Source organism: Bufo bufo, chromosome 7, assembly GCF_905171765.1.
Source record: "Bufo bufo chromosome 7, aBufBuf1.1, whole genome shotgun sequence".
NCBI lineage: Eukaryota > Metazoa > Chordata > Amphibia > Anura > Bufonidae > Bufo > Bufo bufo.
In genome coordinates, this window is record NC_053395.1 from 103,683,777 (window position 1) to 103,755,865 (window position 72,089).

The window sequence follows — 72,089 nt, forward strand, 5'->3', positions numbered from 1 at the left end:
TCTCCAGAAGGATATAGATACTCTAGAGAGAGTTCAGAGAAGAGCTACTAAACTAGTACATGGATTGCAGGATAAAACTTACTAGGAAAGGTTAAAGGACCTTAATATGTATAGCTTGGAAGAAAGAAGAGACAGAGGGGATATGATAGAAACTTTTAAATACATAAAGGGAATCAACTCGGTAAAGGAGGAGAGCATATTTAAAAGAAGAAAAACTACCACAAGAGGACACAGTTTTAAATTAGAGGGGCAAAGGTTTAAAAGTAATATAAGGAAGTATTACTTTACTGAGAGAGTAGTGGATGCATGGAATAGCCTTCCTGCAGAAGTGGTAGCTGCAAATACAGTGAAGGGGTTTAAGCATGCATGGGATAGGCATAAGGCTATCCTTCATATAAGATAGGGCCAGGGGCTATCCATGGTACTCAGTATATTGGGCAGACTAGATGGGCCAAATGGTTCTTATCTGCCGACACATTCTATGTTTCTATGTTTCTAAATTCAACACTGGCGGAGAATTAGCCGTCTGGCTATTAATCGCCTGCACTACACCCATGTTGTCACAGTAGAAACGAACCCGCCGATTTTTGAGCCACTCCCCCCACAACTCCGTAGCCAAAACAATGGGAAAAAGTTCCAACAAAACCAAATTACTAAGGAAACCAGCCTGTTCCCACTCCACCGGCCACGCACCCGCGCTCCATTGGCCCTGGCAAAAAACACCGTACCCACACGAACCCGCGGCATCAGAAAACAACTCCAAATCCACGCTACTAATCGCTTCCTCTATCCACATAGACCGCCCATTATACTCTCTCAGAAAATTCTCCCACACCGCCAAATCCTCCTTTACCGCAACAGGTAAACGCAAATAATGATAAGGGGCGACAACCCCCGCCGTAGCTAACGCTAAACGCCGGCAAAAAACCCTCCCCATCGGCAAAATACGGCAAGCGAAATTCAATTTTCCTAATACAGACTGGACCCGCCTGAGCTGAACCTTCTTAGCTCTCCGCAAAAAGGCAACCTCCTCTAACAGATCCGACACCTTGTTGTCCGGTAACCGACATTCCATGGCCATGCTGTCAATTTCTATCCCCAAAAACGTCATCACCGTGGAAGGCCCCTCCGTTTTTTCCCCCGCTAACGGAATGCCAAACCTCGCCGTCACTCGCTCCATCGTATGCAACAACACAGGACACACCCTGGATCCAGCCGGACCTAAGAACAAGAAATCGTCCAAATAATGCAGTACAGAATTCCATCCAGCCTCCTGCTTCACTACCCACTCCAAAAAAGAACTAAACGCCTCAAACAGTGAACAAGAAATTGCGCAGCCCATAGGCAAACAACAATCAACATAAAAACAACCCTCCCATTGAAAACCCAGTAAATGCAAACTATCCGGGTGAATGGGCAACAACCTAAAGGCAGCCTCAATATCTGTCTTAGCAAGCAGAGCGCCTCGCCCGAAACGCCTAACCCACCGCACCGCCGCATCAAACGACGTGTACGACACGGAGCACAACTCATCCGCTATCCCATCATTCACTGACCCCCCTTGTGGATAGGACAAATGATGAATAAGCCTAAACTTATTGGGCTCCTTCTTAGGCACCAAACCCAACGGGGACACCCACAAGTCAGGCAAGGGCCGCTCCTTAAAGGGGCCTACCACCCTGCCAGCCGCCACCTCCTTCTCAATCTTATCCGTTACCACCTCCGGATGACGCAACGGAGAAGACAAATTCCTTGCCGACAAACACGGCACAACTGAACTACACGGGATCACGAAGCCCTCAGTAAACCCCGCCAACAACAACTGCCCAACTTCTCTATTTGGATAATTCTTTAAATAGGGCTCCATCTCTCCCACCCTCACCGGAGTCACCCCTCTTCTGCATAGCCTCGGGTCCCTTACCCCTCCCTCGCTTGAAGCAACGCGACAAACTATGGGAGCCACCACAACCGGAACACTCGTGTTTATACCTGCAATCTGACAAGAACCTACAGTGTCCCTCGTTATATTGCCAACAACAGCCTTTTCTACCTCCTCCCTGGGATTCAGAAGCCGAGGAACCCCCGGCCGATCCCCGAAAGGGCTGAGGGCCACTCCTAGGCGCCGCCATCAACCGCATCCAGAGACCTATGTCCTTATGATCCCACCGTATGCTAGGCCTGACCGCCTTCCGCTGCCGGAACTGCTCATCATACCTAAGCCACGCCACGCCCCCATACGTCCGATGAGCCTCCCCTATCGCATCCATATAGCAGAACAGTGCTGAGCAGTGTTCCGGCGATTTTTCCCCAACCACACTGGCCAAAATCGCAAAGGCCTGAAGCCAATTCTGAAACGTACGTGGGATCAACCTGTACCTCCTCCTTTCTTCCTCCTCTTTCTTACTATCATCCGGCTTCCCCCTGTCCAGATTAAATTTTTCCAAAGGAAGCAATGAAAATATTTCGACATATTCATCCCTCCATATCTTCTCCCTGATTTCCTGCTTCAAATGAGCCCCCAACGGCCCCTCAAAGCACACATAAATCTCGCCTTTCGCCGCGTCCGACAACCGAACGCTATCCACGAAATCACCTCTAACCCCAGCCCCGGCCCCAGAGGCCTGCCCATCACCTGTGACCGCGCCATCCCCCACGCCAACCGAACCTTGCACCGTCCCCTGCTCTAAAGTCCCCACTGCCTGCACAGGCGCCCAGACCGACGCCTGAGATGCAGGGGCCCCTGACCCCAACCGTGACAACAAGGACAACATCCCTGATAGAACCTCCCATGCCAAAACATCAGATCCCCCCACCCCATGCGGAACTGCACCCCCAACTGGCAACTGACACGTCGTCATCTCACCTGGCCGTCCCCGGATGGATCCTCCGGCAGCCGCCGAATCACTCACAGACGTCCGCACCGGCGAGCTCACTCCACATGGCACAGCTTCTTCTGGACTCGCGTCGTCCTTTCCGCCTGCCGCAACCTCCTCTCCAGACTCCACTTCTCCTTCCTCCAACCTCCATGACTCCCCCTCAGGGCACCGACGTGAGGGGAGTGTAACAGTCCGAACCCCAGCCGGGCGGGCCTCATCCTCTGGCCGCAGTTCTAGTCTCTCTCCTGCCTCCAGTGACACCGACTCTGTAGCCATCCGGCCACAAGCCGCCCCACCATGCCGCCGTCCAGGGTGAGTAATCCCAGCATAGTCCCCTGCATCTGTCCGGCTGCCTTGTCGCCGGCCCACCATAAGGGGTCGCGACGCACCAACATCCAAGCCGGCCGCTGCGCACTCATCCTCCTCACTCTGCAGCTGCCGGCCCGGATCCCTCCGCCGCAGCGCCGAAGACACGCTCTTCTCCAAAGCAGGTAGGCCCAGACCTCTGGACAGCCCGGCCGCAACTTGACTGCCAACCCCAGGTGAGGTTCTCCTGGCTCTCCCCCGGCGCGGTACATCTTGCGGGGGCGTCGCCGCCTGTGAACGTTGTCTCCCCCTCGCTGAAAGAGAGACGGGTCTAGGGGAAGCCAGACCCTCTCCCGCCGGCCCGCCACGCGATACAGAATTCCTCCCGCTGCGCCTGGGGGTCCGAGAGGCAACGGACACCTCAGACCGCAGCGGAGGGTCCCTGGCGGGGCTTCGAATGCGTCGGCGGCCCCGAGGGGTGGCCTCTGGGCTCAAGCGCTCAGGGGGGACAGATCGCCTGGCCCTGACAGCGCGAGCTACTGCAACCGGCGGGGCAGGGGGGCAAAGGGCAGCCTGGATAGATTGCTGCATGAAGTCTACACCGTGTACCTGCACCGCGGCCCGCACCGATGCCAACAGCTCATCCAGGGAGTCCATGTCACCGAAATTCACGCTGGTTAAGGCTGAACTGACCCTAAGCTCCACCTCCCAATCTTATATCCTCCCGCCGAAAACCCTGCTCCTCCCCACTTCACTCTACCAACCCCTTAACATACCACCAGGAACTTAACCCTCTCCTAGCCTGCAGTCTTCCCCCTAAGTCAGCTAGCACTGCGCTATGCTGCGCCCCGCTCCGTTGCTTCTATTATGGTGGAGGACAAACTCCAAGAGGCTCACCAGAAATGTGTGGTGTGCCGGATCTCCAGAGGATGATTTTTGGAAGAAGTACTGGGTAGCTTGTAGGCCATCGCTGTGTGAGATGTTTGAGTAAAGAGACTCAACATCACAAGTGAGTATCAGTGTCCCCGGTGGCAATTGCATCTCCTGTAGATGTTGTACCAACTGCATGGAATCTCTAAGATGCGACTGGAGACCTAATACAAAGGGCTGTAAGAAGAAATCAAGGTAAATGCAGGCTTGTTCACATAGGCCCCCTATCCCCGCCACAATTGGACGGCCCAGAGGTACAGCCAAGTCCTTGTGTACCTTGGGGAGCATGTAGAAGGTGGGGATTGTAGGACAATTAACTTCCAAGAACTCCTTCTCTTTTTTAGTAATGATGTTAAATTGAAATGCCGAGGTAAGGAGTCTCTCCAATTTCTTCATAAAGGTTATAGTGGGATCTGAGGGCAATGGGGTATAAAAATGACGGTTGTTTAATTGTCTTCTAGCCTCTGCAGTGTATAGCCCAGTCTCCCACAATACTACATTACTTCCTTTGTCAGCATCTTTGATGACAAAAGCCGCATTATTCTGTAAGTTCTTGATCGCCAACAATTCTGCCTTGGACAGGTTTTTGTCGTAGATTTTGTTCACTTGTAGTATCCTAATTTCCGTTATCATGACCTGAAAGAACAACTGAATATTAGGAAAGAGGTTGAGTGTGGGGGTAATGATGGATGGTTTGCGTGGTGTGAATTGCCGCCTCCCTGTCTCACACTCACTTTCCTTCACTAGATCCATCAGATCCATGAAGACACCCCTTTCGTCCTCCGGTAGCTGTTGTACCAAGGAAGGTTGAGCATATAACGCTCTGAAACACAGCTGTCTGCAGAATAAATAAATATCCTTAATGAATTCAAATTTATTTAACATATTCATAGGGGAGAAAGAGAGGCCTCTTACCAGTACTGATCTTTCCATTTGTGTAAGTGAATATGTTGAGAGGTTGATAATCCTTAGGGCGTCCTCCTCAGTTGGGATGTTCAGAATAGGAACACCCGTTAATATTGGGGTCGTCGTTTGCGGGTCGCATACTGATGGTTGTTGCCCCTCTGCTGTGCAAATGTCCTCTTTCTTGGGTTTACGTAATCCTCGCCTAGTACGCCTTCGTCGCTTGTCTCGGATAAAAAACCATCGCTGGAATTACTGTTGATACCAATTGAGCTAGATGCCACGTTATCGCTACGGTTGTTAGATGTATTGTAATTCGCACGACCCCGACTTATATTACGTGGGTTACCAACATGTTTCCATTTGTACGCTTGTTTGCATTCAAAATCAGATTTATCCCTCTGGAATTTATTTTTCTTCCCAGTCATGACTTCCTTCTCATAGCTCTCTAGATTGGCCTGTAACTTGACCTTAAATGCTGTGACCTTATCCTCATCCATTTTGGACAAACTGTCCTCTAAGATCCTGATTTTACTTCTGACCTCACTCAATAGGGCCTTATCATGGTCAATAAGCATACCCATCATAATCTTGGAGCATTGTAAAAGGCCCAACTCCCAATTGGACTTGAATTCAGGAGTGACCTCCCACGCCGGAAATTTCTGCACTCTGAGTCCCCTAGGGGCAATGGAGCATTTTAAATATTCCTCCAGACTACGGACATTCCACCAGACCCGGGTGAACAGCGTCTGTGCCTCCGTGAGTTCCATAGTTAATTGTCTAAAATCACTGCTGTTATTGCCTGCATCCACATCCGTATCATGAAATACAGCTGTGACCTGCGAATGCCACATGGCTTCCTTGGCCTCCAAGGAGGACGCCATAACAATATAGCTGCACAAACACGCCAGACAAGAAAACAAACTGCACAGGGGGGGGTGCCACTCCCTCAGAAAGGAGAGAAACAATTCTGTCCGAAATAAAGCTGATTAAAGAGACAGGGGGCACACCTAATAATTCAGGGAGTGCAAAGGGTGGTGTAACTGCATATGACAAATGACCTGACTCAAGAGTGAGTCAAAAGAAGCCACCCCATAAATGCACATCCGACCATGAAGACATATTAAAAATATATATAAAGTTTATTAGACACGACAACAAAACACGCATTAAAAAATTGTATACAATATTTGAACAAAGTGCGGTATGCAATAAGATATATATAACCGACACACACAGGTCCACTGAATTACCACAAAATAGGTGTATACGTTATCAACCAGCTTATAAAGAAATATAATAAATACCATGAAGCAAATGCAAGGTAAGGTAAGACCACTAGCAATACAGATAAAAACAGACCAACATGCGGTCAAATGACAAGGGCCAAACCTACGTAGCCAGCTGGTGCAGTGGACCTGGAAAATGACAAGCGCCCAACGCGTATCGCCGGAGCAATCCGGCTTCCTCAGGGGTAAAGAACTGTATGTTGGGGTGTCACATTATAAAGGGTATTAGATAAGATGTAATTTCATTCACCTGTGCAGTGGGAAGAGCTGTGGGCGGTATGTGAGCATATCCAATCAAACCGGAAGTGTGGAAGTCACATGATCGGCTGGTGGAACGCATATGCGTTCCACCAGCCAGAACTCAGCCATATGATAAGCAAGGGAGAAGGGGCACTGGAGTAATACATTGGCATAGATACATATAGCCAATTATAATAACAATAACGATACCAAACAAGCTGGTCAGCAGAGGAGGCGGCATTCCCGAACCGGAAGTGAGTCATCACCTAACCGGAAGTCGGGTGCCGCAGTGGAACGCATGGTGGAACGCATAGTGCGCTCCACTGTGACTGGTGGAGCGCACGATGCGGCCAGCATCCGTTTAGAGGCATCAGAGGCATCTCAGCACACTGGAGGGGATAGAAGGAGCAAGCATATGTAGATGCGGGCAATATGATGATATACTACAATAATCATAGACAGGCAAAACCTAATCTGTGTACCTGTCTCTACATATAGCTGGATTTCCAGTAGTAAAGTGAGCATCTTCTAACCTACATATAGAAAAATTATAGAAACAAAAAATATATATCAAATAGGTGTGAGTGGGACCAGATGTGGTCATACTCTAAGTTTTATAGGAGTATGTCTCTTTAAACAGAGTGGGCGAATTTCCCCTGTAGAATATAAAATATAACAGAGATAACAGTAACAACATCCTCTCAGAATATAATTTTTTTTTGGAATTCCCTATGGAACTAAAAATATTTAATTATCCCCTCATGTCCCCTTTTGTCTCCTTCTCCTTCCTTTCCCTTCCCTTTATCTAGGTAAAACCTGTATTAGTCTCCATCTACATATTGGAGTTTCCCAATTGTGTATGAGAATAAAAGGGAGAACAAGTATAATAAATCTCTAAACCCCTCAAATATTATGTGGAGATGATCATGGGCTGATGAAATCGGTAAGGGAATATATGGGATGGAAAGTATGTACTGGAAATCTCTAAGAAAAGGGACATAAAGCATACCAAAATATGGACTTGGGAGAATTTTGATAATTGAGAGACTAAGTGGCTGAACATGCGCAGAAGGAACAACTCATGAGATACTATTAGAGTATAGACGCATGCGTCCCGACTTTAAATTAACAGAAGAAGCTGAGAGTAGAAAAGGATCTCAAAAAATTTCTAAGTGTGGACGCATGCGCATTGATACCCTGATCATGGATTTTTAGAAACTCATGAACTAAGTGTGTGGGCATGCGCAGTAGGGAGAAACTGTGAGGAAGCGATGTGGAGAGTAGAGCGCATGCGCCCAGACTTAGTATCTGCACGGAGAAATTATTCCAGTGAGACACGCATCGGAACCTGAAAAGGTAGGCGGAACAAAGCTACAAGCTCACACGTAGGCGCATACTCGTCATAAACACTGGTCAGTTGTGACTGATGATTACTCAAATCGATTTTAATTTGCCAAACTATGTGACTATCAATGGATCGCCGGCAACCTATTGGTAATAAGGGAAGGATAAGAACCACCCATACGATATATAAAGGCCGAATCACAGGGCGATCGTGTTGATAGTAGCTCCATTGCCCCTGAAGACGCCACATCCGTGGTGAAACATGTCGGGGGAGCTGCAAGTTTAGGTTTTAGATCAGTGCAGAGTGCTTGGTGATCGGCCCCCGGTGCGCTGCAGACACTGGGCTAACCGATATGAATAGTCAAACTCAGTCCTTTAAGAGGAATTAAGGGATAGAGTTACATATACTCTATTCACTCCGGTGCAGGGCTGACAGAGAGTTCACATCTCGTCACAATCCTATCAGACCGGAGTAGGGAAACATAATAGGATCAATTCCTCAGGACTGATTTAGAGACAAACTTTGGGAAAGACTGCAAACAAAAGCAGTAACTATTAATTAATGAAGTATATACTGCCACCAAGCACAAGAGCACTCTAATTTTTAGACACCGTTTTCTTTTCTATCTTCCCGTAAATTTTAAAGAATATTAAGTTCTAGACTTGACAGCGGCGAATCAATGGATGTCGTATATCTGGACTTCTCCAAAGCATTTGTCACTGTACCACATAAAAAGTTAGTATATAAAATGAGAATGCTCGGACTGGGAGAAAATGTCTGTATGTGGGTAAGTAACTGGCTGAGTGATAGAAAACAGAGGGTGGTTATTAATGGTACACACTCAGATTGGGTCACTGTCACTAGTGGGGTACCTCAGGGGTCAGTATTGGGCCCTATTCTCTTCAATATATTTATTAATGATCTTGTAGAAGGCTTGCATAGTAAAGTATCAATTTTCACAGGTGACACTAAACTGTGTAAAGTAATTAACACTGAAGAGGACAGTATACTGCTACAGAGGTATCTGGATAGACTGGAGGCTTGGGCAGATAAGTGGCAAATGAGGTTTAACACTGACAAATGTAAAGTTATGCACATGGGAAAGAATAATGCAAGTCACCCGTACATACTAAATGGTAAAACACTCGGTAACACTGACATGGAAAAGGATTTAGGAATTTTAATAAACATCAAACTAAGCTGCAAAAACCAGTGTCAGGCAGCTGCTGCCAAGGCTAATAAGATAATGGGTTGCATCAGAAGGGGCATAGATGTCCGTGATAAGAACATAGTCCTACCACTTTACAAATCGCTAGTCAGACCACACATGGAGTACTGTGTACAGTTCTGGGCTCCTGTGAACAAGGCAGACATAGCAGAGCTGGAGAGGGTCCAGAGGAGGGCAACTAAAGTAATAACTGGAATGGGGCAACTACAGTACCCTGAAAGATTATCAAAATTAGGGTTATTCACTTTAGAAAAAAGACGACTGAGGGGAGATATAATTACTATGTATAAATATATCAGGGGTCAGTCCAGAGATCACTCCCATCATCTATTTATCCCCAGGACTGTGACGAGGGGACATCCTCTGCGTCTGGAGGAAAGAAGGTTTGTACACAAACATAGAAGAGGATTATTTACGGTAAAAGCAGTGAGACTATGGAACTCTCTGCCTGAGGAGGTGGTGATGGTGAGTACAATAAAGGAATTCAAGAGGGGCCTGGATGAATGTCTGGAGCGTAATAATATTACAGGCTATAGCTACTATAGAGGGGTCGTTGATCCAGGGAGTTATTCTGATTGCTTGATTGGAGTCGGGAAGGAATTTTTTTATTCCCCTAAAGTGGGGAAAATTGGCTTCTACCTCGCAGTTTTTTTTTTTTTTCCCTTCCTCTGGATCAACTTGCAGGATAACAGGCCGAACTGGATGGACAAATGTCTTTTTTCAGCCTTATGTACTATGTTACTATGGTAATCCGTTATATATTGGTTTAGTTAGGATTAATAATAGTTCTTTTGACTTTAGGGTTATGGACTTAGTAGTTAAGTTAATGCTTTTTATGTAGATTCATTACTTTATAGTGTTCATGTTTTATATTACTGTTGTGTGTTGTACGTTCTTTGTTGCCTGTTTTATAGTTTTTAAACCATTTTTTAGATAAATATTAATATGGTTTTGTGCACTTTATTTTTTAGTCTAAGAAACATTTTATATATTAGATGCTCGTTGCATCTTAATAAAATTGTATGCCTCATTGAGATACTTTACGGAAATCAGTACACCAGTAACATCAGCTTGCTGTAAAAAAAATTTTTTTACGTGGATTTAATTAGGGTCTGGGTTTTTGGACTGAGTGCATAAACAGATATAGTGGCACAGGTCACTCCCGTACTCCATCAAGGGTTTTTATAAAGTGGGGATTAAAAATGCTGTTCTTTTCAAGTGTGGACAGGAGATGTGAAAACTGAACCTGCAGAGAAATGAGCATGGTCTCTGACAGACCCTAAAGAGTGGTGATATACTAATCTTTTTGTTACACTGCTTGGAGTGAACGCAAAGTGTGGGACTTTAGGTTATGCAATATCTGAAGTCTGAATAAAAATTAGAGGTTGAACTTGAACTTGTTTATAATTGTTTGCTTGAATAAAATCTGCCTGTGGTGAAGACTAAACTGACACCTGTGTGTGGGGACATTTTTTAAATTAAAACATGAACAGAATATATTTACCCTCCTGGCGGGGGGTGGTCACCACCTCGTCCTTCTTCCTCCTCAACCTCATCTGCATCAGGTGGGCAATGGGCCTGATGCACTGATGGTCCTGCCTGTTCCTGCTCCTCATCCTCTGTCATCTCCTTCTCTTCCACCACCACCTTCTTTCTAGAACGCTTAGCGCGTACTTTCGGAAGAGGAGCACCTGTAATGACCAAATTTTTCAAAAATACCAAGATAAGCAAGGAAGGAAAAAAAAAAGGTAACGGTACACAAATTAATCTATGGTGGGATCTGGATGGCATAATGATTACTCCTATGTTTGATTTCACTTGATTTCATGTTAGATGAAACTACAAATGAAGTCTTTCAGATGGTTTACAGTTGAGTACGTTAATAGCTAGGATGAAGTAGCGGGGGGTATTGGTTCACAAGGTACTGTTGCAGGGTTATTGAAATATGGTGGACCAAGTCAACTGTTTTGACATTGGATAAGGGTTTACATCATATATCTGTATCTCGCTGTGAGTGTATGTATATATTTTAAAGGAATAATCAGCTACGTGTCCCACCATGTACTAAATCCGTGCTTGAGAATTTTTTTTGAGGCAGAACAGAAAACCAACTAATTTATTTATCTCAAATAGCCAATGCTACCATTGTACCTGAATAGCAGTATAGTCTGTCTTCCACACAATTATCATTTTGCTGTAACAGCCTGCCTACATTCAATATGCTGACTGTCCTGTTAATAGTGTGCCTGCAAAGCTGTATGGTAGGAAATGTCTAAAGCCGATTAGTACACCTTAGACCTTTTCAAGGGTATGCGGCCCACAGAGAGGGCTCTGAGTGCCGCCTCTAGCACCCGTTCCATGGGTTCGACACCACTGAACTAAGTTATAAGTTGTAAAGGGATAGAAATACTTATTTGCATAACTGAACACATAAATAACAATAAGTGGGTGATAGAAAATTAATGTGAGCATCATACCTGGACAATTTTTGTCTCTGACCTCTTTTATCAGATCCATCTTGTGTCGTTTAAGGTCCGACCATTTTTTTTTTATTGCATTTTTGTAATGAATCTTGACATGCAGCTGCCACAGCCTGTATGCTTCTCTCCGTACTATGGCCTGCTTCTCTAAACGGGAATTTAAGTCATCATATCTCTTCTGCAACATAATCTGCAAGATAACAATTAAAGGATGTAATCCCAAAGTTGTAAAATACAATTATTAGTAATTATAGTCATCTCAACCATCAAAAATAAATTTTTATATCAAAACGGTAAAAGAGTAGATATTTATATAGTTCCCTATGGAACTATATGAAAGTAAAATAAAAATAAAAACATTTATATTCAAGGCAAATATAAGAACTAAACTCCACAGTGGACGCCACTTTAACAGTGACTTTCACAGATACCCCCACTTTAACAGTGATTTTCAACAATGGCCTCCCATTTAACAGTGACTTTGACAGAGTCCGCCCCTTTAACAGTGACTTGAACAGTGGCTGCCCCTTTAACAGTGATTTGAACAGTGGCCGCCCCTTTAACAGTGACTTTGACAACGGCCTCCCCTTTAACAGTGACTTTGACAATGGCCTCCCCTTAAACAGTGACTTTGACAACGGCCTCCCCTTTAACAGTGACTTTGACAACGGCCTCCCCTTTAACAGTGACTTTGACAACAGCCTCCCCTTTAACAGTGGTACTTGAACAGTGGCTGCCCCTTTGACAGTGGCCGCCCCTTTAACAGTGACTTTGACAACGGCCTCCCCTTTAACAGTGACTTGAACAGTGGCCGCCCCTTTAAGAGTGACATACTTGTTAGGTAGAATTACTTACAGTGATCAAAAATTCCAGCTCTTCTGGTTTGAAATAGCTTTTTGCCATTTCCGAAGTTAGTTCCAAAATCTGTCTCTGTAGAATCGGTCTCTCTCCACTCTCTTTCCGATCCTAAGACAGGCACGCACGTACAGACACACGCACACGATTATTTAAATGACGTATTATCGAGATAACAAACCAAACATGGTAGACTGTATAGGCAGGAAAATTTCATATTGGTAACTTGCTCTAAGTTGTATTCGCGTACGAATGAAACTTAATTATATTGAGCCAACCAATAGTAAATCAGACTAATAGCTCTAATGTTCCATTCGAACGTGATTACAACTTCTAGTGGGGGACCAATTGTAAAGTTGACTAATGTGAACAATTGACTGTTAGAATTAACAAATAAGAAAATAGAGCAGGATTCTCTTTATTGGTTAGTTAGGTTATATCAGGACAGTTGTAAGTTAAAAGAGCAATGCGAGTAATTTAAGTTCAAATAATCTAATACAACTTAGAATTGCCAGGATTAACGCAGATCTCTCCAACCTATAGAGTGAGTTGACTAAAAGTTGTAATCGCAATGCGAAAAAATACTTACAATTTTTAATCGATTGGCCAGCGCTGCAGCAAGGGACACGCCTTATACAAGAAATCACTCCAGTACAACAGAGGGAGCGCAGACACCGGAGCCTATACCGGGCGAACGGAGCGGCGCCCAGACATACTAGTAAGTGCAGGGGGACCCCTGGGCGCCGCTCTGCCCACTGATATAGTTAGTTTTTAGTTTGTAGAGTAGTGAAAGGTCCTCTTTAAGTGGTGATAACTTTAAAACGCTTTGACTTATCCAGGCCATTCTGAGATTGTTTTTTCGTTACAAATTGTACTTAATTTATAAAAAAAATTGCAAATTTCCAAGTTTCAATTTCTCTACTTCTATAATACATAGTAATACCTCCAAAAATAGTTATTACTTTACATTCCCCATATGTCTACTTCATGTTTGGATCATTTTGGGAATGATATTTTATTTTTTGGGGATGTTACAAGGCTTAGAAGTTTAGAAGCAAATCTTGACATTTTTCAAAAACCCAATTTTTAGGGACCAGTTCAGGTCTGAAGTCACTTTGCAAGGCTTACATAATAGAAACCACCCAAAAATGACCCCATTCTAGAAACTACACTCCTCAAGGTATTCAAAACTGATTTTACAAACATTGTTAACCCTTTAGGTGTTCCACAAGAATCAATGGAAAATAGAGATACAATTTCAAAATTTCACTTTTTGGGCAGATTTTCCATTTTAATAATTTTTTTCCAGTTACAAAGCAAGGGTTAACAGCCAAACCAAACTCAATATTTATGGCCCTGATTCTGTAGTTTACAGAAACACCCCATATGTGGTCGTAAACCGCTGTACGGCCACACGGCAGGGCGCAGAAGGAAAGGAATGCCATACGGTTTTTGGAAGGCAGGTTTTGCTGGACTGTTTTTTTTTACACCATGTCCCATTTGAAGCCCCCCTGAAGCACTCCTAGAGTAGAAACTCCAAAAAGTGATCCCATTTTAGAAACTACGGGATAGGGTGGCAGTATTGTTGGTAATAGTTTAGGGTACATATGATTTTTGGTTGCTCTATATTACACTTTTTGTGAGGCAAGGTAACAAGAAATAGCTGTTTTGGCACCGTTTTTATTTTTTCATTCATCTGATAGGTTAGATCATGTGATATTTTTATAGACTAGGTTGTCACGGATGCGGTGATACCTAATATGTATACTTTTTATTTATTTATATAAGTTTTACACAATGATTTCATTTTTGCAGCAAAATAAAATCATGTTTTAGTGTTTCCATAGTCTGAGAGCTATAATTTTTCCAGTTTTTGGGCGATTACCTTGGGTAGGGTATGATTTTTGCGGGATGAGATGACGGTTTTATTGGCACTATAATTGGCACTATACCTAATATGTATACTTTTTTCCCCCCTATTTTTTACCAATTTTTATTTGCTTTATTTGGGGAAAATGACGTTTTGTTTTACTTGAAACTTTTAATTTTTGGGGGGAAAAACTAAATTTTTTCAACTTTATTTTTCACTTTATTTTTTGTCCCACTTTGGAACTTGAACTTTTGGGGGTCTAATCCTTTACAATGCATTCCAATACTTCTGTATTGGAATGCATTGGCTGTATGAGTAATACTGTGTGTATTACTCATACAGCTTTGTGAGATCCAGGGGGCTGGATCTCACAGGCTCATCACCGGAAGGCAGCGCGATGTCTTCCTTAGGCATCACGCTGCCTTCTATGCCATCGGGTCTCCCCCACAGCCGCATGGCGACCGCCGCCACAAACCGCAGGTAAAGCCACAAACTTAAGTACCAGCACAACATGTCGTCATGTGTCCTGAAGAGGTTAAGTCTACCAATACCTCCTATAGCAAAATAGCCAAAGCTGGAATTGCAATGATAGAATATTGGTCGCATTGTGAATCCAACACTATTGCTTAAAGTTTCCTATTGCTTATATTGTTAGAGTTAACAAGTTACCACTGCATCTTATGGGTGAAATGTCCACCATCAGTATTACTGACGGTCATGGACAAGAGCCGCGGAAGTATAGCTACATCATTGGGTGTGAAGCTGTTAATAATTATGGCACAAATTAAAGTGGTTACATCACACTACAATGTCTGTAACATGTATGTATGGATAGCAGACAAATATCTCTCATATGCACATAGCACCTCTATTTACGTGCTACACACTGTATATCCCACGCTATAAAACCCCCAACAACCACCCCTCCCCCCTTAAACCCTCTACCACCTTAAACCCCCCCTCCTTCAACTCATCCCCCCCACCTCCTCACTCACACACATACACACACAGTTTAGGAGAAGTAATGATTGACCTCCAGTATTTCAGTATTTGCTGGTTCATTTAGCGTAACCCAGGGTGAACCACGTGGAGGCGAACCAGCTGTACACCCCATACCGTACCGTCACTTCACTACACAGGTACACCTCTCCTCAGATGGCCAATACCCCATTGGTCATACACCACACACATACAATTTAAATTCAATGTAATCTTCTAACGGTAACCTAAAATCAAACTTTTTACATTAATAGCACTCATTTTTGGTTTATTTTGGTGACATGATCACATTAATTACTAATACTTGTATTAAAAAAAAAATTGATTACATGTATGCATGTTGGATAAGGTCTATGATCTGAGCTGGTCCCGTCACGCGTGCTGCTAAGAGCGCCACAGTCCACAGTATTTGGTTTGAATTGTGGCACACACATGACCACCGGCACAAGAAAATGGTCAATAGTGAAGAATTGGTACGACTGTATGCTTGACCATGTCAATGCATTCAAGTGACATTCATAGTCAATTGACAATGGATCACGTACATCCGAGACAAAAAAATGTCCAGGTACAATGCTGACATAACATCGCCAACACTCAGTAATGTATATGTTCTCTTATGCAAGTCATTATTTCTATCATTTTACAATTGTTTACTTTGTACATAGTTAGAAACGTAGCAAATCATTCCTTTTACATATATATATATATATATATATATATAGTACAGACCAAAAGTTTGGACACACCTTCTCGTTCAAAGAGTTTTCTTTATTTTCATGACTAAGAAAATTGTAGATTCACACTGAAGGCATCAAAACTATGAATTAACACATGTGGAATTATATACATAACAAACAAGTGTGAAACAACTGAAAATATGTCATATTCTAGGTTCTTCAAAGTAGCCACCTTTTGCTTTGATTACTGCTTTGCACACTCTTGGCATTCTCTTGATGAGCTTCAAGAGGTAGTCCCCTGAAAGGTTTTCACTTCACAGGTGTGCCCTGTCAGGTTTAATAAGTGGGATTTCTTGCCTTATAAATGGGGTTGGGACCATCAGTTGCGTTGAGGAGAAGTCAGGTGGATACACAGCTGATAGTCCTACTGAATAGACTGTTAGAATTTGTATTATGACAAGAAAAAAGCAGCTAACAATCTATTCAGTAGGACTAACAGTCTATTCAGTAGGACTATCAGCTGTGTATCCACCTGACTTCTCCTCAACGCAACTAATGGTCCCAACCCCATTTATAAGGCAAGAAATCCCACTTATTAAACCTGACAGGGAACACCTGTGAAGTGAAAACCATTTCAGGGGACTACCTCTTGAAGCTCATCAAGAGAATGCCAAGAGTGTGCAGAGCAGTAATCAAAGCAAAAGGTGGCTACTTTGAAGAACCTAGAATATGACATATTTTCAGTTGTTTCTCACTTGTTTTTTATGTATATAATTCCACATGTGTTAATTTATAGTTTTGATGCCTTCAGTGTGAATCTACAATTTTCATTGTCATGAAAATAAAGAAAACTCTTTGAATGAGAAGGTGTGTCCAAACTTTTGGTCTGTACTGTATATAAGTATATATATATATATATATACACTCACCTAAAGAATTATTAGGAACACCATACTAATACGGTGTTGGACCCCCTTTTGCCTTCAGAACTGCCTTAATTCTACGTGGCATTGATTCAACAAGGTGCTGATAGCATTCTTTAGAAATGTTGACCCATATTGATAGGATAGCATCTTGCAGTTGATGGAGATTTGAGGGATGCACATCCAGGGCACGAAGCTCCCGTTCCACCACATCCCAAAGATGCTCTATTGGGTTGAGATCTGGTGACTGTGGGGGCCATTTTAGTACAGTGAACTCATTGTCATGTTCAAGAAACCAATTTGAAATGATTCGAGCTTTGTGACATGGTGCATTATCCTGCTGGAAGTAGCCATCAGAGGATGGATACATGTTCTCATTCTTTTTACGCCAAATTCGGACTCTAGCATTTGAATGTCTCAACAGAAATCGAGACTCATCAGACCAGGCAACATTTTTCCAGTCTTCAACAGTCCAATTTTGGTGAGCTCGTGCAAATTGTAGCCTCTTTTTCCTATTTGTAGTGGAGATGAGTGGTACCCAGTGGGGTCTTCTGCTGCTGTAGCCCATCCGCCTCAAGGTTGTGCGTGTTGTGGCTTCACAAATGCTTTGCTGCATACCTCAGTTGTAACGAGTGGTTATTTCAGTCAACGTTGCTCTTCTATCAGCTTGAATCAGTCGGCCCATTCTCCTCTGACCTCTAGCATCCACAAGGCATTTTTGCCCACAGGACTGCCGCATACCGCTACAATTTGCACGAGCTCACCAAAATTGGACTGTTGAAGACTAGAAAAATGTTGCCTGGTCTGATGAGTCTCGATTTCTGTTAAGACATTCAAATGCTAGAGTCCGAATTTGGCGTAAAAAGAATGAGAACATGTATCCATCCTCTGATGGCTACTTCCAGCAGGATAATGCACCATGTCACAAAGCTCGAATCATTTCAAATTGGTTTCTTGAACATGACAATGAGTTCACTGTACTAAAATGGCCCCCACAGTCACCAGATCTCAACCCAATAGAGCATCTTTGGGATGTGGTGGAACGGGAGCTTCGTGCCCTGGATGTGCATCCCTCAAATCTCCATCAACTGCAAGATGCTATCCTATCAATATGGGTCAACATTTCTAAAGAATGCTATCAGCACCTTGTTGAATCAATGCCACGTAGAATTAAGGCAGTTCTGAAGGCAAAAGGGGGTCCAACACCGTATTAGTATGGTGTTCCTAATAATTCTTTAGGTGAGTGTATATATATATATATATACTTATATACAGTACAGACCAAAAGTTTGGACACACCTTCTCATTCAAAGAGTTTTCTTTATTTTCATGACAATGAAAATTGTAGATTCACACTGAAGGCATCAAAACTATGAATTAACACGTGGAATTATATACATAACAAACAAGTGTGAAACAACTGAAAATATGTCATATTCTAGGTTCTTCAAAGTAGCCACCTTTTGCTTTGATTACTGCTCTGCACACTCTTGGCATTCTCTTGATGAGCTTCAAGAGGTAGTCCCCTGAAATGGTTTTCACTTCACAGGTGTGCCCTGTCAGGTTTAATAAGTGGGATTTCTTGCCTTATAAATGGGGTTGGGACCATCAGTGGCGTTGAGTCGAAGTCAGGTGGATACACAGCTGATAGTCCTACTGAATAGACTGTTAGAATTTGTATTATGGCAAGACAAAAGCAGCTAAGTAAAGAAAAATGAGTGGCCATCATTACTTTAAGAAATGAAGGTCAGTCAGTCAGCCGAAAAATTTGGAAAACTTTGAAAGTAAGGGCCATTTGACCATGAAGGAGAGTGATGGGGTGCTGCGCCAGATGACCTGGCCTCCACAGTCACCGGACCTGAACCCAATCAAGATGGTTTGGGGTGAGCTGGACCGCAGAGTGAAGGCAAAAGGGCCAACAAGTGCTAAGCATCTCTGGGAACTCCTTCAAGACTGTTGGAAGACCATTTCAGGAAGACCAATCAAAGGAAAAGGTGGCTACTTTGAAGAACCTAGAATATGACATATTTTCAGTTGTTTCACACTTGTTTGTTATGTAAATAATTCCACATGTGTTAATTCATAGTTTTGATGCCTTCATAGTCATGAAAATAAAGAAAACTCTTTGAATGAGAAGGTGTGTCCAAACTTTTGGTCTGTACTGTATATATATATATATATATATATATATATATATATACACTGCTCAAAAAAATAAAGGGAACACAAAAATAACACATCCTAGATCTGAATTAATTAAATATTCTTCTGAAATACTTTGTTCTTTACATAGTTGAATGTGCTGACAACAAAATCACACAAAAATAAAAAAATGGAAATCAAATTTTTCCACCCATGGAGGTCTGGATTTGGAGTCACACTCAAAATTAAAGTGGAAAAACACACTACAGGCTGATCCAACTTTGATGTAATGTCCTTAAAACAAGTCAAAATGAGGCTCAGTAGTGTGTGTGGCCTCCACGTGCCTGTATGACCTCCCTACAACGCCTGTGCATGCTCCTGATGAGGTGGCGGACGGTCTCCTGAGGGATCTCCTCCCAGACCTGGACTAAAGCATCTGCCAACTCCTGGACAGTCTGTGGTGCAACGTCACGATGGTGGATAGAGCGAGACATGATGTCCCAGATGTGCTCAATTGTAATCAGGTCTGGGGAACGGGCGGGCCGGTCAATAGCATCAATGCCTTCGTCTTGCAGGAACTGCTGAAACACTTCAGCCATATGAGGTCTAGCATTGTCTTGCATTAGGAGGAACCCAAGGCCAATCGCACCAGCATATGGTCTCACAAGGGGTCTGAGGATCTCATCTCGGTACCTAATGGCAGTCAGGCTACCTCTGGCGAGCACATGGAGGGCTGTGCGGCTCTCCAAAGAAATGCCACCCCACACCATTACTGACCCAATGCCAAACCGGTCATGCTGGAGGATGTTGCAGGCAGCAGAACGTTCTCCACGGCGTCTCCAGACTCTGTCACGTCTGTCACATGTGCTCAGTGTGAACCTGCTTTCATCTGTGAAGAGCACAGGGCGCCAGTGGCGAATTTGCCAATCTTGGTGTTCTCTGGCAAATGCCAAACGTCCTGCACGGTGTTGGGCTGTAAGCACAACCCCCACCTGTGGACGTCGGGCCCTCATATCACCCTCATGGAGTCTGTTTCTGACCGTTTGAGCAAACACATGCACATTTGTGGCCTGCTGGAAGTCATTTTGCAGGGCTCTGGCAGTGCTCCTCCTGTTCCTCCTTGCACAAAGGCGGAGGTAGCGGTCCTGCTGCTGGGTTGTTGCCATCCTACGGCCTCCTCCACGTCTCCTGATGTACTGGCCTGTCTCCTGGTAGCGCCTCCATGCTCTGGACACTACGCTGACAGACACAGCAAACCTTCTTGCCACAGCTTGCATTGATGTGCCATCCTGGATAAGCTGCACTACCTGAGCCACTTGTGTGGGTTGTAGACATCCGTCTCATGCTACCACTAGAGTGAAAGCACCGCCAGCATTCAAAAGTGACCAAAAAATCAGCCAGGAAGCATAGGAACTGAGAAGTGGTCTGTGGTTACCACCTGCAGAACCACTCCTTTATTGGGGGGGTCTTGCTAATTGCCTATAATTTCCACCTGTTGTCTATCCCATTTGCACAACAGCATGTGAAATTGATTGTCACTCAGTGTTGCTTCCTAAGTGGACAGTTTGATTTCACAGACGTGTGATTGACTTGGAGTTACATTGTGTTGTTTAAGTGTTCCCTTTATTTTTTTGAGCAGTGTATATATATTTATATTTATTTATTTCTATATATACACTCACATCAAGTTAAAGATATATGATTTAACCTCCTTTTTTTTTTGTATTTCTAAATTTCAATCATCCAGTACCAGCAATAGTACCTTCCAAAAAAATCCCCTATTACCTCATTCGAGATATTAAGTTAGTCAATTTTAAACCATCTTTAACCCTTGTTTTGTAGTTTGTTTTAACTCCAAAACAAGCGAAATAAAACATTGTGATAATAATCATATCCAGAACCCATCATATAATAATTGTTGGACCTCAAACTTTGTTATGCTTTCACATTTTTTTATTTTTTTATATGTTATAATGTAGTAATTTTTTCTTTCTAAGTTCCTCCTCAGGACTCCATTAAAGAAGGTGTTGGAGGAGAATGTCTCTGTGGAGGAGTAAGAGCAGGCCGTACCATTCGGCCATATTTTAGACTCTAGCCCACCAGATGTGGGTAAGAGGTAAAGCTGTACCCTCTCACCAACCACCTTCATTGCCCTCATAGTCACTGGAGGAAGTCGAGGAGTAGGATGATGACAATTTTTTTACCACCCCCATCCTGGAGTCAAAATATTTGCAGTGGATTTCTTAACTTATTCACTGTCCACACACAGGTGTCAGTTTAGTCTTCACCACAGGTAGATTTTCCTCAAGCCAATACTAATAAACCAGTTGCATTTTTAACTTAAAAATTTACAAGGAATTTGGTTGTTTATTGAACATTAAGCATTTTTTTTTCCAAACTATGGCACATCAGTCAAGTAGTGTAAAAACGGAATAGTGCCAAGTACAAATTAAATTATAAAATTATGATTTGCTAAAAAAATATATTACTACGTGTGTGAACAAAATTCCGCTAGATTAGAAATTTCTCAATATATAAAAAAGTATAATAAAAAAAATTGTATTTGCAAATTGAATACATACAGTATAGAGATTAATAACTACTAAAACTGTGCATTTATTTTTTTCATGTCCTTTAAAAATGACATTTATCTACTACACAAATTATCTGATGCAATAAAAAAAAAAATGATTGTTAGAAGAAAAAACCAGCATGGATTAGAAATATTTTTGCGATTACGCATATTTATTTGCTGGAGCATTGCATCCTCATTAACAAAAGAAAACCGGGATGAATTTAGTGGAATCTCTCAAAAAATGGTGACATGACATCTATAATAATGATGTGATAATTTTCATTACATATATTCTAGAATATTCTTTAACAAATTAATAATGTATATAGCTACATCAAAATGTGCCAATAATTCTACTTTCACAAAACCGGATTACCACACGGCTGCGTATGACTCCAGTCACACAAAACCATGTAGAGAGGGGTCAACACGGAGGTCAGCCAGGAGGGATTCCCAGGACGACAGACGACACCATGTTCGAACCTCGATCCTTATATAAAAAAATACATATAAATAATTAAATAATAAACTTTTTTCGTGTTCATCAATCAGTCCTGTACAGTTTTAACTGCACAACAACTGCTGACAATGGAAGGCCAGGTGCAGTCCCCACCTTTAACAGTGACAACCATAACAGGGCTCCCCCAAACACAATTTTTTCAAAATAACAAACTAAAATAATTTTTTTGTAATATTATTTTAATCATTGATTATACATAATGAGCATAGCACATGTCAGAATAGCAAACATGCACACCAATTTCTGAGAATTCCAATACTATATACTAGAGAAACTACTATGGCAAATAAGTGGTCCATGCCGATTGTCGCCAAACAATCTTGACAGACTGCTTCAACACATATTTTGTTGTAATGTAATAAAAGGATCAATCATAATTTAGCAGAATAATGGCAGACTAATTAAATACTAAAGCTAGATTAAATACTAAAGCTACCGATCAAGGGCTACCTATCGATCTGCTTAACCCAGCACTGTCATGACAGGCAGCAGCTTATTATTGATAACTCTTCACTAAAAGGACTACAACATTATTTACACAACTACGTAGGCAGGATCAATAAACACACAATCTTATAAATGTGAACGCTATAGTGTAAGTTCTACACATACATAGGACTAAATATTCAGATTAAATACAAGCAACGGCACCATAAGATTAACTTTGTTGGTCAAAGGCCTACAACTAAGTCACCAGCACCAAGACACACAGCAGCAGCAGTAGGTAGAATTTACGTTGGAGTATAAGGCCTATAAATATCTCGGCCTAACTTTGCAAAACAGGCAGCAGCAGCCAACGGTGCTTTAAAAGTCCTACAGACAAGTCAACGTGATCACGATGACAAACAGCAGCAGCTGCTAGAAGTTACGTTGGAGTATAAGGCCTATAAATATCTCGGCCTAACTCCGCAAGACAGGCAGCAGCAGCCAATAGTGCTTTAAAAGTCCTACAGACAAGTCACTGTGATCATGATAACAAACAGCAGCAGCAGGTAGAAGTTAAGGCCTATAAATATCTCGGCCTAACTCCGCAAGACAGGCAGCAGCAGCCAACGGTGTTTTAAAAGTCCTACAGACAAGTCAACGTGATCACGATGACAAACAGCAGCAGCTGCTAGAAGTTATGTTGGAGTATAAGGCCTATAAATACTCTGCAGCAGGTGACATGTGGGCAGCAGCAATGTGTTCCCAGGAATGGGCCCCCACCAGACCCCGGGCAACACCATACATCAACTGAGACATCTTTGACAGCAGCAGCAATAGCAGGTGACATGTGAGCAGCAGCAGTGTGTTTCCGGGAATGGGCCCCCACCAGACCCGGGCAACACCATACATCAACTGAGACATCTCCGACAGCAGCAGCAACAGCAGTTGACATGTGGGCAGCAGCAGTGTGTTCCCGGGAATGGGCCCCCACCAGACCCAGGCAACACCATACATCAACTGAGACATATTGAGATTAATAATAATAATTATAGATAGCTCAAAATGTAAATATATAAAGGAATTAACATCTAGATATAGAACAAGATCTCTCATTTTACAGATCAGGCACATGTTAGATGCAGCAGAACACTGCGTTTTTGCTTACAACGACATCATGTGTTTTCTCGAAGCCAGACAGCTGTGGAAGTGTCGGTGTTTAGCAGCGGCTCTTTCGTTCCTCCTCATGTCTGTGAGGAGGAATGTGTCCCGACGCTCCACCCACCCATACACGATCAGTATTGCACACACGCTAGTCTACATCCAACTGCTACACCCATCCCTCATGTGCATGTGTGAGCACTGAAGGCAGTGAGGAGCCAAGTTTCATCGGCCGGAGTCTGGAAGCGTTCCGTCATGATCCGACGGGGGCAACGCAAACTCGCTTTGGCAATGAAGCAGCGTTGTTCCAAGGCTGTTGGAAGGGTCCATATTCGGGCTTCCACCAGTGAGCAACCTGCATGATCTCTTGCCGGTCCTAGGGCATAATGATCCATTTTAAGGGCCTATTTTGAACGGGGTATTAGTGACAGGCGCAAAGGGTGCATACTTCAGCATGGCGGGGCTGACAGGCACAGTGGATCGCCAACAATGTCATCCAGCACAGTGCATTTTTGAGTCTGTTAAGAGGGGAACAAGTGTTTTTCAGTTACATAGAACTGACAGTAAATTGTTTGGGCTTTATTAATCACTGTTATGGTTTTATTATGTATTTTATATCCTTAGAAATAATTTTTAATTGAAGTTCTATATCTATGTACAATAATACGGTCCAATAGAATTTGATATCAGCATTAGTAGCAAATTTGATTGCTTCCAGGCTGAAATGGGTGAGATATATTAATATTGCATTATAGACAACATCTATATATTTACCTACCACATCTGATCTATTTAAGTGCTGATTTTTTCTCCTCCTCCATACAACGGCATTTTAGAGGACCGGATTACTGTACATTTATATAATTCCTCAAAGAATACTAATTTATAAAAATAGAAAAAAAAAATCTTCTTTCTCACGGGCGAGTTAAACGCGCGGGAGGAATGCGTGATGTGAACGCATAGCACACACACTGAATCCTGAGCCATTATTTTTTATGGGTCTGTGTACATGAGCTTTTTATTTTTCACACATCAGTTGTGCGTTGCTTCAAAAAATGCAGCTTGTTTTATTTCCTGCGTTTTTAAAGCAACACAGGCCCCATAGAAGTTAATGGGGCTGCGTGAAAAACGCATTGCATCCTGAAGCAGGTGGGGGCACGTTTTTCAATGATGGTTGGTAGGATATGTTGTAAGTAAATCTTAATATTTTTATCTGAGGCGTGAAAAGCGCATCAAAATGCATTGAACCACCGTGGAAAAAGAACTTAACACAATCGCAGATAAAAGTCATTGACTTTGCTCGCAAAATCACAGGATTTTACATGAAAGCACACGCGACGCATTCGGACCTTATCTGCGACGCCCGTGTGAAAGGAGTCAAACTGCTAATCGTTATGCACAAACAGTTTACTGTCAGTTCTATGTAACCGAAGAACACTTGTTCCCCTCTTAACAGACTTAAAAATGCACTGTGCTGGATGACAGTGTTGGTGATCCGCTGTGCCTGTCAGCCCTGCCATGCTGAAGTATGCACCGTTTGTGCCTGACACGAATACCCCGGGTGTTCAAAATAGGCCCTTATAATGGATCATTATGCCCTAGGACCGGCAAGAGATCATGCAGGTTGCTCACTGGTGGAAGCCCTAATGTGGACCCTTCCATCAGCCTTGGAACAACGCTGCTTCATCGCCAAAGGGAGTTTGCGTTGCCCCCGTCGGATCATACCAGAACGCTTCCAGACTCCGGCCGATGAAACTTGGCTCATCACTGCCTTCAGTGCTCACACAGGCACATGAGGGATGGGTGTAACAGTTGGATGTAAACTAGCGTGTGTGCGATACTGATCGTGTATGGGTGGGTGGAGCGTCGGGACACATTCCTCCTCACAGAGATGAGGAGGAACGAAAGAGCCGCTGCTAAACACCAACACTTCCACAGCCCTCTGGCTTCGAGAAAACACATGATGTCGTTGTAAGCGAAAACGCAGTGTTCTGCTGCATCTTCCATGTGCCTGATCGGGAAACCTGGAGCAGACTAGTGAGGTCAGATTGTGTGCTGTGTGGCCATGCACACTAATTACTTTAAAAAATCTATTAAGAAAATAAATAATGTCTATTTAAAAATGGATTAATACTGACATTTATCAATACATAAATATAATTAAAAAACAACTGTACATTTCATATGTTGAATAATCTACATATTATACAGTAAATACATCTAGAAATACAATATATATGTGAATATAACTATAAATATATAAAAAATTATCACAATCAATACTATTATTTATAGAAACATGATCAATACATTACAATAAATAAAATCGGTAATCAATATGTAAATAATTAAAATAATAGATTCTATACAGAGGGTGCAATTATAACACCACAGGGGAATGTATGAAACGGGAAACAAATAAATAAACAGGGAATACCACCTGAACCAAAGTAGGTCCGCAATAATATCATGGAATAACCATAATTGATAAATACATAATAGATGATAAATAGTGCAAAATACTTCATCAAAAGGTCAATGATTAGTAAGTATATCCACTGCCATAATATTATACACACGATCTCGATAAATGCATGTATACAATATATCTTTATAAATCCATTATAAAATTCCCACACATACACCACATTCAGCCTGATTAAAATACCATGTATATATATATGTCCATATGCACTCATATTAATTTGCAATACTCGCAGTCCTAACTAAAAAAGTAAACACAATACAATCCATAGATGCATGGGTGTGCAGCACCTTGTAATTAATATGAACAATATTATTATTATACGATAATGGGAATAAGTCCCCTAAGTAAAGTGCTGAAGTGCCAAAAGTGCAAGTGCTCGGTGCTCATGCAGTGCAAAGTGACAACGAAAAGAAAATTATAAAAGCATAAGTAGCTAAGGAGCTTATATTAATGCCCTACAATGAATACAAAAAGTGTGCATGATCAGACTGGAAACTTATATATAACCAGATAGATGTGTGTATTTGCACAGTAAAATTATGCATAGCAAAATAACTGCAAATAAATACATAGATAGATGAACTTCAATATTACACCATATAAACCAGGTATTAAACACCATATGTGACATATCCACTGTCCTTATGAGGGTACCAGACCAAAAGCCCCCCATTTGGTCCATCTAATTCCAGAGATCTTGAATAACAGGCGAAGCATCAATTGTGACAGGCATCGGATACTCATCTCTCTATCTGCAACATATAAAATCTCATGAGTATATCCTCCCCTTCCCCCGTTCCCCCTTCCTTCCCCCTCCCCACCCTCAATCACATCCCCTTTCTTCCCCCCTTTTCCCCCTCCCCCCTCCCGTCTTGGGGCTCCCCATGATAGCAGTGCTGGTAATGGTGTGTTCCTTTGTGCTCTCAGTTCAGATTAGTAGGCTTCCTGTGTGCCATCTCCTCTGGGTCTGGGTCCAATGCCCAGGACTTATTGTTTTTAACTGTTATTTTAATGGTTCTATAGTTGTATTTTAATAGGTCTTGATTTAGTTTGTGTTGTATTCTGGATATAGGGGAAAAAATAAACGAACCAGCACCTCCACAATAAGTGAATATGAGAACACAGGTGCACGCTACCTTGGCTAAAACACACTTGGATTAGTAGAACTACAGGTAACAAGACTCTGCTAGTCAATTGCACAAAGATATAAGCAAACACTGAAAGAATAAATGCTTGGTGGTCATACTTACTGCAAATGCAGCTAGAAGCTCTTTGCGAATATAATTGATCAAAAATATTTCGGGCCCATCTACCGGTCGTCAAGGTAGCTTCTAATCAGATGGGTCCTACTCTAACATGCCTCTCCTGGGCTTACAGTCTACAATCTGGGCAAAGTAGCACCAAGCTGTATCCTACGCATGCCTCTCCCAGGCTGTGAGCCTGCAGTATGGGCTGGGTAGAGTACAGCTGTACAAGCTATCTGATTAAAAAACAAATGGTAAATGGGCTGGTGGTGCACGGTTCAATCTCAAGCCCAGGAGAAGCATGTTAGAGTAGGACCCATCTGATTAGAAGCTACCTTGACGACCGGTAGATGGGCCCGAAATATTTTTGATCAATTATATTCGCAAAAAGCTCCTAGCTGCATTTGCAGTAAGTATGACCACCAAGCATTTATTCTTTCAGTGTTTGCTTATATCTTTGTGCAATTGACTAGCAGAGTGCTGTTACCTGTAGTTCTACTAATCCAAGTGTGTTTTAGCCAAGGTAGCGTGCACCTGCGTTCTCATATTCACTTATTGTGGAGGTGCTGGTTCGTTTATTTTTTCCCCATTGTCACTGCCACTAGGGGAGTGGCTCCCCCTGGTGGTGAGATTGAACCGTGCACCACCAGCCCATTTACCATTTGCTTTTAATCAGATAGCTTGTACAGCTGTATTCTACCCAGCCCATACTGCAGGCTCACAGCCTGGGAGAGGCATGCGTAGGATACAGCTTGGTACTACTTTGCCCAGATTGTAGGCTGTAAGCCCAGGAGAGGCATGTTAGAGTAGGACCCATCTGATTAGAAGCTACCTTGATGACCGGTAGATGGGCCCGAAATATTTTTGATCAATTATATTCGCAAAGAGCTTCTAGCTGCATTTGCAGTAAGTATGACCACCAAGCATTTATTCTTTCAGTGTTTGCTTATATCTTTGTGCAATTGACTAGCAGAGTGCTGTTACCTGTAGTTATACTAATCCAAGTGTGTTTTAGCCAAGGTAGCGTGCACCTGCGTTCTCATATTCACTTATTGTGTAGGTGCTGGTTCGTTTATTTTTTCCCCATTGGCACTGCCACTAGGGGAGTGGCTCCCCCTGGTGGTGAGATTGAACTGTGCACCACCAGCCCATTTACCATTTGCTTTTAATCAGATAGCTTGTACAGCTGTATTCTACCCAGCCCATACTCAGGGCCGTCTTTTCCAATGGGCACGCTGGGCAGTTGCCCGGGGGCCCCACTTGCCTGGGGGCCCGCCTGCCCAGTGAACCCACCACCCGCGGGAACGGCCGCCTAACACACACAGGTTGCCCCCCCAGTTGAATACTAATGAGCGCTTCCATTATGGAAGCGCTCATTAGAACCGAGAGACCAGGAAGTGGTGAACGCTCTGTACTCACCACTTCCTGGTCCTCGGCTGTCGGCTGTGCAGGGCTGCGCACAGCGTGAGGGCGCTCTGTGACCTCACGCTGTGCGCGCCAGTTCAGAGCACAGAGTCGACTGAGGAGAGGCAGGCGGCGTCCAGGAGCAGGAGAGGTAAGTGATTTTTTATTTTATAAGAAAATGTGGCTGCTGGGGGCATAAGGGGGCTAATGGAGAGGCATATGGGGGCTAATGGAGAGGCATATGGGGGGCTAATGGAGAGGCATATGGGGGGCTAATGGAGAGGCATATGGGGGCTAATGGAGAGGCATATGGGGGCTAATGAGGCATATGGGGGCTAATGGAGAGGCATATGGGGGCTAATGAGGCATATGGGGGCTAATGGAGAGGCATATGGGGGCTAATGGAGAGGCATATGGGGGCTAATGAGGCATATGGGGGCTAATGGAGAGGCATATGGGGGCTAATGGAGAGGCATATGGGGGCTAATGAGGCATATGGGGGCTAATGGAGAGGCATATGGGGGCTAATGGAGAGGCATATGGGGGCTAATGAGGCATATGGGGGCTAATGGAGAGGCATATGGGGGCTAATGGAGAGGCATATGGGGGCTAATGAGGCATATGGGGGCTAATGGAGAGGCATATGGGGGCTAATGGAGAGGCATATGGGGGCTAATGAGGCATATGGGGGCTAATGAGGCATATGGGGGCTAATGGAGAGGCATATGGGGGCTAATGAGGCATATGGGGGCTAATGGAGAGGCATATGGGGGCTAATGAGGCATATGGGGGCTAATGGAGAGGCATATGGGGGCTAATGGAGAGGCATATGGGGGCTAATGAGGCATATGGGGGCTAATGGAGAGGCATATGGGGGCTAATGGAGAGGCATATGGGGGCTAATGGAGAGGCATATGGGGGCTAATGAGGCATAAGGGGGCTAATGGAGAGGCATATGGGGGCTAATGGAGAGGCATATGGGGGCTAATGAGGCATATGGGGGCTAATGGAGAGGCATATGGGGGCTAATGGAGAGGCATATGGGGGCTAATGATGAGAGGCATATGGGGGCTAATGGAGAGGCATATGGGGGCTAATGATGAGAGGCATATGGGGGCTAATGATGAGAGGCATATGGGGCTAATGATGAGAGGCATATGGGGCTAATGATGTGAGGCATATGGGGGCTAATGATGAGGCATATGGGGGCTAATGATGAGGCATATGGGGGCTAATGATGAGAGGCAGCATATGGGGGCTAATGATGAGAGGCAGCATATGGGGGCTAATGATGAGAGGCAGCATATGGGGGCTAATGAGAGGCATAATAACACTGTCATCCACAGATGCCCCCATAACAGTGTGTCTTCCACAGATCCACCATAACAGTGCGCCTGCGCACTGACGAGAGACAGAAAGAAGGGGAAAGAATCCACGGAAGCAAGCAGAGGACGGCACAGCAGACGACTGAACAGCTTCTTTTGTAAGTAAATAGTTTTATTATAAATGTATCCCTGCATACCGCAATTCTCTCATATTTTGTAATCTTATTTATATATACTTATTTTGTTTTTGCCCCCCCATTTTTGACTGTGGTATCTTTGTGCCCCCCCTATATATTATTCCTATATTAAACACTGATTTTGTTGAAAGTACCAATAAATATCGCCTTATTGATAATTTGCATTTTTATTCTAGTGCGTGATTGTGTAGACAGGGCCCCAGTGCACTGTATTGCCCGGGGGCCTATAATGCTCTTAAGATGGCACTGCCCATACTGCAGGCTCACAGCCTGGGAGAGGCATGCGTAGGATACAGCTTGGTACTACTTTGCCCAGATTGTAGGCTGTAAGCCCAGGAGAGGCATGTTAGAGTAGGACCCATCTGATTAGAAGCTACCTTGACGACCGGTAGATGGGCCCGAAATATTTTTGATCAATTATATTCGCAAAGAGCTTCTAGCTGCATTTGTAGTAAGTATGACCACCAAGCATTTATTCTTTCAGTGTTTGCTTATATCTTTATGCAATTGACTAGCAGAGTGCTGTTACCTGTATTCTGGATATACTCATGAGATTTTATATGTTGCAGATAGAGAGATGAGTGTCCGATGCCTGTCACAAATGATGCTTCGCCTGTTATTCAAGATCTCTGGAATTAGATGGACCAAATGGGGGGCTTTTGGTCTGGTACCCTCATAAGGACAGTGGATATGTCACATATGGTGTTTAATACCTGGTTTATATGGTGTAATATTGAAGTTCATCTATCTATGTATTTATTTGCAGTTATTTTGCTATGCATAATTTTACTGTGCAAATACACACATCTATCTGGTTATATATAAGTTTCCAGTCTGATCATGCACACTTTTTGTATTCATTGTAGGGCATTAATATGAGCTCCTTAGCTACTTATGCTTTTATCATTTTCTTTTCGTTGTCACTTTGCACTGCATGAGCACCGAGCACTTGCACTTTTGGCACTTCAGCACTTTACTTAGGGGACTTATTCCCATTATCGTATAATAATAATATTGTTCATATTAATTACAAGGTGCTGCACACCCATGCATCTATGGATTGTATTGTGTTCACTTTTTTAGTTAGGACTGCGAGTATTGCAAAGGAATATGAGTGCATATGGACATATATGTCCATATGCACTCATATTCCTTTGCAATACTGGTATTTTAATCAGGCTGAATGTGGTGTATGTGTGGGAATTGTGTGTATGTGTGGGAATTTTATAATGGATTTATAAAGATATATTGTATACATGTATTTATCGAGATCGTGTGTATAATATTATGGCAGTGGATATACTTACTAATCATTGACCTTTTGATGAAATATTTTGCACTATTTATCATCTATTATGTATTTATCAATTATGGAAATTCCATGATATTATTGCGGACCTACTTTGGTTTAGGTGGTATTCCCTGTTTATTTATTTGTTTCCCGTTTCATACATTCCCCTGTGGTGTTATAATTGCACCCTCTGTATAGAATCTATAATGCTATATTATATTGTATCGATTTACTGAGATGTCTTGTATGTCTTGATTAATCATGGATTTATTGATGGAGCATTGTGTACTATTTATTATTCAGTATTTATTTATTTATTAATTATTTATATCCCATGATAACATTGTGTACCTACTAGGGTTCAGGTGTTAGTTTTTGTCCATTTATTTCTCCCCCTTTCCCCCTCCCCCTCTCTTCTATCCCGTGTTGTTATTACTGCACCCCGTGCTCATCCCATTTCTAACAGTGTTATCGCGACTCTGATTCCGTAAGTTCGCACTGTGGAGGTGATCTGTGCAGATGTTTAATTCTGTAAGCTTGTGATTTTGGAATTGACCTTGGGCCTGGTGACGGGCGTTACTGCTCAGAACGTATTATAATAATATAATGGTAAAGTCATCCCTCAGTACCCGCTACCATGGCAACATCAGTTGCCCCAGGATTCATGAGGCCGGTTCCTGATGACGCGATGAGGGACGGCTTTAACTTACGTGTATTGAATTCCCTGCTTGCGTTATGGGCGGAAGTGACGCTGCCAATTGGCTTCCTGCCTGTGGTATGGGCGGACGTCACGTGACTAGGCTGAGTGCACAGTAGATGGTGGGATGCGGGCGGAGGTTACGTCAGGGCTCCTACATCTGGGTTCTAGTACGGGCGGATGTGATGTAGGAGGTTAAGTAGTGAAGCAGACGGTGATAGGTGATTGGTGGATTCTCTCAGCTGCGGCTTGATTTAAAGTGGAGTATGTTGGCCGGATAGACACGCCCCTTTTGAAAAAGCTGAGCTAAAAAAACGCGTCAGGGGTGCGCTCACCAAGGTCCCAAGGTTGGTTCCCCTTTATTTTTCATATGTGTTTTATATGCCGGTTTGACTTTTTATGTGTTGGATGTATGTGGCATACAACTATGTCCGTTGTTGTGGATATGCTATCCATACACTGCGTCCATTAACTCTCTTGATTCGGCTGGCATGTTAATACCTGCATCATTACTTAAGCCCACGTTTCCCTCTAGCCTGTGGATGAGACAACTTATCTCGATTTGGCTACTTAGCTAACTCAGGCCATCAGGAGACGTGGACTTAGGGGAGACATTGATTTTGTGTAACCTTGGTGGGGCGCTGATCCGCAGTGCCGCCACATTACTGCTGTATACATATTACATCTACTATTGTCTACTTTTTGTCCTTTATGTGACTTATTAATAAAATATTTTGTTATTTATGTACGTGTGTTCTTGTTTATCGGATCTATTGAGTTGGCGCTCACATATGATTTTCTCATTGTTTTTGAGGAGTATTTCGGTTATAATACTGAGAGGACCAGCTAATGTGGAGCCCCTGTCATGGCTCTGCTGTCCCCTCACTGACACCTGAGTCTGACTAGGTGCGGGAGTAGTGTGGCTGACCCCACCCGCACCCGTTGGAAGGGATGTCACAGGGGTACTCACAGGAGGTACCCCCTCCTCCTCCTCTATCCCTTCCATAAGGTCCTGATGATCCGGTGGACTAAATTCCAAATCACCCTCCTGCATTAACTCCCCACAAGATGTCCCTCTCACTGTCGCTAAACAGGAGCAGGGTAGAATCTTGGGGACTGGGAGATGGTGAAGCAGGAGGTGGAGTTGCCCCACCGCTGCTGCTCCTGCTGCGAGCCTGGGCAAATGAATCAGTGGTGCCACAATTACATCCGCATCGTCAGAACCGATTGGGCGTCTGCCACGCCCATAAAACTCTGGGATCAGGCGTGCTCCACTACTGACTGTGCCTGCCTGTCCATGACTGGCGGAGCGTCCACGTGCTGGCTGCTGTCCAGCGGTGTTCCTTTTCCTGTCCCTACTACTACACTGCCCCGCCTTTGTGACTCATTTTTTTGTTTTTAGAAGAACCACCAAAATATATATATATTTAAATAAATGGGAGAAACTTTATTGGGACAGTGACAATTTTAAAAAAAAGTAATATTAAATAACAAAAATAATAAAATAAAAGTTATTGAGACCCAAAAGAAATTAACTTGAAAAAAAACACTAAAGATAGAAGACTAATGAATTATTAATATGTTGTATATGTTATATGTTATTAATATGTTGTATACGGACTAAGACAAAACGAACACAAGTAACACTAAACTTTTTTTTTCTTTTTTTTACTACCTACCTACAACGACACAAAGACAAAATGAACACAAGTAACAATAAAACTTTTTTTTTGTCTTTTGTTTTTTTTCTCCTATCTACAAAGACACGGACTAAGACAAAATGAACACAAGTAAAACTAAAACTTTTTGTTTTGTTTTTATTTTTTTTTCTCCTAACTACCTACAACGACACAAAGACAAAAAGAACACAAGTAACACTAAAACTTTTTTTTGTTTTTTTGCTTTTTTTCTCCTACCTACAAAGACACGAACTAAGACAAAACGAACACAAGTAACACTAAAACTTTTTTTTTTTTTTCTCCTACCTACAAAAACACGGACTAAGACAAAACGAACACAAGTAACACTAAAACTTTTTTTTTTTCTTTTTTTCTACTACCTACCTACAATGACACAGACTAGGACAAAAAGAACAAACTCGGGACAGACAATGAAAGACTACAAATTTACACAGAAGGACACTAAACTAAGACCCTACACTAAGCTAAGGTAAAACGAACACAAGTAACATTAAAACTTTTTTTTGTCTTTTGTTTTTTTTTCTTCTACCTACCTACAATGACACAAAGACAAAAAGAACACAAGTAACAATAAAACTTTTTTTTTTTTTTCTTCTCCTACCTACAAAGACACGGACTAAGACAAAACGAACACAAGTAGCACTAAAACTTTCTTTTTTTGTTTTTTTTTCTCCTACCTACCTACAAAGACACAGACTAGGACAAAAAGAACAAACTCGGGACAGACAATGAAAGACTACAAATTTACACAGAAGGACACTAAACTAAGACCCTACACTAAGCTAATATATCCCAAGTTAACCTAAACCCTAACTATAACTGTAAATAATAAAGTAGACCCTACACTAAACCCTAAAAACTTAAGTTAATTGATCCTGAAAGTACTATCTAATTCCCTATCTGTATTTGATCAATTCAAACTAACTAGTCCCTACTCTACACTGAACTTTATATAATAAACTGAGCCCTAACACTGCCTAAACTAACTTTCTGACCTACCCTGCACCCTACAAACTATCTAATTATTCACTTCCCTAATCCCTATCTAATAAACTCTAATTTCGAACAATGCACAATTCTTAGACTGACAGACAAACGCTTTTGCTCCTCTCAATCCAACAACTAAACCAAAATGGCAACCGGGCGGTGTCTTTATTTATAGTGAAGGGGCAGGCTACTAAACGATTGGTTGCTATGGATGTTGCTAAGGTGTGACAGGCCTTCCCATTGGCTATTCAAGCTAGGAGAAGGGAGGGTTGACGATTCTCCTCTGTCAGTTCGCAGAATTATTTTTTTTACGATTTTATCGCGTTTATTTAAAATCGCATTTCTTTTTTCATGGCCACTGCTATGGTAAATGTCCCGCCATTTTTTATAGACATTTTCGCTTATTTTAACTGATGTTTAGTCTACCAACTATCCAAAACTGTTTGCTAAATTTTATGTGAAGCGATTTTTAGGATTAAAAGATTGTCAACACACTATACTCGATATGGGACAACAAAATCACCTTACTCGATAATGACGTAGTTGTCATTATCGCTTAATGCGATAGTTACTTTAATACGGTGTTATGCAAACTTTTGTGGAGCATTAAAACATAGGGAGATAAATCGCCTTACTCGATAATTACGTAGTTGTCATTATCGCTTAATGCGATAATAACTTAAAGGGGTTATCCCACCTTTCAATTTTCAGACTGTCGCATCGCTTTCCCGCTCTTCAAGCCGCTCAGTCATGGGGCGTTGTCCTCTGTATTGACTGACAGCGGAATGAGCGCTCTGCAGCTCCACTGACTCCGCCTACCCTGCCTGCGTGTGCGCTCCCGTGTCAGCCGTACCTTCTGCCAGCAAGCACCTCATACTCTCCTCCCTTCATGCTCCCCGATCGCCATGGTAAGATAAATCACATATATCCTGTGAGTATACCGCAAGCTTATATATCCTGTGAGTAAACCGCAATTATGGGGCCAGTCTGGGCATAATAATGGGGCCAGTGTGCGGACAATTATGCGGGCAGTGTGGTACCAGTCTGGTGGACAATTCTGGGGGCAGAGTGCGGAACAACTATGTGGGCAGTATGGTGGCAGTCTGGTGGATAATTTTGGGGGCAGTATCGTGGCAGTCTGGGGGCAGTGTGCGGACAACTATGTAGGCAGTATGGTGGCAGTCTGGTGGACAATTCTGGGGGCAGTGTGCGGACAATTCTGGAGGCAGTATGGTGGCAGTCTGGGGACAATTCTGGGGGCAGTGTGGTGGCAGTCTGGGGGCAATTCTGGGGGCAGTATGGTGGCAGTCTGGGGACAATTCTGGGGGCAGTGGTGGCAGTCTGGGGGCAATTCTGGGGGCAGTATGGTGGCAGTCTGGGGACAATTCTGGGGGAAGTGTGGTGGCAGTCTGGGGACAATTCTGGGGGCAGTATGGTGGCAGTCTGCGGACAATTCTGGGGGCAGTGTGGTGGCAATTCTGGGGGCAGTATGGTGGCAGTCTGGGGGCAATTCTGGGGGCAGTGTGGTGGGAGTCTGGAGGCAGTGTGGTGGCAGTCTTTGGGCAATTCTGGGGGCAGTGTGGTGGTAGTCTGGGGACAATTCTGGGGGCAGTGTGGTTGCAGTCTGGGGGCAATTCTGGGGGCAGTGTGGTGGCAGTCTGGGGGTAGTGTGGTGGCAGTCTGGGGCAATTCTGGGGGCAGTCTGGGGACAATTCTGGGGGCAGTATGGTGGCAGTCTGGGGACAATTCTGGGGGCAGTGTGGTGGCAGTCTGGGGACAATTCTGGGGGCAGTATGGTGGCAGTCTGGGGGCAATTCTGGGGCAGTGTGTGGCAGTCTGGGGACAATTCTGGGGCAGTGTGGTTGCAGTCTGGGGGCAATTCTGGGGGCAGTGTCGTGGCAGTCTGGGGACAATTCTGGGGGCAGTGTGGTGGCAGTCTGGGGGCAGTGTGGTGGCAGTCTGGGGACAATTCTGGGGGCAGTGTGGTGGCAGCGTGGGGGAAATTCTGGGGGCAGTATGGTGGCATTCTGGGGGCAGTGTGGTGGCAGTCTGGGGGCAGTGTGGTGGCAGTCTGGTGGCAGTCTGGGGACAATTCTGGGGGCAGTATGGTGGCAGTCTGGGGGCAATTCTGGGGGCAGTGTGGTGGCAGTCTGGGGACAATTCTGGGGGCAGTGTGGTGGCAATTCTGGGGGCAGTATGGTGGCAGTCTGGGGACAATTCTGGGGGCAGTGTGGTTGCAATCTGGGGGCAATGCTGGGGGCAATTCTGGGGGCAGTATGGTGGCAGTATGGGTGCAATTCTGGGGGCAGTGTCGTGGCAGTCTGGGGACAATTCTGGGGGCAGTGTGGTGGCAGTCTGGGGACAATTCTGGGGGCAGTGTGGTGGCAGTCTGGGGGCAATTCTGGGGGCAGTATGGTGGCAATCTGGGGTCAATTCTGGGGGCAGTATGGTGGCAGCTGGGGACTATTCTGGGGGCAGTGTGGTGGCAGTCTGGGGGCAGTGTGGTGGCAGTCTGGGGGCAGTGTGGTGGCAGTCTGGGGACAATTCTGGGGGCAGTATGGTGGCAGTCTGGGGGCAGTGTGGTGGCAGTCTGGGGGCAATTCTGGGGGCAGTATGGTGGCAGTCTGGGGACAATTCTGGGGCAATGTGGTTGCAGTCTGGGGGCAATATGGTGGCAGTCTGGGGACAATTCTGGGGGCAGTATGGTGGCAGTTTGGGGGCAATTCTGGGGGCAGTGTGGTGGCAGTCTGGGGGCAATTCTGGGGGCAGTGTGGTGGCAGTCTGGGGGCAGTGTGGTGGCAGTCTGGGGGCAATTCTGGGGGTAGTGTGTGGTGAATTATGGTGGTGTAGACTTTTAATCACCAAAGTTATTATAATTTTTATTTTTTATTTTTTAAATCTCTATGCCTGAACACTCATGGTATGTTTTTTTAAAATTATTTTTATGATTCAAAGGCACATTGTAAGGATTACAATGAGGGTATTTCCGAGCCAGAACTTCATGAATTGGAGACAACTATGTCATCAATGCAGGTATGAGTAATCATTCATCTATTTTCTTGATTTTTATATGTACTTTTTATGTAACGGCGCAAAAATCTAATTATATATTTTTTTTTAATTGGGTGACAGATCATCCCAAGACATCACATAGTCTTTATAGTATAATTATTCTACAATGAATAAACACATTTTTTTGGGTTGGGAAACACTGTTTCAACTCAGTTTTCTTCATATTTTTTAAATAAAATATAAAACAACCTAAATTCTGCATAGATTACCATAAAAACAAGATCCAACAAAGTGGTGTTTGATAAATTAAAATAAAAAAATTCTGTCATATTCTGAACCCAGTTATTTCAAGCAAGTCTACAAAGAACTCTCTCTATATATTCTTTATAGGACTTTTTTTGGTCGCGAATTTACAATTATTTAGAATAAAATTAATTTATAATGTTGGATAATATTAAAATATGAGTTATCACATAGTATTTTAAAACTAATTACTAACCATTTAAAAAAAAAAATTAAATTCAGATATCAGTGAGTGATGAAAGTTGGCTCGATCAAAGTCTTGATCAAGAAAATTTTCAAGAAGATGAGGTATTGAACAAGCAAGTAAATTTAAAATATTTATTTAAAAATTAATTAATAAAGCAAAAATTTTTATTTTCAGTTATATTTTTTAATAGCATTTTGGACCATAATTTTTTTTTTTTGTATTCCGAAGGGCCTAAATAAATTGGGGTTATGTTCATCCTTTTAATTTTTTTTAAATGAACTGGATGACCTTTTTTTTATTTTTTCTATTTGTATCAGCATTGCTTTGACTATTTCTATAGGTGGAACAATTTTTTTTTTTTTACTTTACTAGCCAGCCAATCTAATTATTTATTTATTTTTTAATCTCTATGATGTAATACTATATTTTATTAATTTATTAATAATTAACTTAAAAATTTAAAGAAATAAAATTAATATTTAGTTTTATATATATATATTTTTTTTTTACAAAGGAAATGATTAGTCTAATTGAGCGCCTAAGAAAAAAAAATAAGTATGCAAACCCAGGTGAAGACTATTGTTTTCAGACCGACCCATTATGGTCCCCGGAGGAGTATTCTGGTATTGAAGAACAAGACCCAGATAAAAGATTGAAACAATTGGACTGGTGTACATGTGGAAGCTGTGAAATAATGAAATCTGTGAATGATTGTTTATGTTGCTCCGAGATCTATGCCTTGGAAAGTTTCCTCTCACCTGAAATAACATGCATATGTAAACATCCATCTTTCAAGGATGTGTGTCAAGACAGGGAGGAAATTATTCGTCTTCTTACAACTATGCAAATTACCACCGGTCGTGCTTTCGACATAGAAAATCCTAGGTAAGTAATTTGTTACTTTAGACATACATTAGTACTGTATTGCCACTTGATGTGACTGATCTTTATTATTATAAAGACCCGTCATTCTATGTGAAGGGTATTATCTTCAAATCCACCTCCCGACCGCCTAACGCACGGATGCGTCCTGGAGGCGGTCGATTCATTCCTCCTGGACGCATCCGTGCGTCATCTCACAAGACGCGAGATTTCCTGTGAACGCGCGCACACAGGCGCACGCGTTCACAGGATCGGAAGGTAAGCGAGTGGATCTCCAGCCTGCCAGCGGCGATCGTTCGCTGGCAGGCTGGAGATGCGATTTTTTTAACCCCTAACAGGTATATTAGATGCTGTTTTGATAACAGCATCTAATATACCTGCTACCTGGTCCTCTGGTGGTCCCTTTTGCTTGGCTCGACCACCAGAGGACACAGGCAGCTCAGTAATAAGTAGCACCAAACACCACTACACTACACCCCCCCTTGTCACTTATTAACCCCTTATTAACCCCTGATAACCCCTGATCACCCCATATAGACTCCCTGATCACCCCCCTGTCATTGATCACCCCCCTGTCATTGATCACCCCCTTGTAAGGCTCCATTCAGACGTCCGTATGTTTTTTACGGATCCACGGATACATTGATCGGATCCGCAAAACACATACGGACGTCTGAATGGAGCCTTACAGGGGGGTGATCAATGACAGGGGAGTGATCACCCCATATAGACTCCCTGATCACCCCCCTGTCATTGATCACCCCCCTGTAAGGCTCCATTCAGATGTCCGTATGTTTTTTACGGATCCACGTATACATAGATCGGATCCGCAAAACACATACAGACGTCTGAATGGAGCCTTACAGGGGGGTGATCACCCCATTATAGACTACCTGATCACCCCCCTGTCATTGATAACCCCCCTGTAAGGCTCCATTCAGACGTCCATATGTTTTTTACAGATCCACGGATACATGGATCGGACCCGCATAACACATACGGACATCTGAATGGAGCCTTACAGGGGGGTGATCAATGACAGGGGGGTGATCACCCCATATAGACTCCCTGATCACCCCCCTGTCATTGATCACCCCCCTGTAAGGCTCCATTCAGACGTCCATATGTTTTTTACAGATCCACGGATACATTGATCGGATCCGCAAAACACATACGAACATCTGAATGGAGCCTTACAGAGGGGTGATCAATGACAGGGGGGTGATCACCCCATATAGACTCCCTGATCACCCCCCTGTCATTGATCACCCCCCTGTTATTGATCACCCCCCTGTAAGGCTCCATTCAGACGTCCGTATGTTTTTTACAGATCCACGGATACATGGATCAGATCCGCAAAACACATACGGACATCTGAATGGAGACTTACAGGGAGGTGATCAATGACAGGGGGGTGATCACCCCATATAGACTCCCTGATCACCCCCCTGTCATTGATCATCCCCCTGTAAGGCTCCATTCAGACGTCCGTATGTTTTTTACAGATCCACGGATACATGGATCGGATCCGCAAAACACATACGGACATCTGAATGGAGCCTTACAGGGGGGTGATCAATGACAGGGGGGTGATCACCCCATATAGACTCCCTGATCACCCCCCTGTCATTGATCACCCCCCTGTCATTGATCACCCCCCTGTAAGGCTCCATTCAGACGTCCGTATGTTTTTTACAGATCCACGGATACATGGATCGGATCCGCAAAACACATACAGACATCTGAATGGAGCCTTACAGGGGGGTGATCAATGACAGGGCGGTGATCACCCCATATAGACTCCTTGATCACCCCCCTGTCATTGATCACCCCCCTGTAAGGCTCCATTCAGACGTCCGTATGTGTTTTGCGGATCCGTGGATCCGCAAAACACGGACACCGCGGATCCGCAAAACACATACGAACGTCTGAATGAAGCCTTACAGGGGGGTGATCAATGACAGGGGGGTGATAACCCCATATACACTCCCTGATCACCCCCCGTCATTGATCACCCCCCTGTAAGGCTCCATTCAAATATCTCGGTCAAATGCCAACTTTGTATAAAAAAATTGGAAAAGTTGTCTTTTGCCGAGATATTTATCTCACCCAGCATGGGTATATGTAAAATGACACCCCAAAACACATTGCCCAACTTCTCCTGAGTACGGCGATACCAGATGTGTGACACTTTTTTGCAGCCTAGGTCGGCAAAGGGGCCCACATTCCAAAGAGCACCTTTAGGATTTCACAGGTCATTTTTTACACATTTTGATTTCAAACTACTTACCACACATTAGGGCCCTTAGAATGCCAGGGCAGTATAACTACCCCACAAGTGACCCCATTTTGGAAAGAAGACACCCCAAGGTATTTCGTGATGGGCATAGTGAGTTCATGGAAGTTTTTATTTTTTGTCACAAATTAGTGGAATATGAGACTTTGTAAGGAAAAAAAAAAAAACATTTTCCGCTAACTTGTGACAAAAAATAAAAAGTTCTATGAACTCACTATGCCCATCAGTGAATACCTTAGGGTGTCTACTTTCCGAAATGGGGTCATTTGTGGGGTGTTTGTACTGTCTGGCCATTGTAGAACATGACAGGTGCTCAGAAAGTCAGAGCTGCTTCAAAAAGCGGAAATTCACATTTTTGTACCATAGTTTGTAAACGCTATAACTTTTACCCAAACCATTTTTTTTTTACCCAAACATTTTTTTTTTATCAAAGACATGTAGAGAAAAATTTATATATGGATGTCGTTTTTTTTAAAAAAATTTACAACTGAAAGTGAAAAATTTCATTTCTTTGCAAAAATTTGGTTAAATTTCGATTAATAACAAAAAAAGTAAAAATGTCAGCAGCAATGAAATACCACCAAATGAAAGCTCTATTAGTGAGAAGAAAAGGAGGTAAAATTAATTTGGGTGGTAAGTTGCATGACCGAGCAATAAACGGTGAAAGTAGTGTAGTGCAGAAGTGTAAAAAGTGGCCTGGTCATTAAGGGTGTTTAAGCTAGGGGAGCTGAGGTGGTTAAAAAAAAATATAAATGTTTCTAAAACAATGAAAAACAGTCTAACCATCTCGTTTCTGTTTCAACTTTCAGATGTCTTCGTCTAGCTGCATATCGAGCATTTTCTATGTGGGTACATGGCCCACTAGGTAAACATAATCGGAGACCTATACCAACTTGTGTAGTGTTACAAATTCGAGCCAAATTTCCAGATACAAATGGTTCTTACACTGGTTTTCAATATTATCAAGATGTGCCACTAACCCAATCTGATTTGGATTAAAATTTTTAGAGAAATGTTCATATTGTTTAGATTAAATAGATGTTTTACAATGTTATTACTAATTTGTATAATTGACAATCTGTCTAAATCTTCAAAGCACTAATTCAATTATTAGGATTAGATATTGTATGTATGAACATAACACATGGAATACGTGTTTTCTACATGAGCCATGTCTCATATTCCCTAAAATACACAAAATGAAAAATAGACATTATTGAGAATCCTAATAATTGAATTGGTATATATAAAATATTTTTTTCTATTGTTCAAGTCATGTAACTCATATGAAAACTAGTTTTTATATTTAGTTTTAAAAAAATAAGTTTCACAATTTTTCTACATAAAAATTGTATATTTGTCAATGTTTTTTGATACAAACTGATGTAGCACTTCCATTCATTCATGGTGTGTACCACTGTAAGTACTTACGCTTTTTATTCTTCTGCAAGCGCATTGTCTAAAATGTTTACCAATGTTTTACTTTACCTTACATTACAGGGAGTGCAGAATTATTAGGCAAATGAGTATTTTGACCACATCATCCTCTTTATGCATGTTGTCTTACTCCAAGCTGTATAGGCTCGAAAGCCTACTACCAATTAAGCATATTAGGTGATGTGCATCTCTGTAATGAGAAGGGGTGTGGTCTAATGACATCAACACCCTATATTAGGTGTGCATAATTATTAGGCAACTTCCTTTCCTTTGGCAAAATGGGTCAAAAGAAGGACTTGACAGGCTCAGAAAAGTCAAAAATAGTGAGATATCTTGCAGAGGGATGCAGCACTCTTAAAATTGCAAAGCTTCTGAAGCGTGATCATCGAACAATCAAGCGTTTCATTCAAAATAGTCAACAGGGTCGCAAGAAGCGTGTGGAAAAACCAAGGCGCAAAATAACTGCCCATGAAGTGAGAAAAGTCAAGCGTGCAGCTGCCAAGATGCCACTTGCCACCAGTTTGGCCATATTTCAGAGCTGCAACATCACTGGAGTGCCCAAAAGCACAAGGTGTGCAATACTCAGAGACATGGCGAAGGTAAGAAAGGCTGAAAGACGACCACCACTGAACAAGACACACAAGCTGAAACGTCAAGACTGGGCCAAGAAATATCTGAAGACTGATTTTTCTAAGGTTTTATGGACTGATGAAATGAGAGTGAGTCTTGATGGGCCAGATGGATGGGCCCGTGGCTGGATTGGTAAAGGGCAGAGAGCTCCAGTCCGACTCAGACGCCAGCAAGGTGGAGGTGGAGTACTGGTTTGGGCTGGTATCATCAAAGATGAGCTTGTGGGGCCTTTTCGGGTTGAGGATGGAGTCAAGCTCAACTCCCAGTCCTACTGCCAGTTTCTGGAAGACACCTTCTTAAAGCAGTGGTACAGGAAGAAGTCTGCATCCTTCTAGAAAAACATGATTTTCATGCAGGACAATGCTCCATCACACGCGTCCAAGTACTCCACAGCGTGGCTGGCAAGAAAGGGTATAAAAGAAGAAAATCTAATGACATGGCCTCCTTGTTCACCTGATCTGAACCCCATTGAGAACCTGTGGTCCATCATCAAATGTGAGATTTACAAGGAGGGAAAACAGTACACCTCTCTGAACAGTGTCTGGGAGGCTGTGGTTGCTGCTGCACGCAATGTTGATGGTGAACAGATCAAAACACTGACAGAATCCATGGATGGCAGGCTTTTGAGTGTCCTTGCAAAGAAAGGTGGCTATATTGGTCACTGATTTGTTTTTGTTTTGTTTTTGAATGTCAGAAATGTATATTTGTGAATGTTGAGATGTTATATTGGTTTCACTGGTAAAAATAAATAATTGAAATGGGTATATATTTGTTTTTTGTTAAGTTGCCTAATAATTATGCACAGTAATAGTCACCTGCACACACAGATATCCCCCTAAAATAGCTAAAACTAAAAACAAACTAAAAACTACTTCCAAAAATATTCAGCTTTGATATTAATGAGTTTTTTGGGTTCATTGAGAACATGGTTGTTGTTCAATAATAAAATTAATCCTCAAAAATACAACTTGCCTAATAATTCTGCACTCCCTGTATAAATATTAGGTTGCGACACCAAACAACAGTTTTTGAATTTATTCTAAGTGTTACTAAAGAATACCTTTGACTTCGGATGTATGGAGTGAGAAACTCACACTATTTGATGATTTCTTGTATAAATGTGTAAATCTTGTTGATTTCTTGTATAAGGCTGGGACATGTGTTTTGTCTGAGGAGTGGCTTTCCTCTCCCAGGCAATACACATGTCCCTGCCTCATATAAGAAATCCCCGCATGTGAGAACTATCGGGGACTGGACCGTATGACCAGGGGCAATTTTGAAAATAAAAACTTGTGCCCATGACCTCAGTGGGGGCCGACCAGGAAAGTAGTGTGAGTTTCTCACTACCTACATCCTCGTAAAAAAAAAAAAATTCTACTAACTGTCCGTATTAAAAGTTAGTGTAAACATTTTAGACAATGGACTTGAAGTAAACTTTGAGCGGCAGTACCTAACCTTTGAAAAAATTGTTATGCCTTCTTTTAATTCTGACATCTTGAGAAGTTATCCCTCTAACGGAATCAAGAGTTAGTAACTGTTGCTTCAGTTTTAATATGGTTATAATAAATGTCTGTGTAAAGAAATGCAATAAAATTTTCTGCTAACATAAAAAAATGTTTCCATGTTCTACCAACCCAATGTAATAAAACTATAACTCTACAGAATATGTTATCATAGGATAATTGATTATAACTATAATAAAAATATAAAGAAATAAAGTAAAACTTGATAACGAACTTATTGTTTTATTTCTTGTACCAACTGTATATAATATTACAGAAAAATTTGCAATATAGGTTTTTTTTAAACACAAAATAATTAGTTTTATAGCTTAAAATTGGGTAAGGTCGAAACACCAACTATTTCTTGTTCATGTCCAATAAAGGGTCCTATAACCGACACACCTTATTGTCTTCCAAATCTAGAAAGATATTTTTCAATCATATCCTTAGATGATGGTTTTTCAATTGGTGCTATATTTTTGGGGAGTGATGTTCTAGATGACTGCCAATCACTGTCAATCTTGTTTTCTGCATAAAGAAATATGTCACTCAGAATTTCTTTCAGGAATTGGTTGGAACGAGGTTCATATAGTGTCTTGACCACCCAAGCCTTATGGGCTTTTGAATACTCAATGCAAAAAAGTTTTTTTCTTGCTTCTTCATTGTTGTTTTCAAAAGTTTGTAATGCGACTTGAACTCTGTCAATATTTCTATTGTGATCTAGAACAGCCAAAGTGGTGCGTGCCACCATACCATAAAAAAAAAATGGACACGCTTGGGTCTGTATTTTAGGGCACTTGCATGAAAAACTTCCAACTCACCAGTGTGACAGAAGAAAGATAAGTGTTCCAAATCTCGTAGGATTGTTTGATTTAGAATAATAGCTTTTAATTTTGCAAATGCTGAAGAATCTTCAAGTAACCATTTAGTGTGTGGTTGTCCAGTTAGATGATGGCACTTACAGTATGGCCCGTCATCATCCCATTTGTGTACATGGACAACATGATAACAGATGGACTTCCAACGTGCCACTAAATCCGATGGATCCTCATTACAATTTCTGGCACACCACCATAGATGGTTTTTGATTGAGTGTATCCATGGAGAAATTTTCTCACAGTTTCTCGATTTGGATGCAGACAGTAATTTTTGGCCAACTGATTTCGCCATATGCCAGACGTCAAATTGATGTTTGATGTGAGGATAATCTTCCCTTACGATTTTTCTAATCGCTACATGTCTGTCGGTGGTAATGATTCTGACTTTTACGTTAGATGCTAGAATTCTATCCAATGTTTTCTGGAAAGCTATTTTTTCCAAGCTGACAGAGTTTGTAGGGGGAACAATTTGTTCAACTGTAAAGTCTACTATTTTTGAAGTTTCTGTCTCCAACATGGTGTAGACACAGTATTTGGCTGAAAATCCAGGGCTATCTGATTGCCCATCGCCGGCAAGGCATACTGCTTGTTGGCCGATTGAAGAGATCACATTATTTCTTTCTTGTTTCCAATGGTAATGAATCATTGCAAACAAGTATTTTTTCTGATGCCTGTAATGTGTTGATTTTGAGATACAGAAAATGTTCAAAACTTCAAAAAAGTTCTTTATTTTCAAAAAATTGTTACCACTGAGCAAAATACCACTGGAGATCAGTAAGTTTCCAGCAGGTACACGATTAACTAGGGGCTGGCTAGTCCAAAGGTATTTGTGGTGACCTCTTGAGCATCTCACATCAACATATATTGCTGAACCAGAATGTCTAATACCAATATGCGTTATTTTTTGACCGCAGGACTTATGGTACTGGCATGGAGTCATAAAAATCAATTGTTTCAAACAACTGTAATAAACAATGAATTTAGGCTCTTGTGGATCATTTTCCACCTCCGATAAAATTGGATCCATATTGTCAATCCTAGTATTTGCACTGAAAAAGTCTGTTTCATCATCATCGCTGTTGTCAGAAAGGTCACTTAGAATTTCATCCTCCTCTACATCTGAATCCTCCTGTGGCAATGCAAATGAATCTTCATTGTTTTCAAATATATTGTTTTCGTCTAATTTCTCTCCTACCTCCACCCAATCCAGTTTTTTGGCAACCGCGGATCGCATTTTTGGTACAGGAGAACAATTGTGAATCAGCGGACATTGTGGCGTGCCACACACACTCATTGGGGTGGAAGCAATAACTGGTTTTTCTTGATTTTTAAAACTCTTTGTGGGGGTAGTTGCATATGGAATTGCAAAAACAGAATCATCTAAATTTGAATCTGATATCCCTACATTCTCAATATCAATTCTTTGTTCAATGGCTAATTCAGGATCGACATCTTCTATTCTATTATTTGAATTTTGCGTTGATCCGCAGTCTTGTGTTCTGTCACAATCCTGACTGAAAAGACCCTCTAACGAGGTTATGATATCAACATTTCCCTTTTTATTTTTATTTTTTGGGTTTTTCTTTGGGTATTCAGGAGGATCTTTCATCAACTTACACGTTGTTCCGCGATTTTTTTTGTTTTATTGTTTGCGTCCCACAGTTTTTCTTAGAAATCAGAGAAGAGGCCGTTACAAAAAGTTTTTTGTCCTCATACCATGATAGGTCAGTGTTTGTTGATATATCAATTTTTGTCTTGTTACTGTAGAAATTTTTATCAGCTACAGCTGAAAGATTGGAAATGTTTGGCATCTGAACATATATTGTGTCCCCAAGTAATAGTGCATCTAAAACAATGTTACTGGTTGATGTTGATGTATCAGAAGACATGTTATTATTATCGGGTTCAGATACTCTTTTCCGTTTCCGTGGCTTTTTTTCTGCATAGTCAGTATCTATTTGCAATGCAGGGTCTTGAGAAACTGAAGTTTGGTTTTCCTTCTGCATTCTATTTATGTCGGGAAATATGGTTGGTAGTGCACGTGCACACAGTTTTTTCCTTGTACCTCCATCCTGATACGAGAAATAATCAAAATTACGGGAACATAGTCTATAGTGGTCCGTCTCTTTTCCTTTATGAATTTTTTCAACCCAGTCATCCAAATCTTCAAAAAACTGGGGGGCTTGCATTAGCCAACGCCGTATCGATTGTTTGTCTTTGGGGAAAACATGCATAATAACATGATGGTCTTTGTTTTTCCATGTGTTTCTGCAACCGGGAATAATGCAGGATGGCATGGTTGGTGATATATTTTGGCTATAAAATTAGATATAAGGCATATTAGCCATCTGTAGGTTATCAATAAATAAAAAATATGCACTTCCACTACACCATTCTTCAAAGTACTGATTATCAAAAATAATATAAAAACGTAGTCTGTGTCGTCTGTGATTATGTACTCCGTAATTTCATCCCCTGAGTGTCCACATGATGACATCCCCTCTATGTCCCTGTGATCTGTATTGTCCTCCCCTCTGTGATGACATCCCCCATTTGTCCCTCTGCTCCTTTTTGTCCTCCCCTCTGTGATGACATCCCCTCTTTGTCCCTCTGTTCCTTTTTGTCCTCCTCTCTGTGATGACATCCCCCATTTGTCCCTCTGTTCCTTTTTGTCCTCCCCTCTGTGATGACATCCCCTCTATGTCCCTGTGATCTGTATTGTCCTCCCCTCTGTGATGACATCCCCCATTTGTCCCTCTGCTCCTTTTTGTCCTCCCCTCTGTGATGACATCCCCTCTATGTTCCTGTGATCTGTATTGTCCTCCCCTCTGTGATGACATCCCCTCTATGTCCATGTGATCTGTTTTTTCTTCCCCTCTGTGATGACATCCCCTCTTTGTCCCTCTGTTCCTTTTTTTCCTCCCCTCTGTGATGACATCCCCCATTTGTCCCTCTGCCTCTGTTTTGTCCTCCCCTCTGTGATGACATCCCCCATTTGTCCCTCTGCTCATTTTTGTCCCCCACTCTGTGATGACATCCCCTCTTTGTCCCTCTGTTCCTTTTTTTCCTCCCCTCTGTGATGACATCCCCCATTTGTCCCTCTGCCTCTGTATTGTCCTCCCCTCTGTGATGACATCCCCCATTTGTCCCTCTGCTCCTTTTTGTCCCCCCCCCCCTCTGTGATGACATCCCCTCTTTGTCCCTCTGCTCCTTTTTGTCCTCCCCTCTGTGATGACATCCATTCTAAGTCCATGTGCTCCACAATGAATTCTCCAATTTTTTTCCATGTGTAACATAATGGCCAGACCTCCACTTGTACCTGTGGACATGTGCAGTGACATTTGACACTGAAACAGGCGATTTTAGGCATCAAATCTCTTGTACTCTCTGACTTACATAGCAGTGCTGACACTGTCACTGCTCCTGGACTTGCAGGCTCTACTCTAGGTTCGCTCGCTCTAGTGCTGCACAAGAAACAAAGCATGGGCGACTACGATTCTGAAGCTAAACAAGAAACTGAAAAAACGCGCATGCGCGAACGCCGAGCGCCGTGCGCGTTCATGGAATAAAGGCACCCACAGTGTATATCGGGGTTGTTCCGGACGCCGCGCATGGCCGGCAATTGCTTTGGGCTGGTGAAAGGTGGCCGTAACCAAGGGAGAACATGCAACAACAGTGAGGTAACTGGGGGAGGATTATATTGAATATGGTGGAAATTAGGTAAATTATTATATTTAGGAAAATTCAGAATATCGCATTGCGGACTGATTTAAACCGATTCATTTTGATGGGATAACACCTTTAAATTGAGGAAGATGTAGAATACTTCGCTATCTTCGTTGATGTACATTCTACATGACCGAAGATAGCGAAGTATTCTACATTGTACAATACTTCGCTATCTTCGCTGATGTAGAATACTTCGCTATCTTCGTTCATGTAGAATACTTCGCTATCTTCGTTCATGTAGAATACTTCGCTATCTTCGTTCATGTAGAATAAAGAATACTTCACTATCTTGATTCTTTTATTAAAATAAAGACATAGAATATAGCGCTATATTTGGGTTAAATCTAGCTCTACAAGATAAAAGATTAAAGAATAGGAAAGTTGCCTTATTATTAAGTTATAAGGCAATTAGAAGTTATAATTTATAACTTCTAATTCTAAGCTTAAAAATCGCAATATGTGAATTATTAAATCGCATATTAATCGCGATAAATACAAAAATTACGAATATTTGATTTCGACGAATATAAGACTATATATTCAAGCGAATATTCGCAAAATCGAATATGGCACCTCCCGCTCAACACTACTAGGGATCAGTAGTATAGTTGATGAAGGGGGAGTTAAAATACAAAACCTAAAAGACATAGGGGCCTATGGACGCACCAATGATTCAGCGGTTTTTAAAAATTATTTTATGGGCCATAGTCTATATCAGTGTTTCCCAACCAGTGTGCCTCCAGCTGTTGCAAAACTACAACTCCCAGCATGCCCGGACAGCCTTTGGCTGTGCGGGCATGCTGGGAGTTGTAGTTTTGCAACAGCTGGAGGCACACTGGTTGGGAAACACTGGTCTATATAACAGACAATTTGATTTTCCTCTGCCTCAACCACTGGCAGGTACAGATGGCCCACCCATGCCGTTTGTATTAGTTGGTGATGAGGCCTTCCAAATGTGTGGAAATCTTCTGAAACCGTATTCCAGCCGTGGATTAGATTTAAAAAAACGCACATTCAACTACCGCTTGACCAGGGCTCGAAGGATGGTTGAATGCACATTCGGGATTTTGGTTGCAAAATGGAGGATTTTCACTAAACCCATTCATATGAAGGTAGAACCGGTCGACGAGGTGGTAAAGTCTGCTGTTGTGTTACACAATTACCTCCTTAAAAAAGAACCACTAAATTTGGAACAGATACCGGAGGACAGCGAGATTGCAAGCATTCAAAGCTCCTCATCCCAACCTCCTACACAACCTGGGGTGAGTGAAATGCAGCCCCTCAAAAGGAACATTTTATCACAGTCACAGGGGCTGAAAATCCCATGTAAGGAGCTGGCAATAGAGGTGGCGAACTTACTGGCACCCAACATTAAAGCCTCGCTGGAAACTACCGTGGCATCCTTTCTGAAACAGATTCAGGGCGATGTCGCTCAGCACTCACTCCAAATTCAAGAGCTGGAGCAAAGGGTAGGAACAATGGAGGATGAGTTAGAGAGAGCATATTCTCTTGCAAAAGAATCCCTTCTGACAAACCAAGCCCTAAGAGATAAAATCGACAATTTAGAAAATCGCTCCAGACAGAGTAATCCTCGCATTGTGGGTCTACCTGAATCGATTCCCCCAAATCAGCTAGCACAGATCTGTGCTGTAGAACTTCCCCAAGCTCTTGGAATACAAAGCCCCTTGACGGTTGAAAGAGCACACCGTATTGGCCCTAGGAGAGACTCTGTCAAAGATGGCTCTAAACAAAGACCGAGAGCCACGATAGTGAAGTACTTAAACTTCGCTGAGAAGGAAACCCTCCTGACCAAATACAGAAAGGAGACTGGCCCACTTCATGTGCGAGGACATAAAATTCTGCTTTTTGGGGATTATTCTGCCAGAAAAAGAAGAGCCTTTTCTTCCATTTGTTCACAATTGGCCAAAGAAAAAACAAAGTTCGCGCTGATTTACCAAACGATATTGCGAATTTTCAGGCAAGACGGTACTATAGTTACTTATTGTAGCGGAGACGCAGGGTGAAGTGCAGTATCTCCGCTGGTAGACAGGAACAATCAGAATGAAATGCAGGTAGCGTGTAGATATCCCATCCCTCCAAGAACTAGACGACACATAGCTTGGAGGTGAACTCCCTGGCTGCTAGCTTGCAGCCCTTTTTATTACATGCTCCCATGAAGGAGAGGGACACACACATTATCATACATTAAACAATAACATTGTAGTTACAACCCACACATATTCCTCCCCTCTGTCTAGGAGATAATTGAATCAATCACTGTATCTCCCCAACTATCTCCTAAACTGAAAAGTTACTACACAATGGGACAATAGAAACCCACCCAGCATATTCCTCCCCTCTGTTTGGAGCTAATTGAGTCAATCACTGTATCTTTTCAACTATCTCCTAAGCTGAAAAGTTACTCTTATACATTTTTACAACTTTGTGAGTTTACAGGTTACATACATAAAACTTATATCAATTTAACCAGTATAACTTGAGGATAACATATCCAAAATTCCCTTGAATAGGTTCTCAATGTGGCTGGATTTGCCACAATGCTCCCCCAGAACCAAGCCGGCATACACAGTCTGATCCAAACGGATCGGCTTGGGGAGGTCCGGAAGAGTACCCACCGATCATTGTTCAAGGTCAGTTTGTCTGGACAACCCGTCGGCGTTGCCATTCTGCTTCCCAGGGCGGTAGTGAATTGTCAAGTCAAACGGCTGCAGCGCCAAACTCCAGCGCAACAGCCGGGCATTGTCTCCAGACACCCTGTTTAGCCATACCAACGGGTTGTGATCGGTGAGTAGCGAGAACTGTTGTCCATAAATGTACGGCTGTAATTTCTTTAAGGCCCACACCACGGCCAGGCATTCCTTTTCGATGGCGGCGTAGCTTACCTCTCGGGGTAACAATTTCCTGCTTAAGTAAGCTACAGGATGCTCGCCACCATCAGCTCCGACTTGGCTCAGTACTGCCCCCAATCCAAACATTGAAGCGTCTGTGTGGACCAGAAAACGTTTAGTTGGATCAGGAGCGGCCAAGACAGGAGCATTTATCAAAGAGTCTTTCAGTTTTTGGAATGCCTGTTCACACTCTGGGCTCCAGGTGACAATCTTAGGGAGATTTTTATGGGTAAGGTCAGTGAGGGGTTTTGCTACGGCGCTATAATTGGGTACAAATTTCCGGTAATACCCAGCGGTACCTAAGAAAGCTAATACCTGGGTCTTGGTGCGGGGGGTTGGCCATTTGGCGACAGCCTCAATTTTAGCGGGTTCTGGCTTCTGTTTCCCACTACCCACCCTGTGTCCCAGATACTGAACTTCTGCCATCCCTATATGGCACTTGCTGGGTTTTAGGGTCAGGTTGGCTTCCCTGATCCTATCTAGGATAAACCCGATATGGGTTAAATGTTCTTCCCAGGAGCTGCTGAATATGGCGATATCGTCTAAATATGCGCACGCAAACTCCTGGGATCCTTCCAATAGCCGATCTACCATCCTCTGAAAGGTAGCCGGGGCGTTCTTCATCCCAAATGGCATGACCTTAAACTGGTACAGGCCAAATGGGGTGACGAACGCCGACTTGGGGATGGCATCCTCGGCTAGGGGAATCTGCCAGTACCACTTACACAAATCTATCGTCGTGAGGTACTGACCACGGGCCATCTTATCTAAGAGTTCGTCTATCCTGGGCATAGGATAGGCGTCTGATACAGTCTTGTCATTCAACTTCTGGTAGTCTACGCAGAAACGGGTCGTGCCGTCCCGTTTCGGCACTAGAACTACCGGGGAAGCCCAGGGGCTGTCGGAGTGTTCTATCACCCCAAGCTCTAACATTTCGTCAATCTCCTTACGCATGTGTTCCTTGACAGATTCAGGGATGCGGTAAGGGGGTTGATGCATGGGCAGCTGACCAGGGGTCTCCACTCGGTGAGTGGCTAGGGGGGTATACCCTGGTACATTAGAGAAGGTTTCGCTTTTCTCTCGTAAGAGATCTACAATCTGGTCCCTTTCCTGCGGGTTTAATCTTTCCCCCAATTGTACCTCTCCCAGGTCTTCGTTCCGGTTCTCCATTCCCAGGAGATCAGGGAGAGGTAAATTGTCCATATCTTCTGCAGCAGAGGCGCAAATAGCATTTACCTCCTCTGGGCGTTCATGATATGGTTTTAACATGTTAACATGGAGCATCCGACTAACTCCTGCTCCAGTACATGGACCGATCACATAGGTGGTGTCACAGACTTGTTCCACCACCTTGTATGGGCCCTGCCAGGAAGCCTGCAGTTTATCATTCTTAACAGGTTTAAGGATCAACACCTTTTCCCCCACTTGAAAACTGCGGTCCCTGGCACCTCTATCATACCATCGGCGCTGCCGGTTCTGGGCCGCTTGGAGGTTAGAGCGTACGGTCTCGGTTAGCTCCTCCAAGCGGTCCCGAAACTCCAGCACATATGGTACAACAGGGGTACCTTCTATCGTGACTTCCCCCTCCCAATGTTCCCGGATTAAATCTAAAGGGCCCCTTACCCTCCTTCCGAACAATAACTCGAAAGGTGAGAACCCAGTGGACTCTTGAGGTACCTCCCTGTATGCGAACAACAGGTGGGGCAAAAACCGCTCCCAGTTCTTCTGGGTCTCCATGAACGTACGGAGCATTTGTTTCAATGTTCCGTTAAATCATTCACAGAGGCCATTAGACTGGGGGTGGTAGGCCGAGTTTATAATCGGTTTTACCCCACATGTTTTCCACAACTGGCGGGTAACTTCAGCGGTGAACTGGGTGCCCCTATCAGAAATAATCTCTCGTGGGAAACCCATGCGAGAGAATATTTTAATAAGTGCCTCGGCTACGGTCTCGGCATGAGTATTAGTCAATGCCACTGCCTCAGGGTAACGGGTGGCGTAATCTACTACCGTCAGGATAAACCGCTTCCCCGAGGGGCCGGGTTTAGCTAGGGGTCCAATAATGTCAACAGCTACCCTACTGAAGGGTTCTTCAATTATAGGGAGGGAGTGTAACTTAGCCTTATATTTATCTCCTCGCTTCCCTACTCGTTGGCAGGTGTCACACGTTTGGCAATACTGCCGAATGTCTTTGGAGATACCGGGCCAAAAGAAGTTCTGCGTTAGCCGGTGTTTAGTCCGACTAACGCCTAAGTGTCCTGACAGGGGGATGTCATGAGCAATGCGTAGTAACTCACGTCGGTATCTCTTAGGTACTACTAACTGTCGCATAGATACGGGAACTGTACCGGCTACTGTCTTCTCTGCATATCTATACAGTAACCCCTTTTCCCACCCATATCTCCCCCCCTCTAACCCAGTTTGGCTTCCTGCTACTTTATCTTTATATACTTGCAAGGAAGGGTCATTAGCTACCTCACTACCAAACTCTAATGGGGGGGCCCAAGGGATAACAGGGGTATTGTTCCTTACCCGAGCCTCAGAGTGATTTGCCGGAGGGTTGGTGCGGGCCTGCTGCCTGGTAACAACAGGTAAAGCTTCCTGGAGGTTCCGTTGTGGCACAAACGCCGAAGTCAGCTCCCCCAAATCGTTGCCCAAAATAATATCCGCTGGCAAATCTTGCATGAGCCCCACTTCCACATTTCCAGACCCCGCTCCCCAATTCAAATGTACCCGGGCAGTAGGAATCTTGTAGATATTACCCCCGGCTACTCGAACAGCTACACATTCACCGGTGAGCTGGTGAGCAGGGATAAAGTGATTCCGGACCAAGGTGATGGTGGCGCCAGAGTCTCGTAATCCCTGGCGGCTCCTGCCATCTAGGTGGACGGCCTGGCAATGTCCTTGTCTGTTGTCAGAGGCTGCCTGTATCGGGTTGGCCTCGTGTAGAATGCCCAAGGGTTCCCCTGGAGGCATTGGCACCAATTGCTGCTGGGAAAACTCATTTTGGAAGCAATGTACTGCCGCTGGGCGATGAATCTGCTGGCTAGGGTTTCCCCAGTTGGAATGGTTTCGGTTCCTGGGACAATCTTTCTGGATGTGCCCCTGCTGCTTGCAAATATGGCATCTGACCTGAGGGCGAGACTGGTATCTGGGTGCTTGTTGGTAGTTGCCCCCACTCGATCTGTAGGGTGCTGGACTGGATGCTGGAACGGGTGCTGGAACGGGGTTAGTTGTAGGGGCCCCGGAAAGGGGTCGTTGTGCAACCTTCTGTGCCCGCCGGGCATCTTGGTACTCGTCTGCCATAGTATCTTCCACATGTACGGTATTGGGTTTGCGATCCCGTAACCAGTTTTGTAATTCGTCAGGCAGTCCTTGAAAAAATTGCTCCAGTAATAACAATTGTAACAGCTCTTCCAGCTGGGTTACCTGTGCTGCTTGTACCCATCCTTTAGCAGCACGGGTCAATCTATGTGCCCATTCCGTGTGGGTATCTCTCTCGGCTTTCTTTAGCTCCCGAAAGCGCTGGCGGTATGCCTCAGGGGTAATGGCATACCGGGTCAATATGGCTTGTTTTACCTTTTGATAATCTGTGCTGTCCTCATCTGGCATAGTCCGGTATGCTTCCGCTGCCCTACCCAACAATTTGCCGGCCAATAGGGGTACCTTATCCGCAGGATCGATTTTATGCAGCTGGCATAATCTTGCAGGTACCCATCAATGTCCTCGGTTTCCACATAGGTTTTAAATGCATGGTGCGGTAATTTCTGTTTTTCTGATATTACCGGATATGCAGGAGGGTTTGCTCCCCCAGGTGAAGTGAGGTTTGGTCGGGTGGCCGCTAGATATTCATTAATATCAGCTGATGTCCTTTCCAGAAATTCCTGGGAATGTGGCAACGGAAAAAATGTCAGCCTTATCCTCATTTCGTTGGCCCATGCTGAGCTATATGTTTCCGTGGCTGCTGGTGTAACTGCTGCTTGATCGCCCTCCATGAGTTCTGCAATAATGACTCTTTTCGCTTTGTTACTGGCAATAATTCCTCTGGCTTCCAGTAATGCCTTTAGCGTTTCTCTTTTCAGCCTGGTATAATCCGTCCCCATTCGTCCTCTGTTCGCATAAAATCTGCATACTCACGAACGATGACTTTGTACGGATGAGGTTCCTTTCCGTTCGTATCAAATAAAACAGCTGAACGGTCTTCTGCTGTGAGATTCGAATCCCGTCGCTTGCCACCAATTGTAGCGGAGAGGCAGGGTGAAGTGCAGTATCTCCGCTGGTAGACAGGAACAATCAGAATGAAATGCAGGTAGCGTGTAGATATCCCATCCCTCCAAGAACTAGACGACACATAGCTTGGAGGTGAACTCCCTGGCTGCTAGCTTGCAGACCTTTTTATTACATGCTCCCATGAAGGAGAGGGACACACACATTATCATACATTAACCAATAACATTGTAGTTACAACCCACACATATTCCTCCCCTCTGTCTAGGAGATAATTGAATCAATCACTGTATCTCCCCAACTATCTCCTAAACTGAAAAGTTACTACACAATGGGACAATAGAAACCCACCCAGCATATTCCTCCCCTCTGTTTGGAGCTAATTGAGTCAATCACTGTATCTTCTCAACTATCTCCTAAGCTGAAAAGTTACTCTTATACATTTTTACAACTTTGTGAGTTTACAGGTTACATACATAAAACTTATATCAATTTAACCAGTATAACTTGAGGATAACATATCCAAAATTCCCTTGAATAGGTTCTCAATGTGGCTGGATTTGCCACACTTATCTTACGCCGACGGAAGCCAAAGCAGACGTGGAGGACAAAATTAGCCCTAGAAGACAACAAGAGTCTCTGAGAGGACAGCATCACCAGGGACCTTCGCGCAAAATCCCTCATGAGTCTCCCCCAAGCACTCCAAGAAGAGATCAAAACCTGGCATCAAGCCCAGAGTGGGACTGAGACCGTCAGTATGAACTTTTCCTCTCCCTCAAAGGAGGATGGGTATGATTCGAGAGAGGGAAATTGATGTTTGCTCATTTATGATTTTCCTTGGGAGCTAGATAAAAAGCTATGTATGTTGCTCTTAGAAGTTAGAGGGGGAGCAGATTAATTTGGAAAAATCTGAGCACGTAGAAGCTAGAAAAACGTTGAGAGTTATAAGAAAGATTCATTATTCTGGTTTTAAAGATATCAGCAAGTCTAACCAGAAAAGTGCGAAAAAAGTGAAGTCTAGAGTGTTGATATGCTGGTTTAATATGTCTTATTTTAAGAAGCAAAATGTTATGAGTTGGGAGGGGTTACTAGTTTTGTTCGGCTCCATGGTCATGGGATGAAGAGGCTCTGTAAAAAAAGAAAAACAATTACTAGTGTCTAAAATGATGGTTTGTACACCTCCTCTGGAGAATCTTCCTTGCATAATTCATAGTAATATAGAAACATGAAAATTGTGACATGGAATGTCAAGGGCCTGAAAGCCCCACAGAAGAGAGTTTCGATTCTCAGACATCTTCGGAAATTGGGGGCGGACATTGCGCTCCTGCAGGAGACCCATCTAGAGGAGGCAGACTTTTGGCGAATGAAACGCTTTTGGGTAGGCCAAGTTTTTGGATCCTCATCAGACGGCAGAAAAGCAGGGGTACTGATCCTAATACACAGAAGGCTGCGATATAGAGTTATCTTGACCCACTGTGATGATGAAGGCAGATTGATAACAGTTAAACTTGAAACTGATGCAGGGGAGTTGACTATATTTAATGTCTATGGGCCCAATTCAGACCAGACCACCTTTTTCAAATTTTTGGAAACGGTGGTGCTCCAAGAAGGAAAGGGACAAATATTGGTGGCAGGGGACCTTAATGTAGTAAGGGATAAAGTGGAGGATCGCAGACATCACAGACAGGTCACATACTCAAAGAGACAGGGAGACTCTCTGCTTGAAACCTTCTTGGAATCTACAGATATGACTGATATTTGGAGATTCTTTAATCCGACTGAAAGGGAGTTCACCCATGCTCAACAATCCTGGTCGAGGCTAGATTATGTCATAGCCTCGCAACTGCTCATGCAGAGAGTAGAAAAGGCTGAAATAGCGGATATGGTAATTTCTGATCATGCTCCTGTGGTGTTATGCATAGCAGAACATACTCCCAGGGGGGCTGATTACATTTGGCGTCTCCCTAGCTATTTAACAAATGATGAGGAGTTTATAGAGAGATTACGGGGGTGGTGGTGGGAATATACAGATAATAATAAGAATCACAAAGATGAGCATATTCTATTCTGCGAAACTGCGAAGTCAGTAATTAGAGGAAACATAATTTATTTTATATCAGCCAAAAAGAAAAAATTACAAACTCATTATAAACGAGCCAGCATTCCTGGGAGACCCGTCCGACTCGAACAAATTAAAATGGGTAACGGCTAAACATACGTATTATCATTATGCCGAGGTAAAGAATAAAATGTACTTAGACCAAAAATCGGCAGAATTTTTTTAATTCGGCAATAAAGCGGTGAAATTGCTCGCTAACCTAGCTAAAACACAAAGGGGAAGCCTAAGGATCAGTAGTATAGTTGATGAAGGGGGAGTTAAAATACAAAACCTAAAAGATATCACGTATTGCGTTGGGAGGTTTTATGCTAAATTATACCATCTGGATCCCCCAGAGACCTCTAAGGCAAAGAGCTATTGTCTAAAGTAAAATTGCCACATGCATCAGACGAAATGCTGACACACATAAACGCACAAATCGCGGAGGAGGAGGTTAGACAAACTATTAAATCCCTGAAGAATGGAAAGGCGCTGGGGCCGGATGGGTACTCAGGTGAATTTTTTAAAGCCTTGATAAATTAGGTAGTTCTGACCCTGACATAGTTATTTAATTCCTGTATGCAAGGAGGCGATATTATGCCAACAGGAAAAATGGCTCATATAAAAGTTATTCCCAAAAAGGGCAGGAACCCGACTCTTCCTGGTTCCTACAGACCGATCTCCCTAATTAATCAGGACCTAAAAATATTTTCAAAGATTTATTAAAGGGAGGGCGGCAGTGAAAAACATCAGAACAGTACTTGCTATACAAGACTACATGTTCCAAAATATAAATCACATAAGCCATCCAGCCTTGCTGTCAATTAATGCAGAGAAGGCTTTTGACAACATTAACTGGCAGTGGCTTGGCTGGGCTTTAGATGCTTTTGGGATTAGGTGCGTTCAGGTCTGCGGTTGATAGCATGTATAGAAACCCCCAGAGTTAGTTTCCCTGTTTTTTTGTCTGATCCGTTTAAGCTTACAAAGGGGACAAGACAGGGATGCCCCCTCTCCCCTCTTCTTTTCAACTTGGCCTTAGAGCCACTAGTGTTATATTTGATACAGTCCGACACCTTTCAGGGTATAGGGGTGGATCAAAGGGAAGTAAAATTAGTATGCTTTGCTGACGATATCTTGATATTCCTTAATTCCCCGGCAGATCACTTGCTCTATTATGGTACAGCAACGGGATTTAAGATCAATGTGAGCAAGAGTCAACTACTCTATCTCCAGGGGCGGGAGGGAGATCCTTTTAGTGTTCACGGGGTAGAGTTGATGACACACCATCTGACATACCTGGGGATCAAAATAGGGAAACTTCCGTCCTCCTTATATACTTTAAACTATACTCATCTGATAGGAAAAATCGAACAAGAATTAGAAAGATGGACCAGTCTGCCACTTTCTCTCTTTGGGAGAGTTCACCTAATAAAAATGATAAGCTTCGCACGATTACTTTACCCTATGCAAACAGTGCCTCTGTTAATAAAACACTCAGATGTAAATAGACTGCAAAGAGCCTTCTCCTAGTGTATATGGAAAAAAAAAGGCCAAGAATAGCTTACGAAAAACTATGTCTGACGAAGTGGGAAGGGGGACTGCAGTTATCGAACATTAGGAGGTATAACCTAGCAGCACTGGTTAGACATATCAGGGACTGGATTGGAAACTCAGCACACTTCTCTAATATACAACTAGAGAAGGGGCTGATGGCTCCTTGGGACCCAGTGGCACTCCTGCATTCTAGGATAAGAGATATGCCATCCCTGATCAAAAATGTTACTTTGATTAGAGACACTACAGCTGCATGGAGAACGATTAGGAAAATTTACAAATTACTAATGTTTGTTTCACCTTACATGCCCCTGTGGACCCTCCCAGCTTTCCCATCTAGGAGACAATCTGTGATGTATAATAAATGGAAAGAAAAAGGCATACGCAAATGTAAAAAAATCTTGACCCCATCAGATCCTTCATCTGATAATGCAGTGGAGAGATCTTCAATCTAAACTCCAATTGCCACAATCCCATTTCCTACCATACAAACAAATAACATCGTATTGTTTGAAACAGGCATGGAAAATGGGAGAAAAGGAGAGGCTTCTGTGGTTCGATGCTTTGATGGGCCATGACGGGAAAAGGGTTCACTCTTGGACTTATACCATAGAATCCAAAGCACTCATTCTATCCCACTGGGGGAAACTGTTTTCAAGAAATGGGAGATAGAGCTACAGGACAATAAACTAACAGCAAAAATTAGAGCAGGTATGGAAAGGGTGAGCCAAGCTATTCAAAGCGAAACTTGGAGGGAGATGCAGTTCAGAATCATCCACAAGGCTACTTACGCTTTTGACCTCTTGTATACAGATGCCCCGGCACATTACCTCAGGTAATGCCCGAAGTGTCACCTACAAAAAGCTAACTTATTACATGGCTTGTGGAGTTGTCCAGACCCTTCCCAGTTGTGGAGGGATGTGATTACCTACATTAAGACCACTTGGGGGGTTGAGCTGCACCTCTCTCCACAACAATACATGTTTTATTATATTCCTTTGGACTCGGGTGGACATATATCACCAGTGATCAGGGTTAAGGGGATACATTTGCTCCTGATGGCCGTTAAGAAATGTATACTGAGACACTGTCTTTGTCCCACTGTTCCCGCGATGGACGAAATCATGGGAACAGATTTCGCACATGGACAAACTTGACGTAGAGAAACATAAGGAAAAGGCGACCGTAGCTTTCTTCCATAAATGGAGAAGCTTTATAGTCCACTCTCTGACTGGGGAGGAAATACAGGAGTTAATGGTCCCCTTTCACGACACACAATGGTTCTTGAGAGAACAAGTAAAAGGGGAAATTAGATGGTAGATCGACTTAAATTGGGAAGAAAAGTCAATAAAATTAAAAACTGAACTCATGTAGAGCAAATGAAAACTGTGTACACGGAGAAAAAGTTTGTTGTTCTTAAGTTGGGTTTTGGGTAGTTGAGTAGGGGAATTTATTAGGGAACAAAAAACAGGAAAAAGCAGGGATTCTGTCTGTATAAGTCATTTATTTCTCTGTACAATGCAAATGTAAGATCATTTACAGCTGTTCATATCTATGTCAAAGCAAATGCATGGAAATTCTTGTAACCTTTCTATATGCAGCCATTTTCCTTGAAAAAAAATTTGTATATAAAAAAAAGCTAATCAATAGTGAGTGGAAAGGCCATGAGAAAAAAATCTGGATTTTTTAAGCTATTTAAGAGAAAGTACCCGTTTGAGGATCAGGATTCTGTCCTCTGGGACTAGACTCCTAAGGTTGATGCTCCATTTGCAAGAATTTCAAAAAATCCTCATTACCCTTTGAACCGATGGATAAAAACTGTGAGTCCATCTTGAAAAAATCCTGGGAGGCAAATACGCCATTCTTAGACCAGGGATAGAAGCAACATATACAGCGAGGACCTTGTCCCTGTGGTTATCCCAGTTAGAAGATCCTCTAACCTCAGGAACTCCAAGAGAGGACATTCTAGCGTCCTAACATGTTCTAACAGGCTTCTAATTTTTTGGCAGACTCCTCCGCTGACGTAGTTAGGGTAGCGACTAGATCTGCGGCACTATCTAACTCAGCCAGAAGGGCAATATGGCTTAGATCCTGGTCTGGGGATGCAACTTCTAAATCCAGATTATGCAACATTCCTTGTGAAGGGGACAGACTGTTCGGTCCTATCCTTGATGACATTTTGGGAAAAGCCTCCGACAGAAAAAGGGGGTTTCCCATGTAATCTATAGTAAATATTGAAACAGGTATGTCCACAAAAGATAATATACTTTGACAAGGGGGGAGGAAGAGTTGCTGCAGAGTTAGTATGGTGTGACTGGGTGACGGGGACTCGAAGTGGTAGCATATGGTGGAGGGGGGAGAAGCAAGAAGCTATGCGCTGAGGGCAGAGAAGCAAAACACAGTGTAATGAGTAGTGTCTAATTCAGGAGGAGATAGTGATACAGAGTGACAAGACAGAGAAGTCCACATTCACTACCACCTATAATACCAACCAAAAGGGCCTACATGATATTCTGACCAAACATTGGCCAATACTTCTGGCAGACCCATTTCTTAAAGACAATATTAAAACCAAGCCATAACTGACTTTCAGAAGAGCCCAAACACTAAAGAACTTGTTAGCCCCCAGCCAATTACGTAAGAAGAAGAAAAGTGCTTCAGTAATAACCTTCTTTCCTAACCTACATGGTAGCTACAGATGTGGCCACCGACAATGCAAATGTTTGCCTGAACATAACTTCGCGTAAGCTCCGTTTCAGCAGCAACGTTACAGGTGAAAGTTTTGATATAAAGACCTTCCTAAACTGTTCCACCTCATATGTCATTTACCTATTTGAATCTACCTGCAGACTCCAATATATTGGCCGCACCACCCTCAACCTGAGAAAAAGAATCAATAAACATCGCTGGAACATCACTAACGGCAACACCAAGTTTCACGAAACTTAGCAAGCAGTTTGATAACTGTAGCATGGGAGATGGGTGGTCTCGTAGGGTGTCTTGCATTGAAATCTGCTGCAATGACCCGGTTACTGCGTTCACCAGACATCAACACAATTTCTATCCGCTCCTCACGTGTTAACCTCGGCGACATGTCAATGGCTGTAAACAAAGAGAAACTTGTAAATAACTCATGAAAGAATAAAGTTACGTTACAATCAAGCACACCATTGTTTTTCGTGTGAAATTCCCAATAAGTTTGATGTGTCACATGACCCTCATCCTATTGAAAAAACAAAAGTTGGATTCAAAATGGCAGACTTCAAAATGGCCGCCATGGTCACCACCCATCTTGAAAAGTTTCCCCCCTCACATATACTAATGTGCCACAAACAGGAAGTTAATATTCACCAACCATTCCCATTTTATTAAGGTGTATCCATATAAATGGCCCACCCTGTACATCATTTTTAGACTTGAAAAAGGAGCCCTGTTCGCTCCGAAACGCGTTGTCATCTTCAAAATAAATAGACGTTTTTTATCCATATCCACCTGGTCATTCAGTTGCGCCGACGAAGTGTCTCCACTGAGGGTGTGGACTTCCACGTGGGTCCTATCTGCTTCAAATTCCTATCCTATCAGGACAGCCCCTTTCTGGTAGATGCCTTCTCTGCTCCTTAGCCAAGGCCCTTGAAAGTATCCTTTCCTTCTCAATGCACCTTGATTCCTTTCTTTGTCCCCGTAGACAGGCCTGGAGAACTATCAATGACACATGCAGTATGATGTCAGAAACAGCTCTGAGTTTATTCTTGACCATACGGGCCTTTTATACATCCATCCATACATACAAGAACAGCTGTGGCTCTCATTACAATAGTGCTGACTAGGAACAGTTCCTTATACAGACAGAAGGTCAATGTAAATATATATTCACCCTCTAGTATGATGTCACCCAACCTCCTGTCCTTCATACAGATTATATAGCTTATTCTATTTAACCCTTCAATCCCCTCTTAAGTCATGAATATGACTTATCTTTTTTCTCGCATAGAGAGGTAAGTAGCATATGATTGTCCAGGGTCTGTGGGTTTTGGACCCATTACACAAAACATCTGTATGAGGGAAGGGATACATTGGATACAACAACATATCAAGGAAGCAATTATAATTATAATACTGATCAATAATGTTCTTAACCAACTCAAATCCGGCAGCCAGCTCAATAACCAGTCCCACCAAGAGGATGAATCAACATCTTTCCTGATATTATTAGCAATTTCATGTAACGCTTGAATATGGGACTGGATTGATCTGGAATGATCAGATAAATTAAAGCAACACATTCCTTTAAAATCTTGACATCCTATATTATGTTTAAGTAACAGATAATCCACAGCAAATATAGTTTCTAACACTGCTCCTCTTACGCCTTGTATATCTAAAAGCATGTCTGATAAGGCGATAGAGGTATGATTCAGAGATTTAGCTAAGTCACATGCAATAGAATTTATAGTACGAGTATTATATATAGCCAGTCCAGGCACTCCTAATATAGAGGCGCCCAAACTTGTATATTCTGTACGGCTGAGAAGGGGTAAAGTAGATTCATAGTCTTCTGATAAAGTCTTGGTAACTGATCTGTAAGCTCTCCTGAAAGGGGGTTGACTGGGAAGGGCCAAAGTCAGCCTGGATAACGCACAGGGACCTCCAATAACATTAGCAGGAATGTAATTGTAAGTGTTGTTCCAACAAGACAAAAAACATCCCTTAGGGAGCATTATATTATAGATAAAACTGGGAGTCACAATGGTCTTATTACAACTCATGGAATTATCCAGGGAGCTAGCAAGCCTACTATTCTTTTTACAAGTGTCGTCAATATAATCATATACACTATTCTTAGGTAATCCACTTTTTATGTCTCTATTATCACAATATAAAGTCATATCCTGGGAAAAGGTAAAACAAGTCTCTGCTGCAGTCACGTTAATAGTAGTTATTCTAATATTATCCCTGCTATTTCCTAATTTCTGACACTCCCCACTGAAGTCATACAAGGGAATAAAATATTGTGTATTGTTAGCCTTTGACCAGACTTCAAGGAGGGATTCATCGGGTGTAGGAACAGCAATAACACATGTTTATATATGACCCCGTGGGCTCTGTAAGTCTTTAAGGCACAATGAACTAACATTTAGGGCATTTGCCATTCTGACTATGCTATTCTGTTCAGAATAAAAGGGGATGGGAGCAAAGGGATCTTGCTCCTGAGCTCTTTTATTTACTGGCCGATTATTTGGTGCACCGCAGAAAAAACTCATCTCCTCTGGTTGTTAAATACATGTAGTAATAAGCTAGACTGGCATGAAAACACAAAGATTATTAATTATCAGCAGACAAATAAATCTCCCAGAATATTGTGGGGTCATCATCTTCAGCCTGTGGCAAGGCACTTTTCAGGGAAACTTCTTCTGTGCTCCCCTCTTTGTTCAGGGAATTCACACCTTTTTCACCCTCTTTGTCTTTGTCTGTCACCGGAGAAGAAGCCTCAGGGACCCTTTTCACTCTGCTAGCGTGAATCCAGATTGGAGCCTCTTCTGTGAGAATTGCTGTTTTGGTGACTGCTACCACTCAGGTGGGTGGTCTAAACAGGAACTCAGTCTGTTTTCGTCCTTTTGCCAGTCGCTGGACTATCACCACATCTCCTGGTTGGAAAGGATGCGTAGGTTCCTGTGGAGAGAAAGTAGAGGCATGAGCAACATCTCGTTCAATTTGATCTAAAAGTTTCTACAAGTTTCCTCACATATTCTGCCTGTACTACTTCTAGATCACCTTTTTCTATCACAGGGTTCTTTGGACCACAAGGGGTGGGGAAGGGTCTTCCCATTAGGACCTCAAATGGTGAGTAACCAGCATTCTTATTAGGCTGCATCCTAATTTCTGCTAGGGCTATAGGCAAAAACTTTTTCCAATTAGTGAATGTGCCTCCAGTAATTTTCCTTATTTTCTCTTTAATTGTTCTATTCATTCTTTCTACTACCCCTGAACTCTGCGGATGATAAGGAAGATGAAACTTCCAGTCAATACTAAGGGCTTTGGAAAGCTCCTTACATACCCTGGACGCAAAAGCTGGGCCATTATCTGAGTCAATTTGAACAGGACACCCCCATCTGGGGATGATCTTCTGTAACAACATTTTTACCACAATTTGTGTGGTTTCATTGGTGGTAAGAAAGACCTCCGGCCATCTAGAGAACATATCCACAATTACAAGGGCATACTCCTGCTTTCTTCCTGTCTTTGGGATATGTGGGAAGTCAATTTGTAAGTGAGTGAATGGCGAAGTCGGGTAATTCAGATGCTGATGTTGGGCCTTCTTTGAATTATTTGGATTGTTTCTGAGACATATAATACACCATGAAACATAAGATCGTATCTTTGATCTAAGACCTGGTATAAAAAAATCTCTCAGAATGAGGTCAGTGGTTGCCTGTGCTCCCCTATGGCCAAGACCATGATATTGTGCAATTAAAATCGAGGCGCTTGCAACTGGGATACATGGTTTCCCCTCTTTGCAGATAAGACCCGTATTAGGGTCTTGTACTGGACCTACCGACTGCCATTCTATTTTGTTACTAGTGGTAGCCAAATCCTGGAGGCTTAGCAATAGATTGTCAATAAGGGTAATGACTGGAAGTAGGGAGTGCATTTGAACTGTTGTTGCTGTTCTAATAGCAGCCTCTTTTGCTGCCTGATCAGCTAGGGCATTCCCTTTAGCTATGTGCGTTTGTAGACCTGTATGTGCCTTACAATGGATAATAGCAACTTTGCTTGGTAATTGGATGGCGGCCAGGAGATCATGTACTAGGGTGGAATGTGAGATTTGTCTCCCATCGGCAGCTATGAAGCCTCTCCTCTGCCAGATTACCCCATGATCATGTACAACCCCAAAGGCATACTTGGAATCGGTGTAAACATTTACATCACTCCCCTCAAAAAGACAACAAGATCTAGTGAGGGCAATCAGTTCAGCTGCTTGGGCTGACTGAAAAGGTATAGGATTTGATTCCAGTATAACATCAGGGAGCTGAACCACAGCGTATCCTGCATCATAAGTGGTGTCATTAGGGCGGGAACAGGATCCATCCATAAAAACATCAGGTGCTCCTTCAATGGGTGCGGACGGTAAGTCAGGCCTAGGTGAGGTATGTTCATGTATAAGTTCAGTACATGCATGGGGAGGAGGCAAACCATCCTGCTCTCCCTTGTAGCCAAGTAGGGCATTCAGTATAGCCATTGGACCGAATGTGGGTGCTGAGTATTTGATATGAAGTTGAGGATTAGATAGCAACAAAACTTCATATCCACTCAGTCTTTGTGCTGATATATGTCGCGTATGTATGTTCCTCAATAGGGCCTGAACATTGTGTGAGGTATGTAGAGTGGTGAGATGACCTAGGGTGATAGGCGTGGCCATCTCAGCGACCATAGCACAGGCTTCCAAACTCCTGAGACACGCAGGCATGCCATGAACCTGTACGGGAACCCCTTTTGAGAAAAAAGCAACAGGGCGGAATTTGCCTCCATGATCTTGCGCCAGGACTCCCGCCATGGTTTTACAATTGTCCCTGGCAAATAAGTCAAACATCACGCCATAGTCGGGTAGGCCCAAACCAAGACTTGAAACCATTGCACATTTGAAATGACTAAAAGCTTGTAACATTTCATCAGACCATTTAATGAAGTCAGGCATCTCAGTATTAGTGGCTTGTCTCAGAATATTATTATAGTAGGAACAATCAGCAATCCATTGGCGGCAGTAACCAATCATGCCAAGAAAGGTCAACATGTCTTTCTTGGTTTGTGGGTGGGACAGACCCAGTACGGAGGTAATTCTGGGATGTCTGATTTTTCTCTCACCTTTACTGAGAACAAAGCCCAAATACTCAACACTTTCCATACACCATTGTAATTTCTTCCTAGAAACTTTGTGACCACATTCACATAACCACAGTAATAAACTAACACAGTCTGCCTGGCAGGCCTCTCGAGTAGAACTACATATGAGGAGATCATCCACATATTGTAGAAGGACAGAACCATGAGGGGCAGTCCAAGGGTGCAGTGTAACTTGGAGGACAATGGAGTAGACTACTGGGGAGTCTACATAACCCTGAGGCATTCTACACCAAGTATACTGGCGAAATTTAAATGTAAAGGCAAAAAGTATCCATGTCTCTTTGTTAACTGGGACAGAAAAAAATGCATTCTTTAAATTAATAACAGAGAAAAACTCTGCATGGGCAGGAATAGCTTATAGCAGAGATGATACGTCTGGAACCACAGGGGCTATAGGTATGATCTGTGCATTTACTGCTCTAAGATCCTGGACAAACCTAAAGGTATTATCTGCCTTTCTCACTAGGTTGATAGGTGTATTATAGGGGGAGATAATTTCCTCAATAACCCCTGCCTCTAGGAATTCCATCAACATAGACTCAATCCCCTTTTCTTTTTCTGGGGAAAGGGGGTATTGTTTAATGTAAACAAGTTCAGCGCCGGGCTTAAGCATTGGCTTATATGGTGTACAAGAGATAAGGCCAACATCTTGGTCAGTATTTTCCCAAACCTCAGGAGGTACCGGATCAAGTAGCGGATCCTGAGGTTGGCATTCCAAATATAAAAAACAATTATCCTTTGGAACATGAATGGGCATAACTGAGGATGGGACATATAGGTGTCCCGTCTTGCTAATCCCCAAATGCAACTTTAACAGAACAAACAAATCTCTCCCTAATAAATTCACAGGACAATTTGGAATGATCCTAAAACCGTGTGTGAACATTGACTGGTGCTGGTATGGATGTTGGATCGAGAGGGGAGGAGTTTTATAAGATCTGGTCAGTATCCCATTAATTCCCACAGAGAGCTCAGCATTCTCTCTTGGACCACTATAATAATCCTCACATATAGTACTACTAGTAGCACCAGAATCCACAAGAAAAGGGAGAGGACGTCCCTCTATGGTTAACACAATCAGTGGTGATTCCTTATAGTGGTTTGTGATGAGTGAATACTGGGATACTGTCCCCCGGGCATCCTCATTGCGATGTCTGCTGCCCCCAGGCTACAGGAAAACAAGGGGTATTATTCTGGGGCTGTGGCAGTGGTGGGGGAAGATCTCGGATCTGAGCTTGTGGCTAAGGTTGGGTGCCTTGAGCTTGGGTATCATTTGGGGCATGTTGCCTGAGTGGGTAAGGGCATCGACTGATCCAGTGGTCAGTCTTACTACAATTAAAGCAACCTGCAGGACGATTTATATTATTCCCTCCTCTCCCAGAGCATGGCCCTCTACCCCTTCTTCTGCCACTTCCCCTATTGGGCTGATTCGAGGGACAAATTCTTATCCTGAGTTTGGTAATGGGCCTCTTTAGGTCTTACTATTTCAAAACAACCCGCTGTATCTTTCTCCAGTAACTTATTTTGGAATTGATCTTTATTAAGACTAGGCCATTCGGAGATCATTTGTTTAACAGTAAGCTGGAGATGTGGCTGTAGATTGGTAAGGAAAGTCTGAATGAGCATAGAATGCATATTATCCTGAATACTCATTCCTGCCTCTAGAGTCCAAACTTCATTAAACCTCTTCCAAAAGTCTATAACAGACTATCCTGATTTTTGTTTACAAGCTACAGCAGTTGGCAACGAGGACCTAGTCTGAAAACACCTCTCCATTTCACACTTAATTTCTTCCCACATTGTGTCTATGCCTGCCTCAGTATTTAATTTATAATTTCCAGCCGGCGCATTCGGAGGCTCAATAGTGCTTATAGAGGGGACCTTACTCCAATCCCAGGGGGAATTGTGTCCAACTATCCCATCTATTATAAGGCGCATATCCCCCTGAGTCAGACATCTCCCTTTACAAGCTCTCTTCAAATAATGAAATGTCCCAGATGAAGATGAAGAGGGTTTAGGGCAGTGTTTAACAATCGTATTAATATCATCTACTTCAATAGGTTTCTTTAACAAGGTGTCCCCTATAATCATAAAAGGGAACTGTTCCTCAAGGCCACTGTCCTCATCATGATGAGGTATATGTTCAGATTTGGGAAAATTATTTTGTTATCTAAGGTGCATGGGAGCTATGACATCCCCAGCACCAACAGCACCAGCCGCTGGATCCTGACCACTCTGATTAGGTATAGGTTGTGGTACCTGTGGAGGTGGCTGCGGGAGTTGGGGAGCTGTAGTTGGTTGGATGTTGGTAGCAGTATATGCAGCCAGTAAATCTAAGTCATCTTTTGAAAGGGATGGATATATCTGTGGGATATTTCCTAAATAGGGAGGAGAGGGCTTCTGGAGTGAACTGCTTGTCAATTCTTTTTCTAACTCATGTTTCTTTTTATATCCCTCCTGGTTCTCTGCCTTCTGTTTGTTAACCTTTTTATTTTGTCTATCATACCAATATGGTGCATAAGTAAGCCAATTTTCCCCTCCCGACTTCATATACTGCATGTCCCATTGGACGTCTGGACCATAATATAGGTAAGCTTCAGTGTCACCAAAACATAACCCTTTTACCATATCCATATGGAAGGTGTCATTAGCCCCTTCCCGAGGGAACAAATTTATCGTCTTCATCCCCTCTGTCCATCCTGCCATATTATCCACCCAGGGAGTAACTAAATAATAATCAGTCCCACAGACCCGGGCTACATAATCCTTACATGTTTCTCCTACATTCGGAGGGGGTGGAGAGACCTTTCCTTGCTTTGCACCCATTTCTTATAACTTAATTGAGACGGAGGCAGAGTAAAACTTTCCCCAGGACTGGCTGTACTGAACCTTGAAGGCTCCAACAAGTCCTGTAAACTGGGTCAGAGGACTTATGTCTATGCTCAACTTCCTTCTCAATGGACTGTTAGTATTATCCCTTCAAACCGTCACTTGCATTCACTAATTTCTGGGTAACCGGTTTTAACCTCGCCAGAAAAGTGGGGCATCTTACGGTTATCCAGGACACACACAATAAAGTTAGTACAGTTTTCACAGTATCATTTGCTGCTTAACTTCAGCATAAAAATTACTTAATGCTTCATAACATAACAAAAAGCAGAAGAAAGCGACAGAAAAGAAGCGATATAAATTGGGTGACAAGAGAAATCAAGGTGCAGACACTATTTGAATTCTTCCCAAAAGAATTCCTCTTTTAAATCCTTCCCTAAAGAATTTATCTGTTAGACTTGGCCACTCCCAGTAGTCTATTTATAGTCTATCTTGCCTAAAGATAGATACTATTCCTTTCAGTGTGTCTAAAGTAGATTCAAAATAGAAGCAACAGAAAATTTTTCGGAAAGCATCGGAATGTCCCCAGTCTTTAAAGGCAGGAATCTTCCGTACTTACCGAATTCCTGTATTTTCTAA